Source organism: Eleutherodactylus coqui, chromosome 5 (assembly GCF_035609145.1).
Source record: "Eleutherodactylus coqui strain aEleCoq1 chromosome 5, aEleCoq1.hap1, whole genome shotgun sequence".
NCBI classification, from domain to species: Eukaryota; Metazoa; Chordata; class Amphibia; order Anura; family Eleutherodactylidae; genus Eleutherodactylus; species Eleutherodactylus coqui.
In genome coordinates this window covers 94068939-94141027 of record NC_089841.1, presented here as the reverse complement: position 1 = coordinate 94141027, position 72089 = coordinate 94068939, and the positions used below count along the sequence as shown (strand labels likewise).

Sequence of the window (72089 nt, the reverse complement as noted above, 5' to 3'; positions counted from 1 at the left end):
GATTTGGAGGTGTTAGCGAGGCTTCTAGGCAGAAGCTCTTGCTACACCCCGGGTGAGTCTACTTATTTATACACCTCTTATAGCAGCATCTTTTTCTATCATGCCTTATTACTCCTGGCTACTGCTGGTAACGCCTCCCTGACGTGTTTATGTCGATACCAAATGTGACATGTAAATTATAACCAGGTACGCGGGTACGCCATTTGGGGTGGTTCTGAGCCCCACACCCCAATGAGTTTAGATGCATTTTGTTCAGTTGGCCTGCTGGATTCTGAAAATATAATTTAATTTGGGCTATATCCTTCACATGACAAATAATCCTTATTAAGAGATTTTTCCCTAATTTGAATGTCGGAGCCAGCACTGCTGCATGAATCCAGCTCCTGATGAATGATTTTCCTTAGACTTCATTAACAAGTAAATGGTCATACAATTTGGTATCTTTAAGCTAATTCTTAACTAAACAGATAAGTTGAGGGAAGAAAGGAAGGGGCTTACTTATATCACAGCTCTGGTCCAGGGTGAGGGGAAACCAGTTGCCTTTCTAAATGCGAATATTCAAAAGGGTACAGGCCTGAGTGGGATTATACAGTGGATACAAAAATTGATGCTGAATATGTCTAAAGATTGACACGCACAGCAAAATGGCTGATGTCCCACCTGTCTATATCACAGGAATATATATATATATATATATATATATATATATATTCACAGCACGTTGGTTAGCTGTGAGTCAAAGAGGCCGGCCACGTCAGACTGTCCCTCTCTCCCCATGAACGCTGAAAACTATCAACCTGCTTGTTTATAAGGAGAGAGGTGTCAGTCAACATGCTGCAGACAGACATAAGCCAGAGGCAGCCCTTCATTTTGAGTCAAACTTTAATATGTGTTTATTCTGAAATTCCACAGCATTTCAGAATAACGCATACATACAAAGGGGCAATAGCACAGCCCAGGCATTAACATGTCTCTATAAAATGTGTTTGTTTTTTTTTGTTTATTTTTTTTAAAATGTACTTATTATAAAGTTTTGGTTAGATGAATATGCAACTTGTCCGATGAGCAATGTAAAAGCAGGGAGGTAATGCAAGGGAAGTGCTTTGCTGTGTTTGTTATTTTGTGTTTTGTTAGGCCTCTTTCATATGAAGGAATTCAGTTTAAAAAAAAAACAACTAAATCGGAGCATTAAATCGCAAAAACAAAGAATAGCCGCTACCAAGTCGCGGATATATTTTGCGATTTTTACTCTGGTGGCTGCAGCGTCTTGCAGTGCACTGACACCACAGCCCGAAATCCCTCAGCCGCTGTAACAATGAAGGGAATCCCTGTGGGGATGAAGGGAATCCCCATGGAGATGAAAAGCGTCCCAATGGGTTTTCTGAGTGGAGTCAGAAATAGTTGAATTTTTTTCCCTTTACAGTGACATGTTTGTAAATGTTAGTGTAGGGACTCACAAGATAACAAGGAGACCTGTTGGTGGTTAAGAGCTTATGTATTTAGTAAAAAATTATTAACTAATGCCTTATATTTATCAGTATTTATAGTATCTGTGGCATCATTAACCCCTTAATGACAACCCACATACCTTTTGATAGATGCTGTTAAGGGACTTTATTCTGATTCAATCGCCTTTTTATGGTGCTGCATGAGAAGCCTGGCACGGGTCACTCGTCCCAGGGGTAATGGGTACTTGGCTGTTGGTTATAGCTGTTGGTTACCTCCGATTCCTGCTGCTTAACCCATTACATGCCACGGTCAATGTACATACAAAAGTCATACAAAAGATGTTACAATATATTACAAATATATATATATATATATATATATACCATTGAAACAGTCATAAATATGTGAAAACATCAAAAAAGTCTAAATATGATGGTTTTCAAAAACAGGGAAATAAAGTAAATAGAGGTGTCACACAGTGCTCCCCAAGTGCAGTGCAAAAGTGAGGGGGGAAAAGGGGGAAGAGTATCCAAAAATATATACATTGTGCATTGATTCACTTGATGATTGTGGAATTTTTCATTTCTCTATTTTATTTTTTTCATGATACATTGGGGACTTGAAATCAGGTCGTCTTACTTGGAGAGGGGGCACTTGGAGTCATGTGATACATCAGGTGTTCCATGTTATGTTGTTTAGGGGACTATTTAACCCTTTGCAATCCATTTTTGGATTCAGGGTTTCCTAGGGGGCTTACTCTTTCTGCTATTATACAATGGTGCCATCTGCTGGCTAGAGCCAGTACTGCGGTATGGGACATGCTGAAGAGGCCCCCTGACAACAGTGGTGCCAGTAATCTACAGTAATAATACCCTGCCGGACGTCTTCCGACATCAGAGCTGTACAGCCTTCAATCAGAATGTCTTTAGAAGTCAAACAGCAAATTTGGAAAAGGTTAAACAGTTAACCAGTCACAAATCTGTAACATGGCCCCCAACAACTCGTATAATGCTTTATTCATAGTACTGGGCTTCCTATATGGAGAAGAGAGGCCTTATGGGCCCCCTAAGGGGCAACCGCATCCCCTATAGTTTTGTCAGTGGTGTAGGTATAGGGGTGCAGAGTTAGCAGTCACACCCGGGCCATTGTGCACAAAGGGGTTTAATGGCCCCGTTTGTCATACAAGAAGACCATTTTTAAAAATGGCACAAAGTTGGTGGGGAAAGGAGGTGGGGGTTGGGGCATAGGAACTTGAAATGATGCCTCTGGTCATTGTGCAGTTTTCATGATTTCTACTGAAGTTGTTATGTCAGTTTTACTTTCTTTCTAATGTGTGATAAGTTGTTCTGGTTTAAAATTCCCTTGACCATTTCCTATGTTTCTTAAAATGCAGTGTGAATGTGCAAAAGACAACTTGACCATTCTTCACGAGAGCCAAATGTCTGATTCATTATCATTTAATGGAGTGAGGGCTCCTGTTAATGTATTTTTTCTCAAGTACATTGCAATCAATCCCCAAAAGAAACTGGAAATGGTTTTGTGCACATACACTGAAATCCAACAGCCCATAAATATTCTAGTACTTGCACTGAGGAAGGCGCTGACTTTCAACCCAGCAGCTTTTACAGAATCCCATTAGAATTTCTATGCAGCATAACTGATGTCATCTCGAGCACTTATACTACTATTATCCCCTTTTCTGCAGTTTTTATATTGAAATGATCAAAAATATCATGAAAGCTTGTGGTTTTTACTACTTACTATTGATTTTTGCCCATTAGATCATATAACAACCATACAGGAAGGTAAACTCTATTTCTAACAACATAAGGCTGTAATATGGGCATAACTAGGATCATAAGAAATTCCCGGGCCCTGATTTAAAGGGAACCTGTCATCAAATATAAGCATCATAAGCTAAGTTATGGTGCTTATAGTTTAATTGATGGGGAGTCCAGGGAGTGTCTCATATTCACCAGGTCCCCAATTCCTCCAATGTCCCCTGCCTCAGTCAGCGTGTGCACAGCCAGAGTGACTCTTCAGAATGCTGTGGGTACGCACTCCCATAGAGATGAATGCAGGTGCATATGCACAGCCTTTTGAAATAAAGTCATGGGGGGACCTGGTGAGTATTAGACACAGCTTCCTAGACTCCCCATCATTTAAACTATATAAGCACCATAACTTTATTTATGGTGTTTATTGTTGATGAGGTCCCCTTTAAATCTGAAACAAGACTCCCTCTGACATCCCTATCTAATCTGTTCATCTAATGTGGTAGAGGGACCGTTGGTCTACCTCAGACACCAATCTATTAATATATAAGAAAAAAAAGCAGAATTTATACTCCTGAAAATGCACACAGTGATGTCACTGAACAGGTGACACAATGGACACAATAGTGTCCTACCACAAGGATACTAAGCAAAAGGAAAGTGATAATGAAGGCAGTGATGTCACAGCATAGAAATAATGGCCTTTCTACTGTTACAATACAGGAATGATTTATTCAATGCTGTCACAGTATAGGAATAATAGTCACAATGTATCACTATAAAGGGATTGTGAGGGTATATATATATATTGCCCTATGTCCTTTATACTTTTATACCTATATGCAAGTTTTATTCAATTCCAAATGAAAAAAACTTATATGTCGCCTTACATCAGATATTCCAAGAGGCCTTGCCAGGCGAAGACAAAAATGTATCTTAAACACAGCAAAGAAGAACCAGACATGAAGGACGCATGTACTTGGCCGTTTTCCCAGAAGCCCATATCAAGATGTTCCACTATGTACATAATTTTTACTGTCCCAGGCCCGAAATCCGGACTTCTTAGAATTGAGTGGGTGATTCTTTGTACTGGAGTTAATTGAATACGTGATTTTCTGTACGTAAGCCAGAGGCGCCAGTATCAAGATAATGACTGTTGTATGACTTTCACTGTCTCAGTCCGCAAATCCGGACTTCCCATATATGGTTATGAGCCCATCACCCCCTTGGGGATGGGACAAAGGGTATAAGATCTAATGTAATCTGTAATAAAGCACGTCGACGTGGGCACAGCTGAGAGCCATGTCCCGTGTGAGGAATGATACCAGATCCCTGTGTGGTGTCTATTCTTACGGCCGGCAGCGGGGCAAGTGGGGTGGGCCCGATTGGTGCTGTACTTAGAATACTTTAACCCTGATAAATGGCGCCCGAACGTGCGGCGACAAAATCGGAGCTTACAGCGCAATTCACCCGGATCCACGCCGCGGAGAAACCATCCTGCTGCAAACCGAGCCTGATCAACTCACTTAGAACTCCAGGTAAGGCCAGCATATATTTATGTTGTGTTTTACTGCGAGTCTTGCAGCAGGACTGACTATCTGTGGTTTGTGACCGGACGGGTTGGGTTAAGAGTTCTACACGGTAACTCGTGTGGGCTCCGGGTTTGCCGTCATGGACCACTGACCGTGATATGCGCACCAATGGCTCACCCGGAAACTAGTCTGTAGTCTATTTGTACTTTGAAGTTTTAACGTTTTAATAATAGTGGAGATTGGTGTATCTGCAGAAGTTTTTTTTCTCTCTTTCTTTTCATTTAATCTCACAAGAGAAGGGACCCTCAGTTTAGTTTAGTTAGTTGTTAATGGTTTAGCAGAGAGGGATGCATTTTGTGAGATAAGGCTTCATAAGAGAAGGGACTCTCGGTCGGTTTGCCTTATATATGGGGCTAGCGATTTGATTTCAGAGAGATGCATTTTATGGGGCTGGTTCCATAAGGAGAAGGGACCCTCAGTTGTTCTGCCGGTATATAAGGGGCTGACAATTTGAAAATTAAGAGGGATGCATTCTATGGAGCGTGTTATTTTTATTATTGTTGATGTTCTAATATGCGTAAGATCTTATTAAAGAAGATAGAGCCCCTCAAGGGCTGCCGCCGTGTGGATGAATCTGTAAAATGTAAGAAAACTCTAATGAAAATGTGTGACACCAACCCGCATGGCAGATTACAAAATGGTGTCTGGGAGGGAGGTCTTTAGGACCCAGAGGTGCCTTGGAAGACCAAGGTTTGCTAGGAGAGAGAGAGAGAGACAGTCAGAGAAAGTTAGGTATATACACATTATTTGTTTAAGAAAGTATCCGTAAGTGAAATGTTAAAAAGTACAGTAAGTGATCAAGAGGGCGTCAGGAGAGTGTCTATTGAAGGTTATATTGGCAGTTAGGTAGGGAGAAAGTGCTGAAGGAGCAAGCAAGTCGATAAGGAAGTTACAATGCATGTGATTTGTTGGCAAAGAAAGAAAGAAAATGTGTATAATACAAGATAGATGATAGATATAGATATATGTGTGTATATATATATATGTATATACTGTAAGTGCAAATAGTTAACTGAGCTTGCTTTTAGGGGAGAGGAGTTTGTTGACATGTAGCTGCGAGTCTCTGTGTAGCCTTCCAAGGTCAGGAAGATAACAACGAGAGAGAAAATGCAATAACAACCTTGGTTAATATCTTTGCTTGCTTGCAATGAATTGAAATGAATTTAATTAGTTATACTGTCTTAGTAGACAGGAAATATAGCAATTTCTAAAACATATATTCTTACTTATACAGGGGTTGAAAATGAAGGTTGCAAGGTCCCAGCATATGTGTTAATTATGAGTTCAAATGTTTTTTCAATAATTTAAGCTAAAACTTATTCAGTCTGTGTTTCATATTCGCGGAGAGATAACAGTCAGGGTCAAATACAGAGAAAGAGAGATAAGGGGGGTTGAAAAATACCCAGAGATTCTAAAATACTTTAGCGTTTAATACAGCATATAATAGCTTCAGTAGATAAGAAATATAGAATATTTCAGTCACTCAGCAAACTTTTTTTTTCACATAATTTGTCAAAGATAGCGCTCATTCACAATCTCATCTCAATAGAATCATGTACTTTATAAAATTATAGCACTCACCTCGGTGTTTTTCAGCTGATGTATGTATGTTTGTCAAACTTTTTTGTCCATGCATCTGTATGTACTGGTACACCTCAATGAGGGGGTGACGGAGCAGACTTGAGAGCATGGATGGATGAGAGTTAGTGACCCGTGTTCGGGCTGTGGTGGAATGTGTGATGTGGATAATGACTGGGGATAAAAGTCCTCCCCATGCATGGGACTTTGCTTGGTTGAGATGTGGACGTGTGGACTGTTAAGCTGAAATGGGTTCTGAGAAGACGGACGCAATGTGCCAATATCGAAGGGGTGGAGCTAGATGATGTAATAGTACGTAGTAATGTTTCATCCCTCTTGTACAAGGGAGGGGGTGAGGATCTTGAACAGCTAGTAAAAGTTTTGTTGTTTTGTTTTTTCTCTCCTGTCTCAGATTTTATAAGATATTGCAGGCAGGATCAGACTAATAATGAATTCACTTAAAGGGATATCACATTTCAAATATTAATAGGTGTTTGTAGATTATTCTTCCCCGGTGTAACTCATGTTTCTGTTATAGGTGCTAACATTTTACAGGCCTTATCTGCATCCATCAAATCTTTTTACAATGTGGTACTAACTTAAACCCGGCTACTATTGTTCCAATTGAGTACCCTGGTTTAAAAGGGGGGAGGAGAAGGCATAGGTGATCTAGGTATTGCAAGTCAGCCATTTTTAAATTCAGCCATTTTTAAATTTTTTGCAAGTCATTTTTTAATTTTTTGCAACAAGGTTCTGATCTATTTGAAATAGAATACCAGTCTGATTGTCTAGCAGTGATGCAACAAGAAAATTTAAGTTTTAAAAAAAGTTACTGAAAGCCCTTGTTAATAATGCATATTTTGAGTTGTTTTTTATAGATGATACCAGGGTGATTGACGACTCCACACTGGATATACGGTGGTTACACAACAAGATGTCCTAAAAAGCAGAATGTCTCCGCATGTCGCAGTACAAGAAGCGGAATTAAAAGCACTCGCTGAGGCGTGTAGAGTGGAGGAAGGTAAGACGGCAAACATTTACACTGACTCCCGGTATGCATTTGGCATAGCTCATGATTAAGGCCCAAAATGGAAGGCCAGACAGTTTTTTACCTCAGCAGGACAGCCAATTAAGAATGATGCATCGGTGCAGAGTCTCATGGAGGCCCTACTTCTACCTGACAAGGTGGAAAGCTCACACCAATCCCTACACCGGAGAAACAAGAGGCAACGCCATCACAGGCCACACAGCAAAGGCAGCGGCCCTCAAGCCGTGGAAGAAAGAAGAAAAGAAGAATTTAACAATAATTTTGGACTTTGACTACACTTGGACTTTGATAACAACTTGGACTTTGATAATAATTTTGGACTTTGATTTGAACTTGGACTTTGATAAAAATTTGAACTTTGATATGCTAAAGACTTTACAGTTACAAGCCAGCAAGGAAGAAAAAGACAAATGGACTAAAAAGGGACGGCGTATGGTGAACAGTCAACAGAACTTGCTTACCATAGTCCCTGTGCCTCATAATGGCCCAGCTGACGCACGGAAAGACGCACCTCTCAAAGCAGCAATGATGACGACGCTTGAACGAGGACGGGTGGCTCCTTGGTTTTCTGTAGCTGCTGCATCATTTGTCCAATTTTGCATGATCTTTGCCGTAAGCAACAGGGCAGAAGTAAAATTTGCCACATCACACTTGCCTAGACCACTCTACCCATTTCAGGGATTGCAAATTGGCTACACTCAGCTCCCACTTGTTGGGAAGCATGAAAATGTGCTTGTTGTTGTTGATGTCTTTTCAGGTTGGAGACCTACTCTGTTACCAAACTAAATAAGCAGGTAACCGCACAGAAGCTCATGAATGAGGTAATCCGCAGATATGGGGTACCGGAAGTGATTGACTCAAACAAAGGTACACACTTCACAGGTGAAATAATGCAACACATTATGTCTGTTTTGGGTATATTCCAGGCTTTTCACACACCCTACCGTCCACGGAGTAGGGGAAAGTAGATACAAAAGACAACAGAGGAAACGGGCAAATTTTGAATTGAGTGTCTCCCATTAGTTTTTCTTTTTCTCAGTAGGGTACATGCCACAGTAGCAGAGTTTGGTGAATGATTTTCTTGTTAATTTTGTAATAGGTCTCTCCAAGGAATTGTCAATAATGTATTCTGCAGTCTCTGCTTTTCTCCCAGGTCCTACAGATGAGTGTCAAAATCTGAAACCAGGTGACAGGGTCTATGTAAAAAAGTTTGAGAGAGAAACCCGGTTTAAAGGTCCTTACCAGATGTTGTTCACCCAACTGCAGTCAAGCTCGAAGGAAAGCCCACTTGGATCCACACTTCGCACTGAAAAAACTCATGATCCTGCATATCCTTTACATGCTATAATGTTGTACAATTCCTCTAGCACACACCTTTTGACTACTGTACACTAGCCCCCTGTTTCAGAACAAAATTAATACAATTAAATGTGCAATCAATAAGAGTACACTGAGGGTGAGAATCCAACACCGCATTGTGCTAAGAGAGAAGTTGACGCTCCAGGTGGTAACTTTGATCCACATGTATACATAGATGTAATAGGAGTGCCAAGGGGGGTGCGAGATTAATTTAATTCTAGAGATCAGGTTAAAGCAGGTTTTGAGTCCTTATTTGCTTTTATCACTGTTAATAATAATGTAGATTGGTTGAATTATATCTATTCCAATCAGCAGAGGTTTGTAAACTACACCAGAGATGCTTTACAAGGGTTAGCTGACCAGTTAGGGTCCACTGCATCCATGGCGTTCCAAAATAGAGTGGCCCTGGATATGATTTTAGCAGAAGGAGGTTGGGTATGTAATTTTCTGTATGTGTATTATCCCTTTGATCAAAGAGTATGAGTAAGGGACTGGATAATGTGACCAAAATTTCCCTTGTTTGAAAAAGATGAAGAGCCAGTTCCGATAGTGCCAACCAGGTACGTTACCAGAAGAATGGAGAGATGGACTAGTACTGTGCCGCCCCGGTCTCCTAAGATGGACTGTCAGTGGAATTCCCATTTGCCTAGGGAAAGTGCAGAAGACCTTAGGTTCCGGCGAGGGCACACCCTGCGGGGTGTTAACTTGTACAGATAGAGGGTATGGATGCCCGGAAATAAGCCCAGGGAATCCATGGCCTCCTTCTGAGGTGAGGTAGAGATCTCTCCCTTTTAGGAGTAGGGACTTACGGGCAGTGGAGAAACCCTGACGCAAGGGAGAGACGACCGAGGAAGAGAGCAAAGTCTGATGCTTGATCTCCATATTAAGTTTTTTAGGGGGGTTTGTGAGGGTATATATATATATTGCCCTATGTTCTTTATAGTTTTATACCTATATGCAAGTTTTATTCAATTCCAAATGAAAAAAACTTATATGTCGCCTTACATCAGATATTCCAAGAGGCCTTGCCAGGCGAAGACAAAAATGTATCTTAAACACAGCAAAGAAGAACCAGACATGAAGGACGCATGTACTTGGCCGTTTTCCCAGAAGCCCATATCAAGATGTTCCACTATGTACATAATTTTTACTGTCCCAGGCCCGAAATCCGGACTTCTTAGAATTGAGTGGGTGATTCTTTGTACTGGAGTTAATTGAATACGTGATTTTCTGTACGTAAGCCAGAGGTGCCAGTATCAAGATAATGACTGTTGTATGACTTTCACTGTCTCAGTCCGCAAATCCGGACTTCCCATATATGGTTATGAGCCCATCACCCCCTTGGGGATGGGACAAAGGGTATAAGATCTCATGTAATCTGTAATAAAGCACGTCGACGTGGGCACAGCTGAGAGCCATGTCCTGTGTGAGGAATGATACCAGATCCCTGTGTGGTGTCTATTCTTACGGCCGGCAGCGGGGCAAGTGGGGTGGGCCCGATTGGTGCTGTACTTAGAATATTTTAACCCTGATAGGATAATAAGACACAAAGTTATGTAGTAAAAACAGGATGATGTCATTGTGCATGGGTAATAAACACTAGCTGAAGTCATAGTCATTGTGCATGGGTAATAAACACTAGCTGAAGTCATAGCAAAGGTTTATTGTATACAACAGTGTCACACTATGGGAACAATGTCCTCAGTGATTTCGTAAATAGGGATTAAGTAAACAATGATGTACTTAATAATGACTAAGTACCACAATGACATCACAGAACATGGATATAGAGTTGTCATTGCACAAGAACAAAGCATATAGTTGTGTCCACAGCAATATCTATCCAGGGACAAAAATAGATCTTTCCAGTATTGCACAGGCTATGTGTGTGGACAGGGGCGTAACTATAGGGGATGCGGTTGCACGTGGGCCCAGGAGCCTTGGCGGGCCCATAAGGCCTCTCTTCTCCATATAGGTAGCCCAGTTCTAGGTTTTGTATTGAGGCCCAGGAGCTTCAAGTTACGCCTCTGTGTGTGGAGCTGCGTCTTCCAGCGCTAAAATAACCACAGGAAATTTAAGCCAAAATAGCATAGCAAACCAATAATTTCTGACTGTAAAGGATAAAGACAAAAGCAGGACTGGAGACAAAAAGTGAGCTTTATTTTCTTAGAAAAGGTATTCAAAATGACTGCCATCAGCGGTCACTCCATTCCGGGTAGCCAATTTCCCATCGGTCCATTAGATGTGCTGAAAGTGTAGTGGTTCGTCATGCTGTACATTCAACATTACATTGCACCAGTTAAATTGCTGTGTGGCATCATTCGCTGCATGTTGTGCATGTGGTGGATGGCAATGGAGGAAGATGGGGACGACCTGGTCCGAAATACCTTTCTATGCTTTTGTGAAATCTATGTGCTGCAGCTTGTGCATTTCATCCCATTTCCCTTTAAGGAATTACCATTTCACAGCATTGTTCATATGTATACAACATTGCCCTATATTCTATGTATCACTTAGCAGCTTGTATAATGTTGTCTCTTAACCCTTTCCAATGTCTAAAGACATTCTGATTGAAGGCTGTACAGCTCCCACGTCAGAAGACGTCCGGCAGGGTATTCTTACTTTATATTACTGGCCGCTCAGTTGTTGGAGGCCTCTCCAGCATGTCCCATACCGCAGTACTGGCTCTAGCCAGCAGATGGCGCCATTGTATAATGGCAGAAAGAGAAAAACCCCTAGTAAACCCTGAATCCAAAATTGGATAGCAAAGGGTTAATGTAAAGACACTGGCAGTGTGTGTTACAGAATAATTCCTCTAGATTTCTTACTAGATTTGCATGTTGGCATGATGTTAGAAAAATGTACCTATTGCTGCTTACTTACTGTGCGATTGTCACTGGACACTTTAGTTGATTGGTTTATTTTATTTCACTTACTGCATTAATTTTTCTGTGCCATTTTTTAATTGTCACCAATGAATAAATGCATTGTTCTGGGTCCGTGTCTGCTGGGGGTAGTAGTTCTCCAAATAAATACGCAGCCAGCTAAGTGTTACAGCAGGCTTGCGCCAAATTATTTCCTGGCTCTGAAATCACCGCTCTGTTGCAGTTAATAACAGTGCAACACTGCAGTTCCGTGACACACACATCAGGGACAGAATTGTGTAGGCAGGGCCAGAAGACATATCTTATACATTGAATATACGCAGTGGTCCTTTTCCAAAAAATATTGGAAAAAAATCTATTTGGCCTGCCTGTCACTGTGCTCAGTGTTCTGGGTCCGTGTCTGCTGGGGGTAGTAGTTCTCCAAATAAATACGCAGCCAGCTAAGTGTTACAGCAGGCTTGCGCCAAATTATTTCCTGGCGTTCCGTAAGCGAACTCAGCCTCCAACCACAGGCCAATAAGCGGCACATTTAATTACAGCGTTGTGTTTCTGCATTCCTGGTAATACAGCATGCTGATGGGTAGGGGTAGGCCTAGAGGACGTGGGCGCGGCCGAGGACGCGGAGGCCCTAGTCCGGGTGTGGGCACAGGCCGAGCTCCTGATCCAGGTGTATCGCAGCCGACTGCTGCGGGATTAGGAGAGAGGCACGTTTCTGGCGTCCCCACATTCATAGCACATTTAATGGGTCCACGCGGTAGACCTTTATTAGAAAATGAGCAGTGTGAGCAGGTCCTGTCGTGGATGGCAGAAAGTGCTTCCAGCAACCTATCGTCCACCCACAGTTCTGCGCCGTCCACTGCTGCAACTCAGAATCCTCTGGCTGCTGCTCCTCCTTCCTCCCAGCCTCCTCACTCCATGAAAATGAGACATTCTGAGGAGCGGGCAGACTCCCAGGAACTGTTCTCGGGCCCTTGCTCAGATTGGGCAGCAGTGGTTCCTCTCCCACCAGAGGAGTTTATCGTGACTGATGCCCAACCATTGGAAAGTTCCCGGGGTCCGGGGGATGAGGCTGGGGACTTCCGGCAACTGTCTCAAGACCTTTCAGTGGGTGAGGAGGCCGATGATGATGAGACACAGTTGTCTATCAGTGAGGTAGTAGTAAGGGCATTAAGTCCGAGGGAGGAGCGCACTGAGGATTCTGAGGAAGAGCAGCAGGACAATGAGGTGACTGACCCCACCTGGTTTGCTACGCCTACTGAGGACAGGTCTTCAGAGGGGGAGGCAAGGGCAGCAGCAGGGCAGGTTGCAAGAGGCAGTGCGGTGTCCAGGGGTAGAGGCAGGGCCAGACCGAATAATCCACCAACTGTTTCCCAAAGCGCCCCCTCGCGCCATGCCACCCTGCAGAGGCCGAGGTGCTCAAAGGTCTGGCAGTTTTTCACTGAGAGTGCAGACGACCGACGAACAGTGGTGTGCAACCTTTGTCACGCCAAGATCAGCCGGGGAGCCACCACCACTAGCCTCACCACCACCAGCATGCGCAGACATATGATGGCCAAGCACCCCACAAGGTGGGACGAAGGCCGTTCACCGCCTCCGGTTTGCACCGCTGCCTCTCCCCCTGTGCCCCAACCTGCCACTGAGATCCAACCCCGCTCTGAGGACACAGGCACTACCGTCTCCTGGCCTGCACCCACACCCTCACCTCCGCTGTCCTCAGCCCCATCCACCAATGTCTCTCAGCGCAACGTCCAGCCGTCGCTAGCGCAAGTGTTTGAGCGCAAGCGCAAGTACGCCGCCACGCACCCGCACGCTCAAGCATTAAACGTGCACGTAGCCAAATTTATCAGCCTGGAGATGCTGCCGTATAGGGTTGTGGAAACGGAGTCCTTCAAAAGTATGATGGCGGCGGCGGCTCCGCGATACTCAGTTCCCAGTCGCCACTATTTTTCCCGATGTGCCGTCCCAGCCCTGCACGACCACATCTCCCGCAACATTGTACGTGCCCTCACCAACGCGGTTACTGCCAAGGTCCACTTAACAACGGACACGTGGACAAGCACAGGCGGGCAGGGCCACTATATCTCCCTGACGGCACATTGGGTGAATTTAGTGGAGGCTGGGACAGAGTCAGAGCTTGGGACCACTCACGTTCTTCCCAGCCCCAGAATTGCGGGCCCCAGCTCGGTGGTGGTATCTGTGGCGGTGTATGCTTCCTCCACTAAAGCACCCTCCTCCTCCTCCTCCTCCAACGCAACCTCTGTCTCGCAATCAAGATGTGTCAGCAGCAGCAGCACGTCGCTAGCAGTCGGTGTCGCGTGTCGTGGCAGCACAGCGGTGGGCAAGCGTCAGCAGGCCGTGCTGAAACTACTCAGCTTAGGAGATAAGAGGCACAGGGCCCACGAACTGCTGCAGGGTCTGACAGAGCAGACCGACCGCTGGCTTGCGCCGCTGAGCCTCCAACCGGGCATGGTCGTGTGTGACAACGGCCGTAACCTGGTGGCGGCTCTGCAGCTCGGCAGCCTCACGCACGTGCCATGCCTGGCCCACGTCTTTAATTTGGTGGTTCAGCGCTTTCTGAAAAGCTACCCACGCTTGTCAGACCTGCTCGGAAAGGTGCGCCGGCTCTGCGCACATTTCTGCAAGTCCCACACGGACGCTGCCACCCTGCGCACCCTGCAACATCGGTTTAATCTGCCAGTGCACCGACTGCTGTGCGACGTGCCCACACGGTGGAACTCTACGCTCCACATGTTGGCCAGGCTCTATGAGCAGCGTAGAGCTATAGTGGAATACCAACTCCAACATGGGCGGCGCAGTGGGAGTCAGCCTCCTCAATTATTTTCAGAAGAGTGGGCCTGGTTGGCAGACATCTGCCAGGTCCTTGGAAAGTTTGAGGAGTCTACCCAGGTGGTGAGCGGCGATGCTGCAATCATTAGCGTCACCATTCCTCTGCTATGCCTGTTGAGAAGTTCCCTGCAAAGCAGAAACAGAGACGGGGGAAGACAGTATGTCGCTGGATAGTCAGAGCACCCTCCTGTCTATATCTCAGCGCGGTGAGGAGGAGGAGGAGAAGGAGGAGGAGGAAGATGAGGAGGAGGGGGAAGAGACAGCTTGGCCCACTGGTGAGGGTACACATGCTGCTGGCCTGTCATCCTTTCAGCGTGTATGGCCTGAGGAGGAGGAGGATCCTGAAAGTGATCTTCCTAGTGAGGACAGTCATGTGTTGCGTACAGGTACCCTGGCACACATGGCTGACTTCATGTTAGGATGCCTTTCTCGTGACCCTCGCGTTACACGCATTCTGGCCACTACGGATTACTGGGTGTACACACTGCTCGACCCACGGTATAAGGAGAACCTTTCCACTCTCATACCCGAAGAGGAAAGGGGTTCGAGAGTGTTGCTATACCACAGGACCCTGGCGGACAAACTGATGGTAAAATTCCCATACGACAGCGCTAGTGGCCGAAGGCGCAGTTCCGAGGGCCAGGTAGCAGGGGAGGCGCGGAGATCAAGCAGCATGTACAGCACAGGCAGGGCAACACTCTTTAAGGCCCTTGACTGCTTTATGGCTCCCCAGCAAGACTGTGTCACCGCTCCCCAGTCACGGCTGAGTCGGCGGGAGCACTGTAAAAGGATGGTGAGGGAGTACGTAGCCGATCGCACGACCGTCCTCCGTGACGCCTCTGCCCCCTACAACTACTGGGTGTCGAAGCTGGACACGTGGCCTGAACTCGCGCTGTATGCCCTGGAGGTGCTTGCTTGTCCTGCGGCTAGCGTCTTGTCAGAGAGGGTGTTTAGTGCGGCTGGCGGAATCATCACAGATAAGCGTACCCGCCTGTCAACCGACAGTGCCGACAGGCTAACACTCATCAAGATGAACAAAGCCTGGATTTCCCCAGACTTCTCTTCTCCACCAGCGGACAGCACCGATACCTAAGCAATACGTAGGCTGCACCCGCGGATGGAAGCATCGTTCTGTATCCCCATCAAAAACAGGGACCTTTTCGCTTCATCAATCTGTGTATAATATTCCTCCTCCTCCTGCTCCTCCTCCTGAAACCTCACATAATCACGCCGAACGGGCAATTTTTCTTAGGCCCACAAGGCTCAGTCATATAATTTTTCTAAACAATTTTTATACATTTCAATGCTCATTAAAGCGTTGAAACTTTCACCTCAACCAATTTTTATTTTAACTGGGCTGCCTCCTGGCCTAGTTACCAATTAAGCCACATTAACCAAAGCGATTAATGGGTTTCACCTGCCCTCTTGGTTGGGCATGGGCAATTTTTCTGATGTACATTAGTACTGTTGATACACCAATTTTTGGGGGCCCTCGCCTACAGTGTAATCCAATTAATTTTTAGCCCACCTGCATTAAACATGACATTACTACCTTAGCTGTGTTGGGCAATGCAATGGGATATATTTATGTACCGCCGGTGGGTTCCAGGGAGCCACCCATGCTGTGGGTCCACAGGGAGTTGTAAATGCATCTGTTTCCGCTTCTAAAGAACCCCAGTCTGACTGGGGCATGCAGTGTGGGCCGAAGCCCACCTGCATTAAACATGACATTACTACCTCAGCTGTGTTGGGCAATGCAATGGGATATATTTATGTACCGCCGGTGGCTTCCTGGCACCCACCCATGCTGTGGGTGCACACGGAATTCCCATTGCGGAGTTGTACCTGCCTGTGACTATATATAAAAAACCGTGGTCTGACTGGGGCATGCAGACACCTTGACAGAATGAATAGTGTGTGGCACATAGGTTCCCCATTGCTATGCCCACGTGTGCAGCTCCAGATGGAGGTGGCACAGGATTGGATTTCTCATTGCTTCTGTACAGCATTGTAGGCTATCGCCCCGCCCCTTTTAAAGAGGGTCGCTGCCTAGCCGTGCCAACCCTCTGCAGTGTGTTCCTGCTTTTCCTGTGGCAGACGCACTTATAAATAGACATGAGGGTGGCGTGGCATGCGGGCAGCTGAAGGCTGGGTAGGGACAGTTTGGTGTGCGCTGTGGACACTGGGTCGTGGGGGGGGGGGGATTTGGCAGCATGTAACCCAGGAGAAGTGGCAGCGGAGTGTCATGCAGGCAGTGATTGTGCTTTGTTGGAGGTAGTGTGGTGCTTAGATAAGGTATGCATTGCTAATGAGGGCTTTTCAGATGTTAAAGTTGTTGGGGGGGGGGCACTCTTGCTGCTATTGTGGCTTAATAGTGGGACCTGGGAAATTGAGATGCAGCCCAACATGTAGCCCCTCGCCTGCCCTATCCGTTTCTGTGTCGTTCCCATCACTTTCTTGAATTGCCCCGATTTTCACAAATGAAAACCTTAGCGAGCATCGGCGATATACAAAAATGCTCGAGTCGCCCATTGACTTCAATGGGGTTCGTTACTCGAAATGAACCCTCAAGCATCGCGAAAAGTTCGTCTCGAGTAACGAGCACCCGAGCATTTTGGTGCTCGCTCATCTCTAGTGGTCACACCAAATATTGAATTGATTTAGATTTCTCTTTTGTTCATCAACTTTGCATTTTGTTAATTAACAAAAATAAACCATTAACACTTCTATTTTTAAAAGTATTCTTACTTGGTAGCATGTTTCTACACCAACCTAAAACTTTTGTAGCCTACTGTACTTCTTATACAAAGCTGTAGAATCATATAGGTAGACTTTTTAGGTAGCATCAAAACACAATGTGGTGACAAAACAGCTACACAATTCTTTCATACACTATTCATGCGCTTGAATACATTCCCTATACAACATCTCTCTATGACCTAAGGAAACCTCAGCCAAGAATTAATTACTAAGGACCCAACTTATGATAAGGGGTGTTTTCAAATTCCAACAAACAGGACTAGACCTTCCCAACTAATTGAATCCCACATGTAACCATTGGGGTATCTGAAAATTTTCAAGACATTCTAATTATTTTCCTGCACAGAAAAAACAAAAAAGATCTTTTACAGACCCATATACAATATTCTCAATCAGGCCCAGAAGGAAGATCAGAGGACTTAATATATTTGTGACTCTTGTGCATAAATTTAAGGAACTCTCAAGCATGAGTCAGACCTCTACAGGTAGACAGCTAAATAAGATCATATAATAAAAAGGAAACGTAACGCAATATAATCACCAATCCTCACGTGCCCTTTCCTCTGTACTGCAGCCTTCCATATCCGGTTTTAGATTGCTTCAGAGTGTTTGGCTACATAATTAGATGGAATAGTGCAACATGGTGGTCCAAACACTTTTAAAGCTTTTTTTATATATATTCCCAAGCTAAAAGTAAATACAGGCATATCATATAAGAAAACATGTTTTTTTTTACTAACTTTTGGCTTCTGAATCCAAAAATGAACCCCAGTTTTTTCTATTACATCAACTTTTTAAAAATACAGGATACCCTCCATTTTTCTATAGAGGATATCCTGTATTTCTATTTCCTAGGAAATGCCAAAATGAGGTACTTGAAACAGTTTACTTTAACTGGCGAATTGTTTCATGATGAGACCAAATTTCATGTGCAGAGGTGGGAAGATAATGTTCAAGTGGCTCATGTAGAATGTTTGGATCACCAGGTTTGAGGTCGGATCTTGGAGGCCAATTCTTTCCACCCAATGCTTCTCACAAGCTCTGCTGTCCCCTAAGCACAGATAACAGGGATACTTGGTGTATCTGCGTTGCTGACCAAGAAGAAAGCATACCATTTTGAGGTCCACACAGATGATCCAATTGTGTTTGTGATATTGCAACAACTCAATGACTCTCTTTATGTCTCCATATTCTTCACAAAGAGCAACTGAATGGCCAATTGGGACCGCACCAAATAAACTGCTATTGTGGAGGAAGACACACTTTAAGCTATCTATGAACAGTTGAGTTATAGATTGGATTTCCCAATTCCTCCATTAAACCATGCATGTTATGGAAATACACAAAGCCACTGTCACTTTTAAAGCATTGCAGAAATGCAATTTCTCTTGATCGACAGCAGGATACCTTCGCTCCTTTTTCAAGCAAGTTTTCCTTATGCAGTCTCGTTGCTAGGAGTTTTGAAGCCTTCAGCATTCAGCTCATGCTGATCATATCCCTTACGAACTAAGTCATGTTTAATTTCAAAATTTTCATCATTGCTGCCACTTAGTTCTTCACCATAATCATGTTCTTCAAGAGAGGGTAGTTCAACGAAAACTGGCTTTGGGATTTCAGCTGAGACACTGGTCCTATAACTGGTGCTAAATTAGGAGACTCTATTTTATATTTATTTTTCTTGTTATATCCTGAAGTTTTCACTATACAAAAGTATGTCACTGGAACGATCTTTTGGCGCTCACCAAACCATAGGTATACCAAATGACAACTTATCATGTATTCCCAAGCTTGACAAAGACCACAGTTTGTTGGTCGAAACGTCGTGCATGGACATGTTAGATGTTTCTTGCAATAAAAGTATGGAATTCTTCTTATCTGTGCTGATCTACTTTTTGGATTCCCTGATGCTGCCTATCCTCTATTTTGTTGTTGCTATACCCAACCAGGGTATCTAGGGTGACAGACAGTCTGGTCCGCATCAGACCTCAGGCTTGCAGCTCCTGTAGCTGCCTCTGCATGCCATTCTGGGTACTGCCATACAATAGGGGTTGCAGAATGGGCATTAATACTTTGCACACCAACAGAGGGGGCATTAATACTTTGCTGAGCCATGTAGTGGAGATTATTTACTTTGAGAAGCCACAAAGAGGTAGTGTCTTTGAGGGAGCTCATAGGGGGCACTATTACTTTGTATGGTCATGGAATAAGCACTATAACATAAAAGCACAGACCGGGTATTATTACTTTGTAAGGCTACAGAGGGGCTATTACTACTTTTTGGGGCCACAGAGGAGGCAGTATTACTATGAAGACACACTGAGAGGGGAATTGGGGCAAGCAGTAGGATGTGTTAAGTGTGCAGAGATGAGTCGTGGATAAAAGAAGACTTCATGGAGGCCAGATAGAGAAAAGAAAACAGACAAGCCAAGCATGCATGTCAATAGGAGTGTTGGGTGAGATAGTTGTCAGCGGAACAAGCACTCAGCAGACAGCTATCTAATGTGTACGGTCAGATTTATTTTCATGAATATGTAGCCAAGGCATCTACTGGTAACATGTGACATTACTAAGGAATGATTCATATGCTTCAGCTCTAAGAATAGCGTTCTAGTTGATAATGCATGTATCTCTCTCTCTCAATATACATATCTAGATTTGACATCCTTGGGACAGTGATGATAAGTAGCTTGTCTAACAGGGTTAGCTTTTAAGAGGGTTTTGACATCATTTACTAAAGGAATCTATAAAATGATCAAGATGATTTTGTTACAGTGTTGTTATGGGCATTGTGTTCATTTATTGATTTAATTTCTTGCACAGGTCCCCAAATTCCCTCTTACGTGGTGTCTTGTGTTGCAGAGCACCAGATGTTCTTGCTTACTTACCTCAAGAAGATGTGCATTAAGCACTGTTCTCATGAATATGCCAGGAGTCGCATATACCCCCTTTGCTGGATTTTTACCATCCTGGCAACTAAAAGCCCCATAAAGCAGGATGGTTTAATGTACTGTGAGGCTATGCAGGCAACCCTATAGAATCTGTCTGCGACATGGGATAATTATAATTGCACTCGGGTGTAGTCAGTATTATGCAGTCTTTGCATTTTATTCCCATATAGCCAGTTTGTGACCGTTTGTACATGTAAGAAGCTAATCTAAAGTGGTTCTGTTACTTCTTGATTAGACTTAGTCATAATTTGTAGAATGATTCTATATGGAATTCCTATAACATGAAGTAAAATGAAGCATTGTAATTTGTTCATAAATTGCTGTACATAGCCTTGCATCGACTTTAATAGTCCTTGTCTGCAGAGTAATTAACAGAAGCCATTAATCCTTCAGTCTTAGGCCACATTCTTAGTTATATTTGGGCTTCTGTTCAAATAATCCGCTTTCCTGCCCCACTATGGGGCCAAGAAAACGGAATCCCTGCCCAAACAGGCTTCCATTGTACTGGTTTCTGTTATGTGGGCGTGGCCTTAGGCCGTTTGCACATGGGCGTGTCAGACCTTGCATGCGGGATTCCTGCAGCGGAGTTCAACCCGGTGCCCAGATTGTGACCGCAGCTTACCTGTCCGGCTGGCTTCTATTGAAGTCAATGGAAGCAGTCCATCCAGAGAGTTTATCAAAATTGGGGTTATTAACTTCAGAAAAAGACGTCTGAGGGGCGACCCAATAACTATAACTATGTATAAATATATCAGGGGGCAATACAGAGACCTCTGCCATCATCTATTTATACCCAGGACTGTGACTGTAACAAGGGAGCATCCTTTACAACAAGAGGAAAGAGGATTTCTACACCAACATAGAAGGGGGTTCTTTACTATAAGAACAGTGAGGCTATGGAACTCTCTGCCTGAGGACATGGTGATGGTAAATTCTACAAAAGAGTTTAAGAGCAGCCTGGGCGCCTATTTTGGGCATTGCAATAATATGTTACAGTCACTAATTAAGTCAATAATATGTTACAGTCAAGATGGTTGGTGATCCAGGGATTTATTCTGATTCCTGGATTGGATTTGGGAAGGATTTTTTCCCCCTTAAATGAGAAAAATTGTCTTCTACCTCATTAGGGTTTTTGTCTTCTTCTGGATCAACATTGGGGGGAAACTTGGCTGAACTGGATGGAAATATATCCTTTTGTGGTCTAACATACTAAATGTAAGTACTCTTTAACATGGCTATGAAGCCAGAGCTCATAAAGATGGTATCTGATTGCTGTGTTGGTGATGCTCCCTTTGCCAAGTACTGACTGCATTTTCTGTGAAAAGTGGAGAGCTAGTCCATCTGCATCCAGACCCCTTGGACCACATAAAATGAGTCAGCCTGCAGGCCTTGAATTTGACATATGTGAACTATAGTAAATGCATACTAACTGCATTCAATCACCTCCTCTGTGGCCTTACATCCTGAATCAGCACACCCAAGACTCCATCAATTTCTTGGAAAAAATGGCACAATTGATGGTCCTGCAGCTAGGAACATGTGATTAGATGATTCAGTAGAGAACACTATACTTATCTGGTGCACCTTTTAGAAACGTCATTGCATTTACGCATATTAATTATTTTAATATATTCTACATTGTGCCATAATTGTAGACTTGTTACACGCCCTTTAAAAGGAACCCGCCCACCCAAACATTCATTGAGATTTAATGTTTAATTGCGGTCCAAATTGCAGGTATCATGTTAGAGAGCAGGAGTAGCTGAGCAGACAGATATATAGTTTTATGGAGAAAGATTCAGTATAGCTTGTATTTTATTCATTTATATCTCTGAACATGCTGAGCTGAACAGTCCAATGGGCGGTCCTATCAGTGATTGACAGCCGTGTATGATTGTACTTACAGGGGTAGCTGCCAATCCCTGATAGCTCCGCCCATTGGACAGTTCAGCTCAGAATGAGCAGAGATATAAATGAAGAAAATAAAACTTATACTGGAACTTTCCCCCATAAAACTATATATCAATCTGCTCAGGACAGAATGTTCATTCTGACAAATTCCCTTTAAGATTACTTTATACTTTCTGGAAATATATTTTTACAGCCCTAAAATGCTTCGCTTAAGCTGCCTTACAAGCTATTCACCACATTTATTATGTGTTTGACACTTTTGGATGCTCACTTGACAAGGCCAGGGGCTTATCAGAAAGTGGGCGTGCTCTTTCATTCAAAAGGGGTGCAAAAGATCAGCTGATGATTAAGCAAATGCTTGATTATGTGAACATAAAAATACTCGCTGGTCAGCAAAAGGTAATTCTCTTGGTAGTATTTCCATCCTTGGTTTTACAACTGGGTGATTTATTAAAACTGGTGGAAAGAAAAAGTGGAACAGTTGTCTAGAGCAACCAATCAGACTGAAGATTTCATTTGAGGTTCTTTGGAAAATGCTGTGCGTCCTATGGAAAAAATGTGCTATATGATCACACAAGTGAGTGCCTATACTCTAGTGGCCAAAATTGTGGAAACCTTTTGAAAAAAGTGCATTTTCGATGTTTGATGGCTTATAACTCCAGTTTTTTTGTAAGGCCGCCTTCTCACGTTGCAGAATCACTGTAAGCATTCTACAACAAAATACCCACGGCAATTCCAAAAGAATTCTGCGACAGCCAAACCTGCACCTAAATTATATGGATTTGGCTGCGTTTTCACTTGTGGAACAGCTGCAGAATTCAACCTTTGCATTAACGCGATTCCATGGGCGATTTTTCACTGCATTATCTGCGGCAATAATCCGCATACGGGTAACGCATGAAACGCTTTCCATAGGATAACTATGGAAAGCGCAGTTCGATGTACACGAGCAGAAATCTGCCGCGATTTTCCACCTATCATAATAATAGGTTTATTGCGGAAAATCACGGTGATTTTAAAAGGTTCTCCCACAGTGGAAATCCGCGTGTGTTAAAATGCAATGCCCATGGACAGGCGGCCTAAATAGATATGCTGCAGAATCAGAATCCACAGTATGTTACAAAAACGTTGCAGATACATCATGGAAAATATCAGCACCATTTATAAAGGATTTTTTAAATCCCCGTCACATGGCTTGTGCTGTAAAAGCTGCAAAATCTGCACAGCAATTCCGATAGTGGAAATTCTGCAGCGGATCCCGCCTGTGTGAAGGTAGCCTAGTAATACCATAAAATGATATATCGTTGGAAAGATAATTTAATGTAGAATGTAATGCAACAAATTTTATGAAAGAAATCGGAGTACAGCACTTACCAGCAGGAAAAGCAAGAAACCTACAGAAATAAATATTCAAAACATGTCAGTTGGTACTTTGTTGAGGAAACCTTTAGCCTTAATTGCGGTCTTACAACACCTTCCTATAAAGTGAAGCAAGTTTTTCATGTCTTCAGGTGTTACGTAATGTGAAACCAAGATTGTATTATTGTTTCTTTTAATTATGCTTCACTCCTTGGCTGTTTCTGGTTAACAAGTTTCTTTAATCGGTTCCAGGGATTTTTCAATAGGGACTATTTCCAAGAAATTCTAGCAGTGTAATATGATTCTCCTGAACCCAATTTTTTACACACACATGACATGGAGCTGAATCCTGCGGAGATATAAAGGCTTCATTATCTTGGAAAAGATCACGTGCAGAAGGCTTCCAGTTTAAGCTGAAGTATTTCATTTATTTTTTGCCATTTACTGTCCCATTAATTACACAAATTCTGCCTGCATCTTTTGCTGTCATACATCCGCGGAGCATGACACTAACTGGGTGCTTCATGGAAGCTGTAAGACAGTCAAGAGAAAATCTTCTCCTTACCTACTTTATGCCGCACAACTGAATAGGGAGATTCTGCTCCCATCACTCTAGATGATTCTGTCCCATTTTACCTCTATCCAGAGAACGTGGGTTTTAGCCCACTGTGATTTTTTTCAATCTTTGTTTAACCCGTTAAGGACCAAGCACTGTAAATGTACAACGCTCGGTCTTCGGCTTTAATCCCTTCTGATAGCAGAAATATAGTTCAGAAATCGCATAGAAGAGCAACACCACCGATAGTCCAAAAATGTTGACTTTATTCAATCCATAAAAATGGAGCAGCAACGTTTCAACTCGGCATGGAGTCTTTTTCAGCTTGTACCAGTCTCCGCATGGAGTCTTTTTCTTATATGCACCAGTCTATAGAAGACTTCAGAAAACACAGTTATAGATGTTGTAGAGATGTGTGCTAAAGACCTGCGAGAAATTGAGAAAATTCAAGACTGTTGCTTCTCTACCTAGGAATGGGAAACCTGTTTGATCACTCCAAATGCACTACAGGCAATCCTGAAGAAACATTACATTCTAAGGTGTATCAAAGCATTTTACAGGAGCATGTAAGGGCATTACCCAATGAAGAAACATTGGGTAATGCAACTAGATTAATTACCCAAAGCACACAAGTAAATCAATTTTAAAAGAGATTTGTGTTTTGGAATGGCCAAATCAGACCTTAACCCTTTCAAGATGTCGTGGCATGACCTGAATACAGCTATGTGTACAAGGCATCTCAGAAATATTGATCAACTGAAATACTTTTGCAGGGAGGAATGGTCCAAACTTCCTCTACAACGGTGTGCAAATCCTATTTGCAGCTACAGCATACATTTGATAGAGGTCATTGCTGCTAAAAAGGGATTTACAAGTTTATTGAATTCAGGTTTTCACTACGTTTTTCACCCGGCACTATAAATGTTCTCTCACTGTGCTCAAGTAAAGACATGGATGGTACAATTATTTGTGTGTTATTACTTTAGTTAGATTGTGATTGTCTAAAACTGTGACTTAGATAACAATCAGACTACATTTTATTATAACCAATCCAGAAATCCAGAGTGTTTTCTTGCAACGATCTAGTGGATATTCCAGCTGCACCTCTGTCATGGTATTGCATGTAATTGTAGGGACAAAGAACAAAAAAAATGGAAAAACAAACCTTCAGCACAACAATCTGCTCGATACCAGCAGTCAGCCATCATTATCTTTATTATAACATACTCGACATCCTGCTTACAGCCTTACATTTCCACTTGATTGTGTTAAAAAGCCTTTGCGTACCTGCACAGAAAGCTTTTACAGAATAACAAAATGACTTTGGCGAGATCATAGACATGTATTTTGTAATAATCATAAACATCGGAAAAGCAGCAGCTTAATCTTGGTGTAAAGCTGTGAGCATTATGTGCTTCATCAGCCTTTTGTATCTGGGCTATCTTAAAACAAAAATGCCCTTGATGCCCAAAGCAACCAATCAGAGTTCGGCTTTCACTATTCCAGCCCAGCTTTTAAAATAAAAGTTGATATTTGATTGGTTGCTCTTGGCAGCCATGGAGCTTATTCCCTGGGACAGCTATGGGCATGTGCTCTAAAAGGGAGTGTACAACAGGCTATACGAAGACATCACCACAGTAGACTTCAGAAGGTGGAAAAGGTACACAAGGATTAAAACGCACACAAGTATATTATATTGTAAATTGTAGGAGTTCCTGAGTCATTTCCCAAATACTGCAACTGAATATGTTCCTGTAACACCAGCAGTTAGTATATGAGGTGTAGTGTAGCTTTACACACAGAGAACACAAATATAATTGGTGCTCATAACCCACCAGCATGGAGTACCATGAATAAAGTTTAGCCACACGTGCAACACTTCACTCTTTAGAGCACCCATTGCCAAAAATACATTTTCGGTATCAAAAATAGTAGCTAGAATCACACCATATTTGGGGTCTACATTGGTCTGTGGCAGGAATTTCAGCTGATGTACTGATGTCAAACTTACCAACTAGCCGGCAATTAGTAAGACATGTTCCGCGGAGTGTTCTTTTAGCATACGGTAGGTTGCTATATGATCATTATACCTTTACCCCAACTGTACTGAATAGCCTGGTTGATGAAGTTTCAATACAGCTGTATGCAACAATAATGTATACAACCCTGTATATATATTATTTATATTTTTTTTTTTGTATAACAAAAGTGGATGATAGACGTAGCCAATACTATAGGCATATTGCTGCATTTACCTAGGGTACATGGATCCAATGAAGAGAATTCCCAATCGTGGTGTGACTCTAGCCTAACACACTTGTCTCCCGAGGATGCAGCAATTCTCTACATTACTATCTACTTTAATTATCTCAGATGCTCACTTTATGAGCAAGAGCGCTGCCAAGAATAGATTAGGGAGGAGAACCAAATACTCCTTCTCTGCCACTCCATCTGCACTTAAACACTGGTTTATGACACTCATAGGCTGAATGCACACGGGCATATTTGCAAATACTGCCCATAAACATGCTATGGAAAATCGCTTTTCCACGAGCCCACGAGCGGAAATCAATTGCGATTTTCAGCTCACAGAGGGAAACTCGCAGGATATTCTATTCCAGCCGGCACATCCGCAGAACAGATTATGAAGAATCCGGAGAGGTACGCAGGGGTCACCGGCCGGGCCACTGCTGGATCCTGCATGCGGAATCCGACCCGGTGGAATGTAGACTGCCATAAACACAACCTGCATTCTGCTCTAGACTCACAGCACAAGTGTGATTATATATATTTAACTTAATGGCCTCCTACAGAACACCTAGGACACTATGGTAACCCTGCTGATTTTAAGGCGAACCCCCAGGCCTGGACAAACAAAGATGACTGCACCAGCTTCTCTGACTACCCGATGCACACTTTGCATTAGTATCTTAGACTGTCAATACATGCTATGCACAGTGTGCATCAGGTAGTCAGAGGAGCAGTCCATATTTGTTTGTCCAGGCCCGAAGGGTCGCTTTAAAAGAAATACTATACATTTTTGGTGTGTGAGTCCACAGAATATCCAAATTGGACCATTACCAATGCAATTTCCAAGTAAAAAGAGAATACGTGTAAATTCATATTATGGGGTTAATTTCCTCTGGGAATTTCCAACCGTGCTTCACTTTGGCAAGTCGAGTAGGCCATTACCCTGAGCCAATAGCGTGTCCCTTAAAAGGACAATTAAAGTGCATTATATTTATCACTACAGCGCAATGTGTACAAATGTCTTGGGATCATTTACTACACGTTTATCAATTAGTCAAATAGGCTCTTCAAAAAGTCATTCCAGCATGCATGAGGCAGCCACATGCTACATTCTCTGAAGCCCCCAAACATCGGTGTCATTGGTTCCATTCAGTCTCCATTGCATATCCAAATATTTCTAAGGGCCCTTATACACGGAATGATCATTCACATTCTTGCTGGATCACAGGAACCTGAACAATAATCATCCGGTACACTGCCAGTGGCTGAACGACCCGCAATAAGTCATTGGCTTATCATTCCTTGCTCAGTTTCTGCAGGCATAACAATCAAAGAATGATCGAACTGTGTTCTCTGAATGACTGCCTAACTGTGCATGGAGGTGGGCAGGTGGAAGCGATTCTTCGGCCTACCCTGCCTCTATTCACTGAGCGATCATCCCTCCTGTATGAGAGCACAGGAGCGATTATTGCTGGGAAGTGTCCCGCGTCTCAGCTAGGGTCCAGTGTAAAAGGACTAACCTGAACTTTTAGCGTACAGCCACATGGCAAAATCAGGATGTGCTACATGCGGATCTTGATGTGGATTTGCACCAGATTTCCCCCATCTCATTTGAAGGGGTGAAAACCACAGCAAAAGGGCTCTTTCACAGGATCGTATGCGTTTTGACGTTCTCTCGTCCGCGCTGTGATCAATGGGCAGAGATAATTAGCGTTTTTTCGTTCATTCACACAACCATGAGCATTGTTTTTAGCGAAAAAATAACTTGCACCCCGGAAAACCCTCGCTCGACATACCGTATATACCGGCGTATAAGACGACTTTTGAACCCCGAAAAATCTGCTCTGCAGTCGGGGGTCGTCTTATGCGCCGGTAATACAAAAAAAAAAATGTAAAAAAAAAAAATCATTACTCACCTCCCCCGGCGTTCTGTCGCGCTCTGGCAGGATGTCGCTCGCTCCTCGTCCCCGGCGCAGCATTGCTTTCTGAATGCGGGGCTTGAAATCCCCGCTTCCAGAAAGCTAATACACACGCCGTCAGCCGGTACAGCTATTCAATGACAGCATTGAATGGCTGTGATTGGCTAAAACACACGTGGCTTCAGCCAATCACACTATTCAATGACATCATTGAATGGCTGTGATTGGCTGAAGGCGCACGTGTGTTAGCAATCACACCCATTCAATGATGTCATTGAATAGTGTGATTGGCTGAAGCCACGTGTGTTTTAGCCAATCACAGCCATTCAATGATGTCATTGAATGGATGTAACTGGCTGACAGCGTGTGTATTAGCTTTCTGGAGGCGGGGATTTCAAGCCCCGCATTCAGAAAGCAATGCTGCGTCGGGGACGAGGAGCGAGCGACATCCTGCCGGAGCGCGACAGAACGCCGGGGGAGGTGAGTAATGATTTTTTTTTTCTCCATTGTAATACCGGCGTATAAGGTGACAGTTGGGGGGTCGTCTTATACGCCCCGTCGCCTTATACGCCGGTATATACGGTAAATCCTTGGGAAGCCTTCAAATGCCTTAAAGGAGATGTCCCGCGCCGAAACGGGTTTTTTTTTTTTTCAACCCCCCCCCCCGTTCGGCGCGAGACAACCCCGATGCAGGGAAGTAAAGGAAGCTTACCGGAGCGCTTACCTTAATCCCCGCGCTCCGGTGACTTCAATACTTACCGCTGAAGATGGCCGCCGGGATCCTCTGTCTTCGTGGACCGCAGCTCTTCTGTGCGGTCCACTGCCGATTCCAGCCTCCTGATTGGCTGGAATCGGCACGTGACGGGGCGGAGCTACACGGAGCCGCTCTCTGGCACGAGCGGCTCCATAGAAGACTACAGAAGACCCGGACTGCGCAAGCGCGGCTAATTTGGCCATCGGAGGCCGAAAATTAGTCGGCACCATGGAGACGAGGACGCTAGCAACGGAGCAGGTAAGTATAAAACTTTTTATAACTTCTGTATGGCTCATAATTAATGCACAATGTATATTACAAAGTGCATTAATATGGCCATACAGAAGTGTATAGACCCACTTGCTGCCTCGGGACAACCCCTTTAATAGAGGCACCTGTAAGCATACAGGTGCCTCTATTTATGCATTTCAAGGCTTCCCGAGGATTATGCTGGCTGACTGAAGGCTGCTAAAATGCCTCCCCCTGCCCTATTTCTCACAGATCCCGTAGGAGTCTATGGGAGCCGCTGCCGTATATAGTTCCAGAACTATCTTTTTAGCCACCGTATATACGCAGCTGCCGTATTTCGGTTGCGTATGTTCCATTTTTTACAATGCAACGTTATTTAATTTAAGCACTGTATATTCACCTGAGTGAACAAATGCATTGGAAACCAATGCCTCAGATGGGCGCGTATATCGGTTGGCCAGAAAAACGTGCCGTATATGCGTTTGTGTGAATGAAGCCAAAATCTGCACCAGAGGTCAAATTAAATTCTGTAGATTTTTTCCACAGTGTGTGGATGAGATATCGTTAAATCTCATTCACTTTGCTTGTACTGTAATAAGCTGTGGATTTTCCACACATAAATCCTTGCTCAGGAGACCTACTTCATGTGAACAGATCATTTCGCAGAAGTTTTCATGGTTTTTCACATAATACAGCAAACATGATAAGGGACCATTCAAACAGGAAGGAATTCTGCATCAAAATCCTCACTGCCAACATGCAGAATTTCATGCGGAATTGCGGACAGGATTCTGCATGTTAGTAGTGTCGATTTTGGGGCTGAATATTTTGCAGAAGGGCATATTCCACAACGCCGTTGCAGAATATTTCATCCTGTGTGAAAGGTCTCTATTTTAGCTAAAAGCTAAAATAATTGTCACCTTTCTTTCCTTGTTTCTACAGGCTGCAGGAACCCTGTAAACTTAGTATCCCGTTGGAAGCGATGGATGAGCTCCTGTACTTCCCCATAACTATAAGACGGAATCACATCACTCAAGTTCTTCTCTTGAACATTTCTAAGCATCAAGGCCTTTGAAAAGCGTGACCATGCGATGTATCCGCGGATGAAAGGCGTTTTTATGCCAAAACCACCTTGCATCACTTCGGGGGAGGAAGTAGTGATCCTTTTCAATGGGAAACCTCACATCGCACCGCAGGAACCTAGCATGCGGTGCGATGCGGCTGCCGACCCCATTGAAAACAATGGGCAATGCGCGGTCATGCCCAAAGATAGGACTTGCCATGATTTGTTTCCCTCATCACTCATGTGTATGACCCCATTCAAAAGAATGAGGTTAATACTCGTGTGAGATATGTGCGTTGCGAGACGCACATATCTCACACGATTTTCTCGCCTGTAGCCTCAGGAATCCTAGAAATATCTTTCTGAGCTCAAATTAAAGAGGGTAGTTATAGCTCAAAAGCACGTCAATCCACAAAAGTAAATCAAAAATATAGTCATTTCCAACCACCCTGAGTTTTACTTTGGCACAAACAAAATAGAAACTGTACATCAGTGCATTGAATATCACTGGCATTGTCAGTGATTATTAAAGGATACATTTGGTGATGTAAAGAAAGGCGAGCAGGTGATTGTATATGATTACATTGCAATAAGAATAACTGCCTTCTAGAGATAAGCGAATATACTCGTTTTGAGTAATTACTCGATCGAGCACCGCGATTTTTGAGTACTTCCGTTCTTGGGTGAAAAGATTCGGGGGGCACCGGGGGGCGGGGGGAGGCGTGGCGGAGCAGGGGGTAGCAGCGGGGAACAGGTGGGAGCCCTCTCTCTTTCCCTCTCCCCCTCACTCCCCGCTGCAACCCCCCACTCACCCATGGCGCCCCCCGAATCTTTTCACCCGAGTACGGAAGTACTCGAAAATCGCGGCGCTTGGGCGGAAAAGGGACGTGTCCGAGTAGGTTCGCTCATCTCTACTGCCTTCGCAAGTAATGATGTCCCACATCATTCATCAAAGCAGTACAGTTAATGAAACAACTTCCTATGTACTGGATAGAGCGCCCATCCGTAAGAGTAATAATCCGTGTGCTCTGCAAAAAGAGATTAAAAATAAATAGTAACATCTGTAAGTGCAGGAAGAAAATGAATGGAGTCCATATTCACCACATTATGAATGCAGGTCAGATGTGAACAAGCTATTTCAGAATGACGCCTTATTTGCAGTAGTTGTCCAAATAGCTGTATCCACAAGCATAATAGCTATGCTAACAAGACAATATTGTTATATATCATTCAAATGGAAAGTGACTGAAAGTAGAAAAAATCTACAGCAAATGGTTATCCTCTCTACCATTAAGCATATAAACCAGACACACTTTCTGATTTATTCCACCGATGGAGGTAAAATTAAAGGGATTGTGCACTTTTGACAATCTTTTTTTGGTAGGGTGTCTCATTGATGGGACCCCCAGTTATCAGGTGTAAGCTATTAAAGAGGTTGTGTCAAGTTATAAAGTTAATCCCTAACCACAGGATAACTTTATGATCGATAGGGTCCAACTGCTGGACCCTCCATCTATCCCAAGAACGGGGGTCCGGTTGGTCCTTGAGATAACGACAGTGCCAGAGATCACTAAATGCAAATGCTTCAGCGATCTCCAGCGCTGTCATTGAAGTGAATAGAGCAGCAGGGCACCTGCGCGACCTCCGCTCCATTCACTTGTGGACTGACCGAACCCCCGTTCTCAGGTCGGTGGGGGTTCCAGTGGTCAGACCCCCACCAATTATAAAATTATCCCCTATCCTGTGAATATATGGGCATAATTTTATAACTTAGCACAATATTTTTAAGAAACCCGGCACCAAGTGTTCAATTTAGTGTGGGCCGATATACAGAAAGTACCAGGAAGAGTGATCTGTAGCAATATTTCAGAATTACCAGAGAAAATCATTCTTTGCGATATGGATTCTGATAAGATAGTGCATACAATGGGCTTCATTTATTAAAGCTGTCTAAGAGTTCTTTTACATGGGCCAAGAATCTGCACACTGTATTGAGAGCCAATCAACAAAGCATGTAGATGAGGACAACCATTGAGCATTGTTATGCTCATGTAAAAGAAAGGATCAACCAACGAATTAGACTTTGCTCATCCACTGGATGATTGCAGGCATGTTTACACAGCCTGATGATTGGGCAAACAAACGCTTGGGCAAATGTTCTTGCCAAATCATCAGTCCGTGTAAAACGCCCTTAACAAAAAAAATCTATTCCTATTCACCAATCGCAGATTGGATTTCATTGCATACACTCTAAGTTACTGGAAAAAATCTAATAGTGCAAAATATATTTATCACATCGTTCTGCAATGAGGGCTTCAAATATACAAAAAAACAGCATTTTAGTGAGTGCTATTCTTTAAACTACCATGCGGGAAAAAAGGCTGCCCTGTGATTGGTCGATGTGGGAAATACGGCCATCTTTTTCCTTTAGACAGTTTTGATAAATGATGCCTTTTGCAAAAGGGGAGAGACAGAATTCATGAAATCTTACTTTGGGTCCATACAGCAAAGAGTAATAACTATTCCCTAATTCTTTAATAATTTTGAGAATCAACATCAATAAAAATAAAATAAATAAATGTTGTTATTTGTATAGCGTCAACTTATTACACAGCGCTTTCAGGTAATTTTTATTCATTACCCCCCACCAAGCTGGCTGCTCATTTTACCGACCTCGGAAGAATGAGTCAACCTTGAGACAGCTACCTGAACCATTTGGGGATTGAACTTGCAACCTTCAGGTCGTGAGCGAGAGCTTACACTCTGCGCTACACGAGGCTCTCAATAAGTCATCTCAATGACAAATAAGTTCATTCTCTCTGCTGTGCTTCAATCCTCTCAATCAAGCATTTGATTAAAATGGGGTCTATTTTTGCGTCAAACTTATTTGCAAACCAATGTCCTGAGTGCAGGAGCCATCGTAGTTCAGGCGCCCCATAAATGCACACACCTCGAATATGAGTTCCAGTGCAAGGTGGATAACGAGTTTCCTCAGAATAGATCCATTTCACTAGTCGAGTTTTGCTATCAAGATCTGTAACCTCTCCGTCTGTCCTTGAAAGCCCCCCTGGTGCACCTGGCACCCGATTTAGTGTTGCCCAAAAGTGTTCATCCGGCGAAAACGTGTCTTTACTCCACTCTAAAAACTCTTTAGCTAATGGTGAATCAAAGATAAAGTGAATAAATGGACGGCTTAAAACAAAATAGGCACTTCCAACATACATCTCAATGCCTTCAGGTGGCGGATATTTAGGAGTAAAAGTCCTGACTGGCATCTTTACATAATCAAGTTTTACCACAAACCTAATCTCATGCTGGTAGGTATAGCGAGCTTTCTTGATATCTGTCGGTTTGCTTGTCTCCAGCATATTCTTTCCATTAAGTTTTTTCAGCTCAGAGACTAGTTCGGAATTGGATTTCAGTGGCATGTCCTGGCCACACAAATTAATGGCATATTTCCACTGCACAGGTGACTTCAGCAAATCAGACAAGCAGTTGAGATCGGCTTGTAGTCTCGAAACGTGGGCATAAATTACTGTCTCAATTTTCGATGCAATAAAAACATTGGGGAAACATTTGGCTAAGTTTTTCATGGCATTCTTGAAACTGGAAGAAGATTTTTGGTCATAATGAATACAGTAGACATTAACAGGATTGTATATGGTGTACAGAAGGCGTTCCACACTTATAGCATCTTTGTGTACAACTAGTGAATACGCTATGGGAAAGTCTTTCTCTTCCTGCGAGATAGGTTTTACATGGTAGTGGCGCAGCTTCTTATAGGCCACGCAATTATTTGTCATTGTCACAACGTTTGGATCTTCAAGGTCAAATATGCGTCTTTTCCTAAGCTGTAAACCTTTTCCAATCTCCATTGGATCCAATTCATATATGGCTGTACAGTTGATCATGCTAGACGGGTCAACTGGTAAGGAAATTTTGGTGACAAAAGAAGAGAAAATATGTGGCTCCACAAAATAACTTTCAGTTCTAGAAAATATTAACTCGATTTTCATAAGCTTCAAAATGCAGAGCAAGGACACAACGATCAAGAAGAAGAATACTTTCTGTCGTTGAAGACATGAGATACAACCCTTCGGCTTCTTCATTCTGAAAGAATACATATCACATGTGAGGAAATTGTAAAGTGTGCATTCAGATGTGTTTCAAAAACAATTTACAGGGCATCTCAAGAAGAAATACAACATTAACCCTTTAATGACATGGCCTATTTTGGGCTTAAGGACGCAACGATTTTTGGCGGATTTTCATCTCCATTTTTCAAAAGCCATAACTTTTTACGTTTCCGTCGACGCGGCCGTATAAGGGCTTGTTTTTTGCGTGGCAAACTGTAGTTTTTGTTGGTGACATTTTTGGGTACATAGACAATATTGTAAAACTTTTATTATTTTTTTTTATGATAGCAGGGAGAGAAAACACATCAATTCTGCCATAGATTTTCTTTTTTTTTTACAGCATTATTCATCGGTACGATACCAAAATCCTTATTTTTTTAGGTTTTTCCACTTTTTCGTAATAAAAACCCTTTTTTTTAATTGCTCCATTCAAAGTCCTATAACTTTTTTATTTTTTCATGGAGCTTTGTGAGGGCTTGTTTTTTGTGAGGCGAGCTGTAGTTTTTATTGGTACCATTTTGGGGTACATATAGCTTTTCTGTTCACTTTTATTGCAGTTTTTGGGAAGCAAAATGCTAAAAATGAGTATTTTGCCTCCGTTTTTTAGTTGTTGTTTTTTTACGCTTTTTGCCGTGCAGGATAAAAAGCGTGTTTAACTTATTGTACGCATCCTGTTACCATGGTAACCCGCCAGGCTCTCCGCGATTATATTGCGAGAGTCAGATGACGTCACAGAGGGAGCATGGACAAGTTTGGCTTCATGAGACAACCCATTTATTTGGTAGCCACTAATCAGTTAAAGTTCGGTAACCCTAGTCATACATGTACTACAGTCTGTAAGCCCTTTTACATGGCCCAATTATTGGGCACAAATGTTCAATAATTAGAACCGAACATTTATTCACGCAATTAAAACACTACAAGTCTTTAATAAACCCTGTAAACTAAACTATAATGAATAACAGATAACCTGCCCCAAGAAAGGCGAGCCCATACAGGAACCTAACCCTATCTCAAAAGAAAGAAAGATATCAAGCATCACCAAAGTTTAGTCAGCAATAGTTAGTAATGACATCTGTAAGGAAGCAATACATCAATGCAAAAATGTAAAAGACCAATAACAAATCCAGGAAAGTGAAAACAATTACATCACTATGTCCAAATTGTCATATAGTAAAGCCTATGCATTTCACCCTGAAATACAAATTGCTCATCGAGGAACAAAGCAACCAAGAGTCATAGCAATGTCATTTAACAAAAGTGCATATAATAAATGTATGTATAGGCTATCCCATATACAAAAATCAGAAACTATAAACTCACTCCCAGAACCACAGAATAAAAAATAGATAGTATACTTAATATGTGGGTCAATAGAGTGTCAAAATGCACGTGTCAGCATAAAATCTAATCTGACACAGTAAATGATTTGCTCACTTCCAAAACCATAAAATTAGATAAGCAATATAGTAAATGTACAGGGTAAAATACATATTTGCCAGCCAATAATACATTCTGACACAATAAATAAGTTTCTCCCCATATTAAAACAATAATATGAATACATTGCAGATGTTCCGAAAAAAAATCCCATCCCCATAAGTGATAACAGTGAAGGCAAACTTATGCAGAAATCATACTGTATGATGACGACCATCAATGGAAAGAAACACCATGGTCTGATTATATGGGCTCTTGGGCGATTAAGTCACACTGGGCCCGCTTATTGCAGTCCCTCTGTGGCCCCACCCACAAAGTATTTTTGCTTTTGCTATGGTCCCCTCCCCAATGTAACTGTGGCCCCCTCTACAAAATAATTGTGGGTTGTGACTCCCCCACACAAAGTAATTAAGTACCCCTCCATGGCCTCCCACAGTATAATTGTCGTGCCTCTTATGGTTCCCACAGCCGCCGTCACCATCCAGAGCCATTGACAACTTGATTTCTTGCTCATAGTAGCACTGCATGCATCATTGGCCTAACACCTCCCCCTTTGCCTGGAGCTCCTCCTCCAGGTCTCATTCTCGTATACTAAAGTGCTCTGAAGTCCTGAAGACAGGAGGAGGAGTTTGGCCGGCATGCCTCCTCCATATATCCATCTCTCATAGTAAAGTACTCTGTGTGCTGAAGACAGGAGGAGTCAGTTTGGGAATGTAGGTTGTGTTGCTAAGTTTTGTACAGCTAGAGTGGGTGTCGGTCCTCCTCCTAACAGTGGGCCCTGGCATCTGCCGACCTTGCTAATGCCAGCCCTGGCTTAAATCTCCTCTTGGGGTAAAAAGGGCTCAGAAAAGTTGGCCTCTTTCCTGACACATTCCAGCAACTATCGTAGGTCTATGGCCAACTTTAGACTTTTGCAGATGGAGACAGAATATATATTTTCCTTTGCTAGTGCATCGAGGCTTAGAAGCAATGATTATTTTATAAAGTTTGTCTGAAAGTCTGCCAATTTTGTGTAACAGTTTATCAAACAAGGAGGGCTAAATTGGAAAAGCAATCAGTCCTAAAGTCCTACTAATATGCATTTCCTGTTTTCCAAAGCCACAGAGATGAACAGCTCTGCCCTGAACATCTTGACTACAATTTTCCTAAACCAGGGAGATGGAAAAATGGCAATAGAAAAAATGAGACCAGCTTAACCACACCAGACGCTATCCTGGAATCTAAGTAGCATGGTGCAGGGAAGTAAGCCGCCTCAGCCCCGGGTGGATCCAATTCCAAAACACAAGATTTCTTCCAGCACTCATATGAAGTTAAAAACAAAACTTTTATTCTAGCATCCTTAACAACACCCTCGTAGAAGCAGATGACCGTTCCCCTTTTTTCTGTCTGCTTTTATGAGGATGTTTTTAAGGATACTATAATAAAAGCTTTGTTCTCGACTTCTAATCGTTTCCCTTTTTTTTCCGTCTGCCTCTATGAGGATGTTTTTAAGGGAGCTATAATAAAAGTTTTATTTTTAACCCTCATATGAGTGCTGATGGAAAAATGTAACCTGTTAAATATAGCAGAATAAGGCATTCAGATCAGACAGATGGAAAAGTACAGGTCTACAACACAGCAGTGCAAAAAAACGGTATAAAATCAACCTGGTGATAAAACAATTCAAACAGTGGTGTAGCTATAGTGGGTACACAAGGTATAGTCACAACTAGGGCCTTCTATCTAGAGGGGCTGAAAGGGCCTTCTGTCGCATTAAAGGAGAAGTACTTCATTTTCTATATTGGTAAGACGGCTTAAGACAGTCTGGGAAATTGGGTGCCAGCCTAGTAAAATATTTTGCATATTTTGCAAGCCTCACGGATTTAAAGCTATACTTATGCCAAGTTAAATGCGTTATTATTATTACAGGCAGGCACAATAAAGAAATGTAGGCTGCGAACATGACCTGCATAGATCTGACAGGTTGTGTACTCCGGCAGCCTGTGTATTTTTATTGCCTACCTGTTCTTCCTGACATTTGTCCCATCCTCTGTACTCTTAGGTGGTCTATAGGTTGTTTATGTATGCCTAGGCTTATTTTGTGATTACATTTAATTCTCCTAAGCCTATCCATGGCTGCTTTAGGCTCATCATTATCTGCCAGTATGTCTTCCCTTTTAAGGTCTATTTAACATCATATATATTATTATGCCTCCACACATCTCTTGACTGTGTAGGTGAATAATTGCTGAGCTACTGCCAGCTGCCTCCCTCACTTCTCTATAGCAATAGATCTTGGCCACGTTCCCTTTTCTAGCTCCACATAAACATCAAAGGTCTGCTATTTTTCCAAAGCAAATGGGAACATGAAACATTTTATTCCTGTGCTGCTGAGATCAAATTTACCTCCAAATCATTTCCTTTACATTAAAGATGCAGCAATGTAATCACTTAAGACTATTAACATCGTTCCTTAGACAAGTCATTGAAAGTAATTACATTAAGAAGCTGCAATTCCTTACGGCAGCGTTGCCAAAGTATTTTTCCAGCCCTCTAGTGCCTGTGTATGTGCAGTGAATACTGCAGGTCTACACAAGATTCAACAGTCAGCGGCAGGATTTTTGCTTGCAGTAAATACTTTTATGCGAAGCACTTTCACTGCATTGGATAATTGTAGCAAAGAAACAAAGTCAGCACTTCCAGCAAATAAATTAAATGTGAAGGTGCAGGCAACCTATGGCTGTGGCAAGTACATTAGCAGAAACACAAGCTTCAGCACTCATACACATTTAATATCTGAAGAAAATTGTACAAGTGTTGTTTATACTAACCTCATAAAAAGGGAAGGTTCCTAGAACATTATGATTTTTTTATTAACCCTTTCCAATCCACTGTCTGACATCTGAAGACCTGAAGACATTATGATTTAAGGCTGTACAGCTCCGATGTTGGAAGACGTCCGTTGGGGTTCTCTTACTGTATATTGCCAGCCTCTCTGCTGTTGGAGGCTATCCAACGTGTTACCTCATGCAGTACTGGCTTTAGCCAGGATATAGAGCCATTGTATAACGGCAGTAAAAGAGTAAGCCCCCTAGGAAAACTCGGATACAAATTGGATTGGAAAGGGTTAAGGGTGCATTCAGACGAGCGCATTTATGTGCGTATAATTGTGCACACAAAAACACGCGCCTATTAGAACCATTGCTTCCCTATGGTGTGTTCACATGTCTGGGTTTTTTACAGGCGTGCAAACGCACGTACCTGCAAAACATTGGACATGAGTGCACCATAGGTCCCTGGTGCATGTTAATATTTCCCAGCGGGGAGTCCCCTTGTCACTGAACACTGTGACAGTAAAGAATCTCCTGCCACAGCTTGCACAGTTGAATTCAATGAATGGCCAAGCACTGCCTGTGATTGGCTGAGTGCCGTGACCAATCACAGGCAGCACTCAGCTTTCATTCCACGAATAGCTGAGAGCTGCCTGTGATGGGTTGAGTGCTCAGCCAATCAGATACAGCCCTTTCAGCAGGTGGGGATTTAAAATTGTGTCTAAATGGGCCTTAAGGTGGCTGCTTACACTTTTGTTGTGCACTCTATTCACCCATCTGTCCAAGATGCCTGAGTGAAAGTATATAGTCATGTATCCAGCTTTCCAGTTCATTTGGAGGCTGCTTGCCCAAAGAGAAGTGTCTGTAGAGACTAGAGATGAGCGAGACTACTTGGTAAGGCAGTTACTCGAGCGAGCATTGCTCTTCTCTAGTAACTGCTTAGTGATCCAAGCAGGCTTGGGTGGGCTGCGGGGGGCAGGGGAAGCAGGGCGGAGCGGGAGGAAGAGTGAGAGAAATCTCTCTCTCTTCCCCCCCGCTCCGCTCACCCCCGCAGCCCACCCAAGCCTGCTCGGATCACTAAGCAGTTACTTGAGAAGAGCGATGCTCGCTCGAGTAACTGCCTTACCGAGTAGGCTCGCTCATCTTTAGTAGAGACCCATCCAGTAAGGTTTGCCTGGATGTGGCGGATGGGTCCACAAGTTTTGATCAAAATGTGTGCTAAGAACCTTGTATTTTAATGTGATTAGTATAAATAACAGTTGTGCAATTTCATTCAGCTATTAAAAGTGCAGGAATGCTGAAGCACATGTTTCTGTTATTGAATTGATTAATAGCTTACATTTAAAAGCAACCCATCACATTAAAAATGCAGTTCTATCTGCAGGCAGCAAGGTAGAGAGCAGGAGGAGCTGAGCAGATTGATCTTTTGTGGGAAAAGACTCAGTAGAACTAGTAATTTAGCCATTCAAACCTTTGCTTATTCTTGGCTTAGGAGTCCAGTGGGAGGTCCTATTAGTGACTGACCGATATCTCTGTGTACACAGAATATCCCATTTAGAAATGATCTGCTGCTATTATATTTGACAAAAATTACATAACGTAAATAATCTGCTGTAGGCTGAGCTCACATAACAGTAATTTGCGGTGTGTCATACGCGAGAGCCACATTCGCAGCATTCAGCAGGTATACAATGACATCGCATACTTGCTGCAGGCCACCCACTACTATGTACTATCTTGGTATGAGGGCATAATACGTGCCAAGTTAGAACATGCTGCGATTTTTCTTGCACGCGTATTTCACGCAATTCATGTGAGTAGCAAGATTGTCACCGATGGGAGATATTATGCGCGGAAGACCAAATCGCAGAATACGCTGAACTGACACGTTAGTGTGACCTCAGCCTTATTCCTTGCTCAAACAGTGCCCCATAACGCCTATCTGCATCCTTGATGTACTTGCATGTGATGGTCATCATTTGCTACCGTAGAGGGTAGTTGTAATTGACAGCAGTACTCCCGCACTAATATCTTGGATATAAAAAAACTCATATTTTCTCTGTTTAACACTTGCGATCAGCACCTTAATCAGCGCTGATCACTTCTACATCAGCTCTGGTATTACGATTTCTATATAGACAGTATTTGGCTTTAAGGGGTTAGCCTACTTTTAGCTGTTTTGCTGCAGGAAGCAGACAGCTCCATACTTGCGCAGTGGCCAATGCTGATACTGCAGGCTGAGTCACTATTCACTTCAGTAGGAATCAGCCTGCAGTACCAATCTGGGCAACTGTGCAATGTATGGAGCTGTCTGCTTCCTGCAACAAAACAGCTAGAAGTGGAACAACTCCTTTAACAAAGGTCTCCATCACTTCCACACTTGCGTTTTTTTAACGCTGCGTTTTTTTAATGCGATTATCAATGGGACTTTCTAATGTTAAAATTGTCATAAGCAATTGTAAGCAATTTGTATACTTGAACCATGTTATACTCAGGTTTGTCAATGACTAATAGAATGTAATATGTTCTTTCATTTCTCAATAAACCAGATTTTTTCTATTCTTTGAACTGGTGCCATTATCCAATCGTGTTTATGGAGGCTAAACTCAGCCATACAACAACAAAAAATGTGCAAACAACATTTGGTATTACAGGTGTTGAAAAGGAATAGAGATTTGAGTATGTACCAAGCTTCAAAAAATAAAACAGATGTGAGCTGAGATATACTTTCACAATTTCCCTCAACTGTCTGCAGTTTCTGACTCTTAAGTATGAGAGTGTTCAGTTTTCTGGAGGAAGATGATGACGCAGTAAAAACCATGTCTGTAAGTGACATATATTCTGTTATCATTCTAATCTAAAACCTTCTGCTGAAGTATTTTACCATACCTACAGATGAGAAAGGGAAGCTTAAACTTGGGAAATACTTGCCTCATCAGCTATCAAGGATCCGCTTATACAGCAATTCCCTAATACAATACAATTGCTAAAATTCACCTCATTTAGGGTAAAATATCTCCAGTAAAGGAAATAACTTCCCTTGTAGCTGCAGAGTATAAGCTGCGCTGTACTGCTGTCTGTCTTTTTTGAGCTTCTGACTATACGGCCCCCTGTCCACGGCGTGATTACCGCCGGTGAATCACAATGTCTGAAGCTTTCCATAGCATTGCTATGGAAAGCGCCGGCCCCCTGTCCACGAGCAGAGAGACAGTGCGATTCTCCACTCGCGGCCGGCAATTCGCAGCATGCTGCGAATTGCCGTGATTCTCCGCGGTCAACCTATCTGTCAGATAGGCCAATTTGTCAGATCGACTGACAGCGGAGATCTGTCTGCCGGCTCCTGCTCCCAGGATACTGCAACGCCCGTGGACAGGGGGCCTAAATTGTCATACAGTCACCTGTGTAAATATTTAGATAAGGAAAGGCAGAAGAGTTAAAATCCTGCAGCTTTGAGGTCGGTGATTTAAAGCGACAATCCGGGCCTGGAAAAACAAAGATGCTGCACTAGTTCACTATGTGATGTACACTGTGCACTAACTACTATGCATCATTAGTCTAGAGGCCCTCTAACATGGGAAGAGTGTTGGACAGACGATGTCACCATGTATACTCGCTCCCGTGCTGTTACACAGAAGCGAGTATCGCTGGATCACTCACAGTGCAGCCAGCAGAGAGGAAGGGCGGCTGGAGAGTTCTCTTTCCGTGCCCCCCCCCCCCCCCCCTCTTCATTCACTGTAAGCAGCAGTCGTTCAGTAGTGAACGACTGCTGTTTACACTAAACAGCTTGTCCAGTTTTCAAGCATGCTGAAACTAATAGTCTAGTCATTCTGTCTCATCATGCATTTACACAGGACGGCTCCCGTGTAAAGGCCCTTAAGACACTGCATGCTGCGTTGATTGGCCAGTGCTGCCCATATGAGCAGCGATGGCCAGTCAGAGCAGCATGTAGTTTCTCAGACTACCAATGCATACTAATGCACAGTGGACATCAGGAAGTCACAGAAGTGGTGTGGCCATCATTGTTCGTCCAGGATCGGTGAGCTGTTTATTATTGCTACGTTAGCTAAACAGAGCATCTTTAGAAACAAAAGTGTAGAATGGAACTGCTATGCAAGCAGTTCCTTCAAATGGCTTTACCACTATTAGAAATGATAGCATATTGCTAAGCAAGGATGCCATTGCCAATCCCTAGAATGAAGGAACTATAGTGCTACGGTAGTTACACACCGTGGCTTCTCCACATTTTCTACCACCAATGCCATTGTACTGCTAAAGTGTGATAGGTATCACTGGTCAGGATACCAACAATCCTAAAATGATGGCATACCCTAGTGATATAACATAGAAAGAAATTACCCCACATTACGGTATGTGTGCTTTCATTAATCTTTATGTTATTGCCTATCAGCCCCTACTGGAAGAAAGGGACTACAGCACACTAAATAGCACCACACCCTGCTGTCTTCACTTTTTTCATGATGGAAGCTGATGAAGCTTTGCTGCAATTTACTAAAACTGGTAATTTCCTGGGTCATAAGGTATATGCTTGTCATGTTAAAAAATACAGTGTGTGCATTGCTCCATACTTACTCAGATACTCAAATACTATGGACCATCATTAGGAAGGTAGAGAAATAATCCCTTTGGTGAATACATGGCAGGATCTAAAACACAAAGACATGATTAAAGATTCAATAATACAACTTTTCTAACAGCAGTTCCCATCTGATCTCTGTGGTTCACAATGAGCTGATTATGTCATTGACATAAAGTTGCAAGGAGCGCACTCCTCTAGAAGATCACAGACAAGTCAGACACTATAACTTTCACTTCTGAGCACCTCCCCAGTCTTGTTACTACCGTGTTTCCCCTAAAATAAGACAGTGTCTTATATCAATTTTTGTTTAACTTTTTTTTTACATGTATAGCTGCCTGGACACTATTTAAATTGACTTTAATTAACTGTTAGCAGGGCTTAATTTTGGAGTAGGGCTTATATTTCAAGCATCCTCAAAAAGCCTGAAAAATCATTTTGCATCCTCAAAAATTCTGGAAAACCATGCTATGTCTTATTTTCAGGTTGTGTCTTATTTTCAGAGAAACAGGGTACTACCTCTTTATTTGTAACTGTATTGTAAGACACAAAGCTGTAATTAATGGCAACAGTAGTTACAATTTGTGTACATATATTCTGTTAGACTTAGGGCTAATTCCTACGGGCGGATTGCCCCGCAGCTATTAGGTTCTATTGAACCTAATAAGGCAATGCTCAAGGTGCGGAATTCCACCGTGGAATTCTGCCCTGTGAAATCACCCGTGGCATGTCCTATTTGCCACGGGCGTACGCGCGGACGGCTTCCATTGCAGTTAATGGAAGCCGTCCGTCACGCTATCTTAGGCTGTAGCACAGTGGAAGATAGCGTGAAAACGCTTCCCCACCTACTGCCGGCGCCTCATATGACGCAGCGGGCGCGTCATGTGATGCTGTGGGTGTGTCATATGACATTGCCGGTGCGCATGCGGGACGTCAGGCAGCGGATCTGGAGGTAAGTATGGCGCCCTCTGGGGGCGCCGTGACGGGCTCAGCAAGCGGAATACTGCAGCCGCGGGCATTAGGCCTTAATCCTATCTCTGTTTGCTATAGAATGGCAAGACCATCATAAAGCAGTTTTAAAGTTGCACTATGCTGATATTTGCAATGAGAGGGGGCAGAACTTAGCTCCACCCCCGGCCCTCCCATTGCAAACAGTGGCGAGGGATGGAGAGGAGACGGGAGCTCAGTGCACTGCTCCCATCCTGGCCCGCCTCCTCCCACTGCAGAAAGGGACACCGTATATTGGCCGGGCGTGAAAACCTGGCCGATATACGGACATGTGAATAAGCCCTTAATTTGTATTTGTGGATTGCACAGCAAACTGTATTCACGGACAGTGATTTCTGGAAGTATTCGTGAGCCCATGTAGTGATTTGTATTACAGAATCATGCCTGCTTTTAATGCAACGATGCCTTAGGGCCCCTGGATTCGGAGCATCCAATATTGACCATCAGCTTTGTCCCTTGTGCGCGTGAATTTCTCCGGATTCTCTGAATGTTTTGCTATTATGTACAGTGGATGGTGGGATATTCAGAGTCCTCTTAGATTGAGGAACATTTTTTTAAATATTGTTCCGCTATTTCTAGACAGTATTTCACAGATTGGTCGACCTCTGACCAGCTTTACTTCTGAGAGTCTCTGCCTCTCTATCATGCTCTTTTTGACTTAATAGAAAATTGACCCTCCTGCTGTTTTTTCATTAGTACCACTTACTTCTCCAGCCTTTTGTTAACCCTGTCCCAACTTTTTAAAAATGTGTAGCTGTCATCAATTTCTAAATTTGTTAATTTTTAAAAAATGAAATGGAAAAATATCTCACTTTCAATTTTTGATATCTATTCTGCATCTACTGTGAATAAAATATGGTTATATGAGATTTTCTTCTTAACAATTATATATACATTTAACACAACGTCCCAACTTATTTGGAATTGGAGTTGTATTACTAAAGTAAGATAAGTGAACATCAAATGAAGCCTATAACATTATAACTACACTAGAACAATAGATGGTGGGCTCAGGCAAGCATTTATTTTATGGAAAACTAATTCTAGGGGACAAGGTGCTGGAAGGAATGTAAATACCAGCAAACCTCATTTAGGGCTTATTCACATGGGCGTATATCGTCCGGGTTTTTCACGCCCTGGCAGATATACGCTGCCCCTCTGGTTTACAATGCTTCAGTGCACAGGGGCGTATCTCCGCAGCATAAAAGCACACGGTCGGGTGCTTTTACGTGGTTGTCGGCAGCTGCATTGATTCCTATGGGAGCCAATGACAGCTGCAGGAGAAGGGAGGGAGTTTAGCAGCGTGCCTGCTAAACTCTGTTGCCCTTTTTTTCTCTTTTCCGCCACTTGCCGCTGTTCGCAATGGGAGAGCTAAGCAACACCCCATCCCGCCTCCTCTCCTTGCCGCATGCAGGGGGAGACAGCCCTTCTCTCCCCCTCGCCAGCTTTCTGCATATATGCCGCCCCATGTATCACATGGTAGCATATGTCGGCCGTCCGTTTTCACAGCCGGTTGATATACTCTCATGCCAATAGGCCCCCTAATGACATATAGGAAAATCACCAATAACAACACTGCTGGATGGGACCAGTATCACAAGGGTCTTCATTGGTTCCTGATGAAGACCCATGTGAGGACTGATTGAAACGCATTGTACTGTATCATATGACCTGATAGTTCAATAAATATCTTTGGACATTGGTTTTGGTGTCTGGGACTTCCCTCCAGCAGCACCATTAGTGGTAATCTTCCTCTGTACATAGTTTGAACTAGCAGGTTTTGAGGTGTTCTGGGACGACACTTCCCCATGCTTATCACGGCCTACAATAGCTGGGACTGGAATCTAATTATTTTCAAACATCAGGCATTTATTGGGGCTGTGCCCATTTGAACACAGCCAGACCAGATGATAAATCTGTGACATTTACTATGGTGTGTGATTATTACATTTTGATCTAGGCCTTTATCCTCGGTCTTGTTTTTTTCCCATTCTTTGGAGTCCTAATATTGTGTTGAAAGATCATTTATTAATGTCAATAGAAACTATATCATACTCGCTACAGACACAGCCTGTTGCATCCACTGTCTGTGTGAATAGGCATAGGATTACACTGAGGTGCAGGTATAGATGAAGTCTAGAAATATGCATTGAGTTTTGTGAAGGAGAAAATCTACATTAGCATCCTGTATGCTATGATGTATAACGGTCCACTCCTGCCAGTGAAAGGCCTTCATTACATTCTGCTCTCACAACATAAGCCTCCTGGCAGGGGAGAAATCTCGGCTATTCCAAAACTCTGCAGGCTTTTCTCATAAGTGAAATACTTCATAATATAAGTGTTTTCCACTCTTATCCCCTTTGTGCCCATGCAATCTTTACTTATTACAGGGCTGCTATTCCTAGCAATGTCTCGGAAAATTCCTATTGCCTGACCAAAAAAAAAAAAAGAAAGAAAGTTGGCTCCAGAAGTTGTGTGACGGAATCCAAAAGTCTGCAGTATTTTGTACATCTCTAACTTGGATCTCATGCACACTACCATGTTATGGCTCTATACAACATCTGAATTGTAGGGAGCCATAGCGCAGCACCCATAGACTTCCATACACCGCAATAAGCCTATATATTACTTTCTTATCATAGAACTCCATAATATGATGCCATACACCCTAGATGACTACAGTTCTGTAGTGCTGGAAAAAATATTCCCGGTATCATTGATGGACAGTGAATGAAGCTCATTGCAGATAAAACAGCAATAAATAACCACAGGGAGCATCCCAGGTCATTTTTTACAAGATTCCTGCTAATAGGCCACATGTACATGACAGGACTGTGCGCAGAGACTGGACAGAGACAAGAACTGTGCCAAGAACTACGTAGTATGGCATCCAATGAGACATGTTACAATTCCTTTTCTCTCTGTCATATTCATACAGAATTTCAATGCATGAAATGTTGCAGAAAGGCTCCACAGACGTCTATGAGCACTATATTATGGCTTCTTACATCTTGGAGGTGCTTGCATGTGTGCATGAGCCTTGGCTATGAGCCTTTTTCCTCACTCCACTTACCGAATACCGATGTACCTGTGTTTTCTTGATGCCAAGAGATTAGCCACATAGAATGGACATCAGTACACCTTCATTCTGGTGATTATTTATTTACAACAATGGGCCATTATTCTAATCATTTAATAGACCATCAATGTTTAATTGGTGGAGATCCAAGCACCACATCTCTGTCATTCTATGTAACATCTCTGTCACAGTCATAGTGGCTTGTCCACATGAGTGGCTGTGCCTACAATTGCAACACAATACCTATACCCTATGCCTAAAGCCTGGAATATATTACCCTATACCAGGGGTGTCAAACTCATTTTCACCGAGGGCCACATCAGGCTTATGATGACCTTCAAAGGGCCGATTGTAAGACAGTACAGTAAGGGCTCGTTCACACCAGCGTATTTGCGTACATAATATGCAGAGAACAGAAGCCATTGATGTCAATGATTTCATTCACATGATGTATATTCTCACACAGCATGACCTATTTTGTTGCGTACTACACACCCCAATAGGCCATTAAAGTGAATGGGCCGCGCAAATACGTGGTGAATGCGCAGGAAACCTACCGTATATACCGGCGTATAAGGCGACGGGGCGTATAAGACGACCCCCCAACTGTCACCTTATACGCCGGTATACAGTGGAGAAAAAAAAAAATCATTACTCACCTCCCCCGGCGTTCTGTCGCGCTCCGGCAGGATGTCGCTCGCTCCTCGTCCCCGGCGCAGCATTGCTTTCTGAATGCGGGGCTTGAAATCCCCGCTTCCAGAAAGCTAATACACACGCCGGCAGCCATGACATCATTGAATGGCTGTGATTGGCTAAAACACACGTGGCTTCAGCCAATCACACTATTCAATGACATCATTGAATGGCTGTGATTGGCTAAAACACACGTGGCTTCAGCCAATCACACTATTCAATGACATCATTGAATGGGTGTGATTGCTAACACGTGCGCCTTCAGCCAATCACAGCCATTCAATGCTGTCATGGCTGCCGGCGTGTGTACTAGCTTTCTGGAAGCGGGGATTTCAAGCCCCGCATTCAGAAAGCAATGCTGCGTCGGGGACGAGGATCGAGCGACATCCTGCCGGAGCGCGACAGAACGCCGGGGGAGGTGAGTAATGAATTTTTTTTTTTTTACACTTTTTTTTTTTTGTATTACCGGCGCATAAGACGACCCCCGACTTCAGACCCGATTTTTCGGGGTTCAAAAGTCGTCTTATACGCCGGTATATACGGTATGTATTCACTGCATATTTGCGCACCATCTCAGGGGCCCATCTGCGTTCTTTTTTGTGTGCCCAAATATGCAGGCATAAGCAATTTTCGATTGCGCAAATACGCAGCGTATTTGTGCGACTGAAATACGATTATGCCCATGTGAACGAACCCTAATAGTGACCCCTATAGTGGTCACAGTAGTAATAGGGACCCCTATAGTGGTTGCAGTAGTCATAGTGACTCTCATAGTGGTCCCAGTAGTAATAGTGACTCTCATAGTGGCCCCAGTAAAAATAGTGACTCTCATAGTGGCCCCAGTAAAAATAGTGTCCCCAGTAATATTATTAACCCCCATAGTGGCCCAATTAGTAATAGCGACCCCTACAGCGGCCAAATTAGTAATAGCGACCCCCACAGTGGCTCCAGTAGTAATAGCGACCCCCACAGTGGCCCCAGTAGTAACAGGGTACACCATAGTGGCCACAGTAGTAATAGCGATTTCCACAGCAATAATATTAACCTCCCTCAGTAATAATATTATCCCCGTCAGTAATATTAACCCCCTCAGTAATATTATCATCCCCGTCAGTAATATTAACCCCCCTCAGTAATAATATTATCCCCATCAGTAATATTAATCCCATAGCAATATTAACCTTCCTCAGTAATATTAACCCCCTTCAGTAATATTAACCCTCCCAGTAATATTAACCCTCCCAGTAATATTAACCCCCTCAGTAATATTAACCCCCCTAGCAATATTAACCCCCCTAGCAATATTAACCCCCCTCAGTAACATTAAACCCCCTCAGTAATAATATTATCCCCATCAGTAATATATCCCCCGTAGCAATATTAGCCCCCTCAGTAATATTTACCCCCTTCAGTAATATTAAACCCCAATAGTAATATAACCCCCCTCAGTAATAATAGTCCATCCCCCCTCCAACCCATATACTTACCTCCTCCTTGCTGTCAGCCTCGCTCCCCCTCTGTTCGCGCTGAGCCTGGGTGCACACTGACATCAGTCCTCTCCTGCGGAACTCAGGGGAGCAGGATCCCCGCTGCACACTGACGCCAGAGTGTGCGCCGGGATCAGCGCTGCCTGCGTGATTACCAGCAGGGAGCTGCAGCACTCCAGCTGGTAATCGCTTCAGTGGTGAGCGGCCGTTGGGCCACATAATATGAGGCAGCGGGCCGGATTTGGCCTACGGGCCTTGTGTTTGACACCTGTGCCCTATACCTACAGTCTAGCATTGCAACGCAATCTCATTCAAATGAATAGCACTGAGCTGTAATACCAGGTACACTCAGATAAAGAAGGTCTATTAATTCAAAGATGTCATATGGACTTTTGGATTAACCTAGCAAATAACATAGCAGGCCAATACCCTATTAACAGTGCCAGTCATTGGGCCCCCATAACAGTTCCACCAACAAATGCCTTCACAATAAAATCAATCATAAGGCCTTAAAACACAGCCTGGCAGTGCAGCATTGCATTATGGTAGTAAATGAAGATACTTGGGAGGCAAGTAGAAAACCCAGAGACATCTAATAGAAGAGAATGTTATGATATGTTGCTAAGGCCACAGTGCTGCACAGCAGCGGTACTAACCTCAGCCATATACTCAGTGGGCAGTTTAGTAGGCCAATAGGACATTTTACATGTAACGGTTACTATATAAATACTGCTACTGTTTGATCGCTGGAAGGTATGAGAAGGTGAATTATTCGGCAAATACCAGACTACTACGCACAAGCATTGAGGCGTAAACTTTTAACTTTTTTTAACACTCTTTGAAAATGTGAACGTGGAATGGTTGTGGGTGAAACTGTGGTTGGAGGAGATAGGAAGCTGCTGCAATAGTAAGTTGTTCCAGAGCTGCAATTGTTTTTTAGTTTACAGAGAGTGGAGCATTAAAAAAGCAACCAGAAACTCAAATTTAGGAGATTTACTAAGAATAAAGTTTTATACACCAGTCTAAAATTGAAATTTGCTGGAGTAATTTGTGCCAAATTGAATCAAATCTGCACACCTCTTACGAATCAAATCTGCACACCTCTTACGAATCAAATCTGCACACCTCTTATGAATCAAATCTGCCCACCTCTTATGAATCAAATCTGCCCACCTCTTATGAATCAAATCTGCACGCCTCTTACAAATTAAATCTGCACGCCTCTTACAAATCAAATCTGCACACCTCTTACGAATCAAATCTGCACACCTCTTATGAATCAAATCTGCCCACCTCTTACGAATCAAATCTGCACACCTCTTACGAATCAAATCTGCACACCTCTTACGAATCAAATCTGCACATCTCTTACGAATCAAATCTGCACATCTCTTAAGAATCAAATCTGCACACCTCTTACGAATCAAATCTGCACACCTCTTACGAATCAAATCGGCACACCTCTTATGAATCAAATCGGCACACCTCTTACGAATCAAATCGGCACATCTCTTAAGAATCAAATCTGCACACCTCTTACGAATCAAATCTGCACACCTCTTACGAATCAAATCGGCACACCTCTTACGAATCAAATCGGCACACCTCTTACGAATCAAATCTGCACACCTCTTACGAATCAAATCTGCACACCTCTTACGAATCAAATCTGCACACCTCTTACGAATCAAATCTGCACACCTCTTACGAATCAAATCTGCACATCTCTTAAGAATCAAATCTGCACACCTTTTATGAATCACTTTGATCTGTACTAGGGTCCATTCACACAGGTGTATTTACTGCCCATATTATGTCTGTATTGTTAAAGTGTAATATAGATAGCATTTGTTTTCATTAGTGTAGTCAGCTGAGCATTTTTTTTCACAGACCGATTGTTTACGTAAAAAAACCACAGCATGTCCTATTTTAGTCCATATTTACAGACCGAAATTGCCCATTAAGTCTATGGATTCACATAAAAATGCATCAAATACACTGTTGCATGCTTATTCACTGCATTTTTTATGCATATTGCCAGGAGACTGTAGAAAATACAGACATTTTACACAAAGGGGTTACTATATAGACATTCCTACTGAATTAATCGCTGGAAGGTATGAGAATGTGAAGCATCCAGCACATACCAGAGTAATAAGTATGATTGAGACATGAGCGTACCTTTGTGACATCACAGACTATGAACATGTGAATGTGGAATGTTTGTGGGTGAAATAAGTGGTTGGAGCAGGTGGAAAGATATTACCATTGTGACCAAAATCGCCCATTAAAGTCTATGAGTTCATGTAAAACTTCAGCAGATACACAGTTGCATGCGTAATCACTGCCTTTTTTTAACATTGTGGCCAGTGGAAAAAAAAATATCAATTGGGCCCTCTTGTGTTTTTTTCTGTGTATGTTAAAAAAATAGTGAATACAGATGCAATATGGACATGCAGAGCGAAAATCGCAACTTTTTCCCCCACAATTCTTGAGCATCAGAGCTGCTTTTTCTCACAAAAACATCGCTGCTACTTGTAATTTTTTTGCACATTTTTAAACATGATTTCTTAGTACGAAAGTCAATAGGACTTTCTAATGTTAAAAATGCATCGCATTGTACGAAAATCACAAGTTCGTGCTATGCGAATTGATAAAAAGGAGGCTCCAAAGAGAAACATGGGAGATAAAGAAAAACGCAAAACGCAGAAAGATAGGACATGCCACAATTTTTTAGGCTCACAACATCGCATCACAAATGTGAAGAAAATCATTGAAAAAAAATGGTTTCATAATTCTGCGTTTTTACTCTCACATCACGTGAAAATCACATGATTTTATCGCCCATGTGAAACCACCCTCACATGTAATGAAACCGAAGCGCTTTTCACAGACCGAAATGGCATACACATGTATGAACAAGCCCTTAAAGGGGTTGTCCTACGAATTAAAGTTAAGCTAAGCAGTTCTGTATGGCCATATACATGCACTTTGTAATATACATCGTGCATGAAATATGTGCCATACAGAAGTTATATACTTACCTACAGGCCCCCCCCCCCCCCCCCGTTTTGGCGTCCCTGTTGTCCTGGCGCCAACCAAAGTCCTCTACTCCCCGCTGAAACAGTCGCACCTGCGCAGTAGTCTTTCTTCTTGTGGACGCTGCGAGCTGACTCCTCCCTCGGCCGAACACCCTCCTCCCTCCTGCACATGGTGCCGACCAGCCAATGAGGTGGCTGGAATTGGCAGTGCATACATGCCACCAGAGCGGAGAGCAGGAACAGAAAGGTGCCCGCCTACCGCGATGACATCATCGGGAGCGCGCACGTAGCAGCAGACCACCCGCGGTGCACCATGGGAGAAGACCCGAGGCGCCATCTTGAAAAGGAAAATTCTCCCAATGAACAAAAGCTGCTACAGGTAAGTGTGCAGCACTTATGGAAACGGTTTTAGTGTATATTTAATGCCCTTTGCTAGCTAGGGCGACTGGGCAAAAAAAATGTTTTTACTTTTACTGCGGGACAACCCCTTTAAAGTCAGAAAATGAAATTACGGTATATACTCGAGTATAAGCCTAGTTTTTCAGCACATTTTTTCGTGCTGAAAAAGCCACTCTCGGCTTATACTCGAGTCAGGGAAGGCTTAAAAAAAACCTCCATACTCACCTCCCAGCCGGCGTCTGTGTCTCCAGCGGCGGTGCGGCAGGCTGCTTGAATTCTCTCCGCTGTCATCCCCCACCGTCCTCTTTGCTCGGCTCTGTCATCCCCCGCCGTCAGCGCTTTGTAAGTAAGAGCTGTGATTGGATCCAGTGTCAGCCAATCACAGCCGGTGCTCAATCATTCACAGCCAATCAAGCTGCTTTAGAATTCTCCCTGCTCGGCTTTCAAATCCCCTGCCGTCAGTGCTGTGTAAGGAAGTGCTGTGATTGGATCGAGCGCCAGCTGTGGTTGGCTGGCGCTTAATCCAATCACAGCACTTACTTGCACAGCACTGACAGAGCCAAGCAGAGAGGACGACGAGGGATTACAGCAGGGAGAATTTAAGGAGCTTGTCGCACAGACACAGACACCAGCTGGGAGATGAGTATGGAGGTTTTTTTCTACCTAGTATATACTCGAGTATAGCTCGGCTTATACTCGACTCAATATGTTTTCCCAGTTTTTTGTGGAGAAACTTATACTCGGCTTATACTCGAGTATATACAGTATGCATTGCGTGAAGAATCATAGATTTTCCACTATGCTTTGCGCCATTGTATAGCTTTAAAATTAGCCCTAACGTTGAAGACCACACATACTCTCAATAAGCCCTACCAAACTTCCTTTCCACTTTTTACAAATGGCGAGAAATTATACACATTTTTGTGCAAATACTGTACAGCGTGCAATATGATTTGTGACTTCTCTATGTCAAGAAAGTGGCGCTGATTGATAAATTCTAGAGATGAGCAAACCTACTCGGCCACGCCCCTTTTTCGCCCGAGCGCTGCGATTTTCGAGTACTTCCGTACTTGGGTGAAAAGATTCGGGGGGCGCCGTGGGTGAGTTGCAGCGGGGAGTAGGGGGGAGAGGGAGAGAGGGCTCCCCCCTGTTACCCCCCGCTCCGCCACGCCGCCCCCCGAATCTTTTCACCCGAGTACGAAAGTACTCGAAAATCGCAGTGCTCGATCGAGTAATTACTCGAAACGAGTATATTTGCTCATCTCTAATAAATTCCCTTCTATGTCTGTTGTGATAAAAATCTACCAGATGCGGGAGCTGTTGTTAGATTTGAGCAGGTAATCATACAAGTAACAGAAAAAGAATCCAGATCAAGGACAGTACAATGCTGAAGAATACAATGTATCAAAATGGGTAAAAGTTTGTCAACTTATTAAAGGACTTGTATGAGAGAGGAAATCTTTCTATGAGTTTGAACACTGTCATGTGCACAGGATGCTGGCCCCACACTGTGGTCTTCTGTTACCAGTTTATTGTCATTCATGTGATGGTTGTGAAACAACAGAAGCAGAAGAAGCAGAGAGACGTTATAGCTGATCTCCCTGTGTAAGAGCTGATGGTGGAATAACAACCAAACTATGTAGAAACTGTACTAGAGTAATAAGCAGTAAGTTCCCAGCAGCTCATGGCCTCAACATGACATATGGCAGTTTATACAAGCAGCGACACTATAATATTCTGCTCTATACCAAGTCAAACATTGAAACTCGTCACAGGGGTCACTGCTCAGAAAAGATTCTAAATAAGGAATATCTCCGGCTCTGGCTGCCAAACTGCTCTGCATTATTAATAACAGCACCATAATAGCAGTTTATAGAGAATTACTCAACACAAATACAGCATGAGTATACATAATCCTTCTACTAACTGCTTCCCACAAGTGTCCAGAATTGTATTAACCCCAGCTTATGAATATATGGCATTCTAGTAACCTCATCCCATAAGTCTATGGAATTATATTAACCCCCTATACAGCATTCTAGTAACCTGAATATATGTGTATACAATTTCCAGTTAGGAGCATACAGAATTCTGATCGCAATGTTTAACTTCCTTGACAAAGTAGACATTAGTTCTGCTGCTGGGATGTTGTTAGAGCACGGTTCGAGGCTTTGGTTAGGCCTAAATGAACAACCTTGTGAAGCCCCTTTCTAGTTTTCACAGTCACTTAACATGTCATTTTGCTCCTTGAAGGGGAAGGCCCTCCAGAAATGGATGTTGGACATCCCAGACCTAGACTCCGAGGAAGGTGGGGATATCCTGGCGAGCTCTGGCTCTCCTTTGGTCAGCATCAGGAATAAACTGATTGCAGTTACATTTATACACAGACTTTATGCCACCCAGTCTTGCTTACATATTATGGGGGAAATTTACTTAGCCTGGCATTTGCCACATCAGGCTTAGTATGATTTTCCCCAGCAAACTGTGCGCTGAACACATGAAGAGGCACAGGTCTCTGCATATATTCAGCGCATCGCACCAGCTTTGTGCGCCTTCTCCAAAATGTATGCCAGGCGTACATCTATGGTATAATTTACGCCAGTTTACATTGCTAAAAACTGATGACAGGTTTCTATCTTAAGTTCTTATTTACGGTAGGTATACATGTATTAAGCTATACATTGTCTGAATTAATATAATATGCTTGATCTTATTGTCACACGCCTAAACTTTTACATGTGTACCTTATTGGAAAAAAACTCCAATAAAATGCATGTGATAAAAAAAAACTGATGACAGTCTCCCTTTAATAAATGTTCCTTAAAAAAAATGTACATATATATAGTTTTAGTATCCACAATTTAGAATCACGCAGTATTCCATCACAGCCAACATAAAATCAATGAATATAGAGAGCATTATAAAATCCAAAATCTATGTGACCCTAGTCTATGAGGATGCAGCATTCCATCTCCACTTTCTGTTACTTCTACATATTGAGTATACAGTATTCTTTGAAGTTTAGTTTGTGTATGCATCTTTCTATCAAACCTAAGCAAAGAATATCTATATTCTACTCATCCAAACACACTGGTATATATAATTGCATTAGCCCTTATTGATGAGTATACAGAACTCCACTAGCCTAACATAAATACATAACATTCTATAAAGCCCAGATCATAAGTATACTGTATTATACACCCCGAAACACATGTAACCTCAACCCAAGAGCATACTGCTTTATATAAAGCTGATCATAATACAGCATTCTATTAACCCATTTCTATTATGTCTATCTCAAGGATCAACACAAAAGCATCATATAATAGTATACAGCATTCTATAAACCCTAACTCTTGCGTATGGAGCATTCTAGAAGAATTTTATTAACCAGAACCCAACCAAATACATTAATCCAGGCTACCCCGTTAGCAAAAATGATGGAGCATCACATGGTTGCACAGAGCCATCCACCTCCTAGTAACAGAGCAGTGTCCCATCCTAAGATTGCAGCAAAAGTAACAGGAATGCATTAACTCACCAAAGTGCAGAACAGATGGTCTGAGACCCAACAGCTGCCGAGAGCCCTTTGGCTACTATTTACTATCAATGGCTAACAGTAAAGGAGAGGATTCCAGGCTTCTCTTGCTACCAGTCTGCACTGAGCCTTGTATGTGACAGGACAGGAAGGAGTCTGTCAGAGGTGTATGAGAAGAGGCTGGATGAGGCGAAAAGAAATGGGAAGGCTCCTCCTCCAGCAGCACAAGGAAGTGAACGGTCTTCTGTCTGCCGAAATTTTACTGCAAACCAAAAAAATTACATCTGGGCTAGGATGCTGCATACTGAGCTGATAACATCTTTCTGCTTCCTCATGTCTTCATGCTGGAGGCTTTTCACTGCGAACTTGACTTTAATGAGAAGTCAAGAATCCTGCATGTAATTATCTATTACTTAGTACTCATTATTCATATAGCGGAGATATACACCAAAAGGCTTTATACATCCCTTCATGTCCTTGTGTCGTTCTTAATCTAATATTCTTGTTAGGTACACATTTAAGTTCATCCTACAAAAGGCTGTAACGTGTGCCAAACGACTTTATGCCAAGTCAGTCAGTGCCTGTTTGTTTTAGATTTTAGCTGCCACGATTACCATGCAGCGGTTTGTATGTACCAGTTTGCTGTACTGTTTATGACACATGCCCTGTTTACACAGGAAGATATGCAGACAGCAATCAATCATTTTTTGTGCAACAATAAAAGATGGAATGAATGACAAATGAGTTGCTTTATCACTTGTTGCTCAGTTGCTGGGCACCTTTATACTGGGCAATGATCGGGAATGACTGTTCAAGAATGTGACTGCTTGCCCAATCATCTGCCCATATGGTAAGTCCTTTATTCTACAGCATACGTATCTAACTCAAGGCCCACCATATCATTTTATGCAGAATGCAGATGCAGAAACACTGACTATCCACATTCCCCGGAGGACACAAGCAGCGCTTGGCAGAGGCAGAGGCTCGTGCCAACTTGGGTTCTGAGCTCCAGCACACATCTCCACACGGCTCTATTCAGCACCTTACAGGTGGTGGCGCAGCTCTGACAGCCCTACTCAGGCACTCAAGTAACCCTCCAAGGTAGGAAGCTCAGTGCTAAAGAAGTAGAAGGGGCTGGCTACTATCTAAGCTGGTCCTGAAGGACATCTTGGCCTTTTACTGACCAAGTGGCACACCCAACATCTCCGGTGGAACAATTTAAACTACCTAATCAGCAACCTAGAAAGAAGGTACATACACCATTTTGTTTTGTGTTTGTTGTTACTTTCAGAACATGATCAATGGATGAGGATGGGGTGTGATATGGTGTCTCAGGTTATTTAAAAAGGAGGACTTATACAGTCTCACAATTACAAACAGTCCTTTGAAGGCAACCATAATGCTAATGTGGCCCCGGTGAAAATGAGTTTGCCACCCCTGTTCTAGAGTCTGTTTCAGAATAAGTCCATGAACCAGTGTGCATATCTATTAGTTAAAGAAGAATAACTAAAGTTATATTTTTTTCATAAATCAATTGTACAAGCTAAAATAAGAAGCTTTGTGGTAAATTTTATTACAGAAAAATACTCCCTTTTTTACTTATTACCCCAGCACAGATCACTCGCTCTCTAGGTACTGATAAAATCTGTACACAGAAGTCTGTACACCAAGAGATCAGATTATATCAGCAGCACATACAAATCTATGGAGAGGGGGTCAGCTGTAGTGAAAAAGAGACAGAGACACAGAGAGATGTAGCTGCAGTATCTAGTAAGTGTTTTATCTTATCCCAATGCTGGATTTACAGATACACTGCTCAGTAGTGCTGTATAATGTCCTTCATGCTACTGCTGGTTATGTGTGTTTTTCTAATAGTGATGGGAGACAGAATCTCCTATATGTATGCAGTTATACAAACTGACAATTAGATATAGAGTGTACTGAAGGGGAAAACTACTAAAAATTCATATAGTGTTTAGAAATGGTACTGAAGGGCTACTCCAGTGATAATTTTTTGCATTCCGTATGCAACTAGTCTCTTAAATCATAGAATGGTAGAGTTGAAAGCGACCTCTAAGGTCAATCGAGTCCAACCCCCTGCTCAATGCAGGATTTACTACTTAATCCCAGGCAGATGTCTGTCTAGCCTCCATTTACAAACTTATATTAAAGGAGACCTCACCACCTCCCAGGGTAACCTGTTCCACTCACTGATCACCCTCACTGTCAGAGTTTTTTCTAATATCTAATTTGTGTCTCCTGCCTTTCAGTTTCATACCATTGCTTCTAGTCTTTCCTTGTGCAAATGAGAATAGGGCTGATCCCTCTGCACTGTGACAGCCCTTCAGATATTTGTAGACAGCTATTAAGTCTCCTCTCAGCCTTCTTTTTTGCAAGCTAAGCACTCCCAGATCCTTTAACCGTTCCTTATAGGACATGATTTGCAGACTGCTCACCATCTTGGTAGTTCTTCTCTGAACTTGCTCCAGTTTATCTATGTTTTTTTTAAATTGGGGTGCCCAGAACTGGACACAGTATTCCAGGTGAGGTCTGACTAAGGAAGCGTAGAGGGGGATAATTACCTCATGTGATCTAGACTCTATGCTTCTCTTAATACATTCTAGAACTCTCTTTGCCTTTTTTGCTGCTGCATCACACTGTTGACTCATGTTCAGTCTGTGATCTATTTGTATACCCAAGTCTTTTTAACATGTGCTGCTTAGTTCAATTCCTCCCATTATGTATGTGCTTTTTTCATTTTTTCTTGCGCAGATGTAATACCTGGAATTTCTCCTTGTTAAATACCATTCTGTTAGTCGTTGCCCACTGTTCAAATTTGTCTATATCTTTTTGAATCCTCTCTTTCTCTTCTCTAGTGTTAGCTATCCCTCCTATCTTTGTGTCACCTGCAAATTGGATCAGTTCCCCCTCAATTCCCTCCTCCAGATCATTTATAAAAATGTTGAACAATACATCACATGACCCACCATCTCTTCAGGTGGGTTATGTGATCTCCTTGTGTCTGCCTGGGAATTATTTGTCTCTATGTAATTCCAGCAAAGAATTTCCTATATGATGAAACTGGATGGACCATACGACACAGACTGAGAAATGTAAAGAATGAGAGGTTTCTCATACTGGATTTTAACCTGGCCTTTGAAAGCCATTATAAGGCTGAGGTGGCTCTCAGTGAAAATGAGTTTGACACCCATGGTCTATTGGACGCTGGAGCTTTTATTGTTAATTTCTTCAATATATGAGCAACAGTCAGAGCATCTGAACCAGATCTCAGCCTCTTCATGTACACTACATTGTCAGACATTACTGCTCCACTCTTGACTTCAATGGGGCTGAATTACAATCCTACACAAAATCCATAGTTAAGTGTGATACTGTTTTAAGACGAAAGTTGACATGTTATTTTTCCTAAATACAACCTCAATAATTAGGTGCTCAGAATGCAATAATGTAGCTATTCAGTATACAGATGTATACTAGGAACCTATATGTATGAAAACTAGTTTAAGAATGAAATACTTTACAGTTCTTGACATTTTCTCCTTCTACTGCAATACAAATTGTTGGTGAAGGATGCATTGGTGCTCAGCAGCAAATGATTCAACTGGCATCAGTTCTCCATCTGCACCCTTTAGGCCTCATGTCCACTAGCTAAATGGAATTGCGGAATCCGCAGCGGATTTTGCCCATAGGGGATCATTGGCCATCCGCGATCCATCAAATTGATTTTTGCACCCGTGGATGGCATTTTAAAAGAATTGCGTTTTTCACGCGCGGGAGAAAAAACGCGGCATGCTCCATTCTGCCGCAGATTTCACGCAGATCAGCAACATTGTTATCACATTGATAGCAATGTGTACGGATATCTGCATGCAAAAAAAATACCATTTAAAGCAAATCCGCGTGGAATCCGCCGCGGAAATCCGCGGCAGATTCTGCGCGGATTGTATTTTTCTAGTGGACATGAGGCCTTAGTCTTTGATTATGTTGTGCACAGGTATAGCATTAACTATCTCCTTCAGCTTCAGTCAAACATAAAAAAAAAAATTGCATGTGATCTGGTGAAAAGTGAGCCATGCAGTTTTGTCCCTGTGCAGTAAAATAATGCGCTCATAAAAGCATCACTTAGCCAGGCTCGAATGAGTTGTGGTTAGTGTACAGGGGCATCATTGTGCTAAAAGTGTGTCCGACAATACTAAGTGAGGGATAATCCTTCAATAAAAGCATTGACATGTTGCTGAATAAGTTGCAGATATTGTTGTTCATTGAGGTTTTCTTCATAAAGGACTGGACTGATTATCTTTTGGCTAAACATGCATAGCCAGATGTTGATGCTGAACATTTGCTGGTTGTTGCATGCCCTAATGACTCGTGGTTTGCATCTTGCCCAAACATGTTCATTATGCATGGTAAGTACCCCATCTCAGTGGAATTTGGACTCTTCCGCCCATATAATGGAGGATATAAAATCCAAATCTGGTTCCCGTGTTCCATAACAGACAGTCAGAATAAATAATGCGACACTCCGCATCTCCAGGATTAAATTGCTGCTACAAGATTAGTTTTCCTCTTCAGAATCTGATGCTTTTTTGATTTTGGAAAACTGGTGTGTCAGGCTGCTGTCCGAATGCTGGACGTGGTATTTTGCTAGAAGTAAAAACTGCAGCCACTGCAACTGCATAGCCACGTTGTTGCAGTCTTGGGAGGTTTCCGGCATGATATTAAACAACTTGTACTATCAGGTTGCCTCTTCGGATAAATTGTTTGATCAACATTCATGGTATTCTTGGATGATTCGGATACCGTGTTTCCCCGAAAATAAGACAGTGTCTTATATTAATTTTTGTTCAAAAAGGTTTAACTTTTTTACATATATAGCTGCCTGGACACTATTTAAATTTACTTTTTTAATTACCTGTTAGCAGGGCTTAATTTTGGAGTAGGGCTTATATTTCAAGCATCCTCAGAAAGCCTGAAAAATCATTTTGCATCCTCAAAAATTCTGGAAAATCATGCTGTCTTATTTTCAGGGAAACAGGGTACTTTTCTCCAAACACTTGTTGTTCCTTTCTGCAGATTATCCACATTCAACATAAATTATTAGGAGATTGCATAACTCTGTGTTCATATATGGCATTGTTGATTGCTTGTCGCAGCTACAGCCCCCCCACCCACCCCCCAAAAAGAGATCCTACCAGGATGTGCAAGTGGAAAAGTCGTCAGGACTGGAGTAACAAAGTGAGCCGGTAGATAAGAGGACAATGAAAATTGCAAACTATCAGTAAAGGCCCATTTAGACGCAACGATTATTGCTCAAAAGCCATCTTTTGAGCGATAATTGTTGTGTCTAAACACACGGCCATCGTGCACGGCTTGTGTATTATCTGTTCATCAATGATTTCTAGCAAGCTAGAAATCACAGATGACTGTTATCAGTGCCGCATGCTGATTCTGTCAGTGGGCGGCACTGATAGCATTCTTTCAGCTGGTAACCTGCTTGGACTTTTCAGCAGGATACCAGCTGAAAGCCCAGAGAACAAAGCAGCTGTTAGCTCTGAGAAACAGCAGGAGCGCTATCAGCTCAGCAGGACACCGCTGATAACTCAGAGAACAAAGCAGCTGTTTGCATTTACAAAACAGCTGGTGTTCTCTGAGTTAGCAGCAGTGTCCCGCTCTGCCTGCATTTAACTCTTTAAGTTGCTAATTAACTACTTAAGAGTTATGCAAAGATGATGGCTCAAAACTGCCACTCAAACTGATGTTTGAGCAAATTTTAAGCTATCATCGTTCCATGTAAATGGGCCTTTACAATCAGGCACGTCCTAAGACTATAAGAGCCCTTACACTGAATGTTGAGGTTCTTGATAGATCCTAAGAATCAGAATGGTAACCAAGCAGTGTAAATGCTGCCAGCGACTGAATGACGAATGATAATTTGTTCACTTATCTTCACCACAAAACCATCATTCAGTTGGGTTGAATGAAAATTGTAAGAATATAAAAGACACGAGATGCAAAAACTCAATACCACCTGACATTTTGGCAAATTCATGCTACAGGTTAACCAACAGCTTTGCCCATATTGAATATTTGCAGCCCTGATGGAGTTACTTCCAGTGTTAACATTGCATATTCTATTGTTAGCCATATAGTTACAACATGGAAGCAAATATTTGAAACCTAAATAAAAGATCTTTAACCCCTTAACGACCAGCCCATAGTGTTTTTATGTCCTCCCGAAGTGGGCTCTATTCTCTAAGGACGTAAAAACATGCTTCCTGCAGAGAATAGTGCCCCCCCCCCCCCCCCGGCATTGCGATCGGCGCTATGCAATGGATAGCGCCGATCGCAAAAAAAGTAAATAAAAGTACATAAAAGTTAAAGATTCAGCTGCTCTGATGGATCGGATCCATCGGAGCAGCTGAAATTACTCACCGAGGTCTGGCACGCTGCTCCGCGCTCTCCTGCCGCTCCGGAGCCCGAAGCCGGTCTTCTGCGCATGCGCGCCAGGCGGCATTACGTCAGCCGCATGCGCAGAAGGCCCGACGGCGCGGGAGATTTAAAATCTCCTGGCTCCCGGCTCCTGTAGGTAGCCGGGAGGCAGGAGATGTCAGCGGGGACTGCGGTGAGCGGTCCCCGGTACCGCGATCGCCGTTATCCAATGGTTAGCGGCGATCGCGAAAAAGTTAAAAAAAAGTTTTAAAAAAGTCAGTTTCACCTCCCCTCATGGATCGGATCCATGAGGGGAGGTGAAAATACTCACCCCCAGTCCTCAGCGGTGTCCCGATGTCCCGGGACCCGAATCCCCGTCTGCGCATGCGCGCCGGATGATTGACATCGGGCGCGTGAACAGACGGGCTCGAGCCCCGGGAAATTTAAAATCCCTCTGCTGCTGGCTGCCATGTGTAGCTAGGAGCAGAGAGATTATACCGGGGACATGATCACTGTCATCCAATGGATGACAGTGATCATGTAAAGTGAGAAAAAAGTGTAAAAAAGTAAAAAAAAAAGTAAAAAAAAGTTTTTAAAAGTTTAAAAAGCGTACGTTTCATCTCCCCTCATGGATCATATCCGTGAGGGAGGATGAAAGTACGTACCTAAGGCCCCCAGATTTATCCGCGGACCTTACCACAGCTTCTGCACACGCGCCCGTCGCCAAAATGGCGGGCGCATGCGCAAAAGCTGTGGATTGCCAGGATAATTTAAATTCTCCCTGCTCCTGGCTACAAAACGTAGCCAAGAGCATGGAGATTTAATGGGGGTCCGCGGTGAGCGGTTCCTGGTCACGTGTTCGCTATTATCCAATAATGGCGATCACGTAAAAGTAAAAAAAAAAATTTGAAGTTTCATCTCCCCTCACTGATGCGATTGGTGAGAGGAGATGAAACTTTTTACCGGAGGCCTGCGTATTTGAATCCCGACGCGATCTTCCTCCGTGGACCTTCCAGGATTCTGCACATGCGATTGCCGGCAAAAAGCCGGACACATGCGCAGAAGTCAGGGAGCCCAGGAAACTTAAAATCTCCTTGCTCCCAGCGACCAACGGTCGCCGAGAGCCTGGAGCAGTGACGGGTGGCCTCGTTGAACGGTCCTTGGTCACGTGATAAAAAGGTAGCGATCTACCTTAGGCCGGTCTCACATGACCGGATAGGAATGACGGATTCCGCATGCGTCTGATCCGTGGTAATACGCAGATCAATCGCATTGGATTACACAATTCCGCTCACATTAGCGGGTCAGAATTGCGTAATCCACTCGCAGAAAAGAGAACGCAGCAGGTTCTATTTTACTGCGGATATCGGCAACATAGAGCCCATTGTGCTCCATGGTCGCGGATATACCCGCAGTCCATACGCAACTACATTGTATACGGGCTGCGGGTACCCGCGTCATCGCTAAGCGATGGTGCGGGAAATACAAACAAAGGTGTACTGTGCATGACCGCCTGTGTGAGTACGCAGTTATGCGCAGTACATTACGCAGCCGTACGCAGGGTCACAGCCGGGCTCACAGATGGGATCCGCTGTGGGCCTCCGCAAGCGGATTCCGCCTGCACCCGCGTGAGCCTGGCGTTATTCAGACGGCTACCTGTGATACGTATTTTACAAGAAGCCCCGGGAACGCTCGCTTTCCTGCAGTTCCAGGAGCACCTTGTTGAGCGCCTTCTGTGTGAGACCGCCGCACCTCATCAAGCTTACGGAGACTCACGGAACGCCACTTTTTACACCCCATACCCGCCACTGAGGTCATGAAATACCCCCAAAAAGCATGAGAGGAGGGGGGGGGATACCCGGTTTTATTGCCCCATGGGCCCATTCCAACCAGCCTCCGTAATTACCCCTGTCTTCGGAAATACTACACAGTTCACATTTTTACTTTTATCTAAGATTTGCGAACGCCAAAAAGGGCGTGGAGGGGGAGGGGGGGAATTTTTAGGGAGTCAATCTTTATTCTGTACAAATAAGCAATGGGGCCTGGAATTTATTCAGTTGTGCCCTAAAATCCAACAGGTGTTCCGTCCTTTATAGGCCTTGCCATGCGTCCTGTAAGTAGATTAGGGCCACAATGGGTATGTTTCTGAACTCGGGACAAACAGGGGTATCCATTTTGGGGTGAACGTCTTCATTCCTATGTGCACTGTACAAAAAAACTGTTTTTAAATTGAAAAAATTGCCAAAAAAATTGAAAATCGTAACTTTTTCCTTCTGCTTTGCTTAGATTCATTCAAATACTGTGGGGTCAAAATACGCATTACACCCCTAGATGAACACGTTAAGGGGTCTAGTTTTCAAAATGGGGTCATTTGAGGGGGTTCTTTATAGTTTTGGCCGCTCAATGGCTCTATAAGTGGGCAATGGGGCCTGAAATTTATTCAGTGGTACCCTGAAATCCAACGGGTATTCCTTTCATTGTAGGCCTAGCCATGGGTCCTGTAAGTCTATTAGGGCCACAATGGGTATGTTTCTGAACACGGGACAAACAGGGGTATCCATTTTGGGGTGAAAGCCTTCATTTATATGTGTGCTGTACAAAAAAAACTGTTTTTAAATTGACACAATAGCCCAAAAAATGAAAATCCTATTTTTTTCCTTTTGCTTTGCTTAAATTTATTCAAAAACTGTGGGGTCAAAATACGCAGTACATCCCTAGATAAATTCGTTAAGGGGTCTAGTTTTCAAAATGGGGTCATTTGTGGGGGTTCTATATGGTTTTGGGCGCTCAAGAACTCTACAAGTGGGCAATGGGGCCTAAAAGGACTTCAAGCAAAATCTATGTTCTGAAAGCCACCGATTACTCCTTTTATTTTGGGCCCCGTTGTGCATGCGGACATAAGATTAGGGCCACAATGGGTATATTTCTGAAAACAGCACAAACAGGGGTATCCATTTTGGGGTGTAAGTCTTCCTTCATATGTGTGCTGTACAAAAAAAGCTGTTTTTAAAATGACAGAATTGCCAAAAAAACTAAAATCCAAATTTTTTCCTTTTGCTTTGCTTGAATTTATTCAAAAACTGTGGGGTCAAAATACACAGTACACCCCTAGATAAATTCGTTAAGGAGTCTAGTTTTCAAAATTGGGTCATTTGTGGGGGTTCTCTATGGTTTTGGGCGCTCAAGAACTCTACAAGTGGGCAATAGGGCCTAAAAGGACTTCAAGCAAAATTTGTGTTCCGAAAGCCACCGGTCGCTCCTTTCATTTTGGGCTCCGTTGTGTATCCAGACATAAGATTAGGGCCACAATGGGTATGTCTCTGAACACGGGACAAACAGGGGTATCCATTTTTGGGTGCAAGTCTTCCTTCATATGTGTGCTGTACAAAAAAAGCTGTTTTTAAAATGACAGAATTGCCGAAAAAACGAAAATCACAATTTTTTCCTTTTGCTTGGTTTGAATTCATTCAAAAACTGTGGGGTCAAAATATGCAGTACACCCCTAGATAAATTCCTTAAGGGGTCTAGTTTTCAAAATGGGGTCATTTGTGGGGGTTTTCTATGGTTTTGGGCGCTCAAGAACTCTACATGTGTGCTATGGGGCCTAAAAGGACTTCAAGCAAAATTTCTGTTTTGAAAGACACTGACTACTCCTTTCATTTTGGGCCCCGTTGTGGACTCAGATATAACAATAGGGCCACAATGGGTATATTTCTGAACACGGGAGAAATAGGGGTATCCATTTTGGGGTGTAAATCCTGATTTTCATGTAAACTATAGGAAAAAAATATGTCTTTAAAATGACAGATTTGCAAAAATATGAAATTTTACTTTTTCTCCTCTAAATTGAATTAATTCCTGAAAAAAAACTGTGGGGTCAAAATACTCATGACACCCCTCAGTGAATACATTAAGGGGTGTAGTTTTTAAAATGAGGTCATTTGGGGGGGTATCTATTATTCTGACACTCATGAGCCTTTCCAATCTCGGCTTGGTATAGGAAAACAAAGTGTTCCTCAAAATGCTAAAAAGTAATGTTAAATTTGTACGTCTCCTAAATAGTTAAAAAAAAACGAAAGTTTTTCCAATGTGCGCCCAAAATAAAGTAAACGGGTGGAAATATAAATCTTAGCAAAAATTTCTATATTATGTTTGCACATATTTAAGATATTGCAGTTGGAAATGTGAAAAAATGACGATTTTTTCAAAATTTTCCCAATTTTGGCGCTTTTAATAAATAAACACAATTTCTATCGGTCTATTTTTTCCGCCTAAATGAAGTACAACATGTGGCGAAAAAACAATGTCAGAATCGCTTGGATATGCAAAACCTTTCTGGTGTTTTTCCATGTTAAAGTGACACATGTCAGATTTGCAAAATTTGGCCTGGTCATTAAGGCGCAAACAGGCTTGGTCACTAAGGGGTTAAACACGAGGATACCATCATTTTTTCTAGATTGCTTAAACACAATGAAAGTTAATGGGTAAAACTATTACAAACACCTAAAACACAAATTGACTCATCTAAAAGTACAGTTGTCTGCACAAATCCTGTTTTGCTGAGATATTGCCTAAAGGTATGAAATCAGTGAAATCATTTAAAAAGGTCCAAAAGCACTTAAACTGGAAAGAAGTTTGTAAAACTAGTTGCCTGGTTTGTCAGTTCTAAATACTGGTAGGAGGCATCACTAAAAAGTCAGAACTGACCGGACAGTGTTAAATTATAAGGGAATTAGGTTGTATACACAAGTACACACTGGGAAAAACCACACTGCCGCATTGGAAGAAGATAGAAATGCTGTATTGTGAAATTGCATCTAATGATTGTCACCAGTGGCGTAGCTATAGGGGACACAGTTGCGACCAGGCTCCTAAGCTGGAAGAGGCCCCTGCACAACACTATAATTCTCTGAGGCCCTATGCACTATGCAAGCAGGCTGGGGTGTGGCGGCCAGCAGGGAAACTGGACTTGGCCCAGAGTGGTGGTGGCATGGGATCGGGTGATGGATCATTAAAGCTAGGAGCTCCAGGTCATTTACGTACCCTGACCTGTGCAGCCCATCCCACCAGCTCGCTGGTCAGTCCAGTCTGTGAGTGGAGAGATGGAGGAGTGAACATAGTTGGCTTGCACATGAAGAGAGTACTGCCTGCATGCCCCTCTGCTTCTCATTGCATGACTCATCATCATGGTCGAATCGCCCAGTGTTACCTTGATGTTTCCCACTGCTGTATTCCTCAAGGGAAGCCAGGCTGAAGATATATCTGCCATCTTTTCATTCCTGGTTGGACCCAATCTTCACCATGGAAAGCATTGAGTTAGCGCCAGTAGCAAGCAGTAAGTACTCACTAGTCATATAACTGCAATCACTGAGTAGAGTCCTGAGCCTTCCAGTCATGCAGCATATGACTAGGTCTATATGGCGACTTAGCCATGACACTGGTTGTGCAGTGAAGGATCACACTGTAGCTCAATAACAAAGAGATGTAATAGAAGGAAATATGATCGGGGTTGCATTATTATTCACATATTGATGTGACCCTGAGCTGCAGATTGCAAATAAAATAGATTTCATATTTTTGCAATCTGTGGTTCGCAGTTGCAGCAACATGGAATCTACAATCCAACGTATCTCCTTCTATTACAACATGATGTAGCAAAGCTACAGTGAGATCTTTGGCTGTGCAAACCATGATACGGCAAACGTCATGGTGTACTGTTAGTGTAAATGACTGAGCAGAGGCCTCTTCTCTTAAAGCAGTTTTCTGCCATTTGAAATTAAAGTGTCCCAGGGAAGAGAATAATACAAAAAATAAAGCAGAGACTACTAGCCCTCTCACAACGCCTCTGCAGTGCAGTGCACCGACTTGGTCCATTCCACTCCAGTGTCCTCACTGAGACAAGAAGCTAAGATGTCATGTTTATCGCTCACACGACAGCTGCAGCAAGTAGCTGGCTTAGTGCTCATATGTGCATAAAAGGCAGCAATTGGCTGCAGCGGTCATGTGAGTGTTGAATGTGATGTCATCGCTTCCTGTTTTAGCGGAACCAGAGAAGAAGGGACAAGTTTAGCGGTAATGTGAGAAGATAAGTAATGGTTAATTTTTACAATATGAATCCTTAAATCTTCTTTCTTTTATGATAACTCTAGACTTTTGGAAAAGCTCTTTTTATCCCCGAAAAACGTTTTCAGGAAGAACCACATTTTTAATTTCGTACTTTTTTTTAACAGCGAAATAGCAAAATCATTTACACTATTGTTCATGCTAATCTATAGTAAAGTAAACTTACCAAAGTCAATGGTGTCATTTATGCAAATGTATGGCTTTCCTATTTTCTCCAGTTACCACTATGCTCCCATGCATGTTCTGAAGGTAAAGCGGCAGAACAGGAGTAATGGCGTTCACATGGCGTAGATACATTAGCTATGTCTTAAAGGAACACTAAACCTAAAAATGTATAATAAAAGAAGACAGTAAAGGAACTTGTTCCAACTGTTTGTGAGTCTACAGGATTTTCTGCAAGTTCCCAGACGTCTTGTAGAAAACCTACAAAAAAGAACACAGGTGTTAAAGGGGTTGTCTGACAGGTACGTTTGAAAAACAAACAAAATACAGTGGCCTCTTAGGTATATTCACCTGTTCTGTGCTCCCATCGTTTTGATCACTCTGGTCTCCACTAACTTCTGAGTTCAGCAGTTACCCGTCAGACGTGTGACCATTTTGCCAACCACTGGTCTCAGTGATAGCACTTCTTCCCACTGTGTGCCTGAGGTGAATTTCTTATAGCCTTATGTAGGGTTATGTATACTCGAAAAGTTGCACAAAAACAAACAAACTTCCACAGCAGTATCATTTTTGGATATGAATAAAATCACATTTAGTGTGCTGTTCTATGACTCTTCATCTAGAAGTTCTTTGAAACATTGCCATTGTTTCTTGCCAACCTGAGTGTAGAGTCATCAGGCTCCTTCATCCTAAGAATGGTGTCACAGATGGCATAGGTCCGGTGCTGGCCGGTAACCTTGGCAAGGTTAATCTGGATTGAGATATGGTCCTTAGTGCCAATGTTACTGTTGCTAGCAGAGAATTTGCAAAGGATGCACAGATTCACAAATTTACTATCTTTTTGCATGTTGAGGCTTGGGTGATGTCAGAAAAAGCTTCTGTTCAATATAATGGCTGACATGCAAGCAAGCAATGCCCTAGAAGCCATAACTTTTTTTTTTAATTTTAAAGAGGATGGCTCATCAAAAATGACTTAGTGTATTGTTTTAATAAAGTTTTTATGTTAAACATTTTTGTTTAAAAAAAATTTTGCTTTGTTTTTCAGTCAATGTTCTTTTAAAAAAATTCTAAGTTCCGGGCATTTTCAAACTGACCACTAAGTCTAGTTTGACACTTTCTGCTTTGTGGAGAAAAATTTTCAGCAATTATCTCATTATCGTTATAAGCAGAATTATATTGAAAGGTAACACCTAAGTATAGGGAAAATAGGATATATCATTCATATTAGGTGATGGTCACAGCTCACCTCCTCACTCTCACTGCACGAAGACTTCTGCACATGACACAAAGCATGGCAAGAACACTTGCTTATAGAAGTCAATGACCATCTCCAGTCTATTGTTCTACAGCCTATTAAGGTCCATTTACACACAAAGATAATCTTTCAAAGGACTGAAGAATAGAAAGTTTTAGTGATTTTTTTTGCATACAGTGTTAATGGCTACATGGAGCTGTTTGCAGAGCCCAGCGTGTGATTAATCCCACACCCAGCTGTGCACACAGCTGCATTGTTCTCTTCGCAGCTGATGGCAGATTACAATGTTATCCGCCAGCACCCGTTGAGATAACAGCCTGAGGTCTATTGAGAGATACTTTATCTCTCACTAACTGAACAATGGATTTTAAGTCCACCTTCAAATCATTGTTCAGACGAAAAGTGCACGATGGCAGTGTTTACATGTGCCTCTTATTGCTCATTTTTCGATCGTTCGAACAAATTTTGAGCAGTAATCGTTACATGCAAATGAGCCTTTAGTCTACTGTACAGTGTAGGAATTCTCAGCCTTTAATTAGACTTAGTTTCCGGAGTGAAAACTGCCAGATTTTAGAATATTTTTACATGGCGTTCGAAGCTGCAAATTTTGTGACACGGTATATATGTGTAAATGACATTAACCAATTTCTTGTCAGTTTTGAAAAGTGATGAGAAAAGGGGTTTGGCTTAGAGGCCCATCCTATTTACTAGAATTTACAGTAGAAATTGGGGTAAATTATAGTCAAAGTCTATGTCAGCTCAAAGGTGGTGTAGATTTCTTCTCAGGCACATGGACATGCCAAGAAGCTCCCAGTGTATTAAGAGGTGTGCATCTAGTTCAGTGGGGATCAAACGCCAGTCTTAGGCCGAGAGTTCACGGGCGATTTATCATAGCGTGAAACGTGGCAATGAATTGCACACGGAGCATGCATGACACGCTTTCCATAGGATAACTATGGAAAGCGCTGCCTAATGTACACGAGTGGAAAATCGCTTGCGATTTTCCACTCGTGTTTAAAAATCGTGGCATGCCACGATCCTCCATCATTAAGATAGTTTCATCACTGAAAATCGTGGTGACATTAGTGCTCCCCTGTGGCAGAATATTGCTTGCGATATTCCATACCGCCCGTGGACACTCAGCTTAAATATCTGCCCCCCTACATTTGTAGGCATTTTCGTATTTCGCTACATAGTTTAAACAACAACTAACAAATGACTAATGTTTTTGTTGAAGAAAAGCACAGAAAAACTGCATGAAAAACACTGCCAAAACATTTGTAAACACTGTATGTGATTCCAGATTAAATCTGTTTCCTTTATAAATGAAAACAAAACATCCTTACAGACAAACGAAAAAGGAAGAAAAAACTATCTTAGAATTTTACACTTCTTCTGCAATTTTTTCTGTGGGTTACGCTACCTATGCACATTACATAGCTGTCAGCGGAACGCTTTTTTAGCTGATAGCTCTCCCCCCCCCCCCCCCCCCCCCCCGAGCCTGCTCGGATGAGAATGCAGTTACTCAAGAAAGTTTTTTTGAGCAGCCTTCTCGGTAGGAACAGTGAC

At 42.8% G+C, this 72089-nt stretch overlaps 2 protein-coding genes across 2 annotated transcripts; both read right to left on the bottom strand.

Moving 5' to 3' along the window:
- Window positions 1-28740: 28740 nt before the first annotated feature.
- GCNT4 (glucosaminyl (N-acetyl) transferase 4) lies at window positions 28741-56763 on the bottom strand. The gene is made up of 3 exons (XM_066602887.1): window positions 56534-56763; window positions 43279-43352; window positions 28741-34412 (listed from the first exon to the last, which is right to left on the bottom strand). The coding sequence occupies exon 3, from the start codon at window positions 34409-34411 to the stop codon at window positions 33113-33115; it is 1299 nt and encodes a 432-aa protein (XP_066458984.1). The 5' UTR covers window position 34412; window positions 43279-43352; window positions 56534-56763; the 3' UTR covers window positions 28741-33112.
- Window positions 56764-69884: 13121 nt separating this feature from the next.
- On the bottom strand, window positions 69885-70112 carry LOC136626931 (small ribosomal subunit protein eS21-like). The gene has a single exon (XM_066601888.1). The coding sequence runs from the start codon at window positions 70110-70112 to the stop codon at window positions 69885-69887; it is 228 nt and encodes a 75-aa protein (XP_066457985.1).
- Between the last annotated feature and the right edge of the window lie 1977 nt (window positions 70113-72089).

Coding starts and splice junctions, on each gene's coding strand:
- GCNT4 (XM_066602887.1), bottom strand. CDS start 34,411: ATGAAGAAGCCGAAGGGTTGTATCTCATGTCTTCAACGACAGAAAGTA.
- LOC136626931 (XM_066601888.1), bottom strand. CDS start 70,112: ATGCAAAAAGATAGTAAATTTGTGAATCTGTGCATCCTTTGCAAATTC.